The 72089-nt window shown below is 36.6% G+C and overlaps 3 protein-coding genes and 1 long non-coding RNA gene across 4 annotated transcripts; 3 read left to right on the top strand and 1 right to left on the bottom strand.

Moving 5' to 3' along the window:
• The first annotated feature begins 13430 nt into the window (after positions 1 to 13430).
• Positions 13431 to 14468, top strand: LOC147512380 (protein FAR1-RELATED SEQUENCE 5-like). The gene is made up of 2 exons (XM_086598719.1): positions 13431 to 13709; positions 13800 to 14468. The coding sequence occupies exons 1-2, from the start codon at positions 13431 to 13433 to the stop codon at positions 14466 to 14468; spliced, it is 948 nt and encodes a 315-aa protein (XP_086454845.1).
• A 3421-nt stretch (positions 14469 to 17889) lies between these two features.
• LOC147512379 (uncharacterized) lies at positions 17890 to 21446 on the top strand. The gene is made up of 4 exons (XR_015217201.1): positions 17890 to 18125; positions 18645 to 18738; positions 20044 to 20248; positions 21222 to 21446. It is a non-coding gene; the product is annotated as an uncharacterized LOC147512379 (long non-coding RNA).
• A 13233-nt stretch (positions 21447 to 34679) lies between these two features.
• Positions 34680 to 35306, top strand: LOC147512378 (uncharacterized). Its single transcript, XM_086598718.1, has one exon. It carries the CDS (start codon positions 34680 to 34682, stop codon positions 35304 to 35306), a length of 627 nt encoding a protein of 208 aa, XP_086454844.1.
• A 14532-nt stretch (positions 35307 to 49838) lies between these two features.
• On the bottom strand, positions 49839 to 62160 carry LOC147512377 (uncharacterized). The gene is made up of 8 exons (XM_086598717.1): positions 61810 to 62160; positions 60302 to 60826; positions 59684 to 60080; positions 53683 to 53754; positions 53384 to 53547; positions 50939 to 51268; positions 50621 to 50866; positions 49839 to 50534 (listed from the first exon to the last, which is right to left on the bottom strand). The coding sequence occupies exons 1-8, from the start codon at positions 62158 to 62160 to the stop codon at positions 49839 to 49841; spliced, it is 2781 nt and encodes a 926-aa protein (XP_086454843.1).
• Positions 62161 to 72089: the final 9929 nt, after the last annotated feature.

Below are 72089 nucleotides of genomic sequence, written 5' to 3'. Positions count from 1 at the left end.
CGTGGTTCTCCATTATGAGAGTGTGATTTGCCAAGAACTCGTTGTGGCTGTGCAAGAATTGTGCTTGTTCCTCTTCGTTTATTGTCTGCAGGTCCTGAAATTCAAGAAGACTGGTGATGATAATGTTCTGACGTTTGAATAATGTCATCAGTCCTTGTTGCATTAAACGAAGGCCTTCCATGGGATTAAATACGTTGCATAATGCATTTTCAGTGAAGATGTTGTCACGTGAACAATCTTCGTTGGTTTCTCGCACCGACATGGTTCTTTGCAACGCGTCGGGGTTCCGAATCCATTCCTACATACCGAAAGTGAATGGTAAGAATGTTAGCTGTTCGAAGAGGTGTATGAGGAGAAATACTAGAAAAACCCCAATGTATCATGATAAGTGTCACAATGGTTGGTGAAGGAGCTGCCTTTTTCCTAGCACGTGCGATCGCATTCCAGAGAAATTTAATAATGCAAAAATCATTGCAGTTACTCTGTAAGACCCGTGAGTAGATGGAGGAGGGGTTTGGTTATTTCGGAAGTCTTAGACGTGCCGAGCACATTATGAGCTACCCATTGGATCACAGATAATTGGTTCTTTTGCAAAGATCGCTGATAAACAATACGGTTTTTCCGGTTGTATTCGCCGTGAAGGATAGTTGAAAACATCAGATGCCTGATATTGTCGAAAGGTGAATCCTGAAGGTGTACTCCTTGGTTTGTAATAGGAATTTGAAGTACCTCAGAGATGATTTCCATAGTCAATTCACGCTCGCATCCGTTAGCACGGACAAAGAATTGCCTGTTTTGGAAATAACCGCTTTTATAGAACAACAAGACCAATTCTCTGGAATAAAATGCTTGCTTATGATGTAAAAGAAGGTACCATCCTCGACGTGATATTTCTATGTCAAAAAAGGGGTGAAAAAGACCATTTTGGAAATTTTCCATAAAATTTTGCTCGGGCACGAAACTTCGAGTGAGGGCCATTAAAGATGGAGTGGTGAAAAAAAAAATTGGAAAAGGGAAGTTAGATTTTTGAGGTGTCTATCCTTGTTATAAATAGGCACCAATCCGAAAATGTAAAAGATACGAATCGAGGTGTCACAGGGTAGTTAGACCACGTGTATCTTCTAAGATATGCGCAAAAGTGGATGTAGTGTGGGATGAGAAGAATGGGGCATGTGACAAGGAGTGCCTTTTTTTTTTTTTTTTTACGTAAACTGCGTAAGTAGAAGGACAAGGAAAATGTAGATATACTATCACAATAAGATGTAAGAACGTACAACAGTATGGAAACACAACATAATGATACGGAGAATGAAATACAAACCTAAATATTATATAGAACTATATGCCACATTAACAACATTACTATAATGAAACAAACAAGCATGAAGACTTGAGTAGCATATTCAATTTGCCGCTGCTCAAACTTTTCTAGTGCATCCATGAAGCTTTAAATTTGGAGCGGACTAAGAACTATTTTGTAGAATAAGAAGTGTAGAGGGAAGAATATGAAATGAGTGAATGTGGATGAAATGTTGAACTTATTTATAGAAAGAAAATTGCCGTTTTCTGACCGTTTTTTGTGGGTTTTCATGACCGTTTAATAAAACGTTAGTTTACGGTAACGTTTGCTGTTAAGTGTGACATCTAAAATATATATGTATATATATATATATATATATATATATATATATATATATATATATATATATATATTATTATTACTAATATTATTATATATGTTCCTACCTATATAATATAATATTAGATATAACTAACATATCCGGTGAAATTTTTAGAAATAACCTAATATTAAGCCGGAAATGCAAACACGTAAATCAAATATCTGACATAAATATTATACAAGACTGGAAAAATAAACTAGCTACTGATGATCCTCAGGAGCTGCAGAAGAATCCTCGGGGGCCGCAGAAGAAGAACCATAAGTCCCCGCTGACGACGCGTGCGGCAAGACGAGCTCCGTGGAGGCTAACTGCTCCTGGATATCACCCAGAGTATCCATCACCTGAGCCTGAAACTGATGCTGGCTCCCCATGAACATTCGCTGGAACTGGTTCTAGCGAGTAAGCATATGGTCCTGAAATGCAGTCATGGAAGCTCTCATTTCCTGCTGGAATTCGCCCATGTTGTCTGTCCTTAACTCGCCCAAGGTACGTCTCATCGATACCTGGCGAGTGTACATGTCTCTCAAACCACTGTTCACAGCACGTAAGGCATCTATGAGGTGGGTGATCTTACTCATGGCAGTCTCATCAAAGTAGGGTGGGTGAGATGAGCCTACGCTAGCGTGCTCAACAGCCCTTGGTGCTGTGGGTTCCCAAGGGTCCAGTATGCATTTCTTGAAGACAAGCATATTCTCATATTGTGGTATAAGGAGTAGCGGGGTGGCGGACAGAAAACCCAAGGTAATCATAACTTGTGTTACCGTAATGCGAAAGAGGGGCTGATCTAAGAGTGGCATGTGTAATAATATCAAAAAGAAAGGTAACGATGCGAGAAGTTACCCTTTCGCCCTAGAGGATCCGTGAGAAGGTGGAGGAAGGTCTTGTTGATGTCCGAGGGCTTCGGGTGCCAATGACGCTTGATCCCACCATTGAGTCACAACCTAACCGGTTCCGCGCGCGACCGCACGCCGATAATGCGCACATTTTCCATCTATGTTGTACTCTCCCTTGATTAAGCGTGTCAAGCATTAGGTCGTAAGTCCCATGGGTACACGGACTGCTCACCGAGTCGACGTGGTTGACCCGGAGGAATGCCCGTGATCCCGAGAGAGCAAAACAGGTGTGACTTCGCGGGCGACACCCCTCGACGGTAACCCAAAAATGGTCGCCATTAAAGCTCCCATTGTCATAGAATTTCATCACCAAATCCTTGGAATAAAGCCCTCCATTAGCATATAACAAGTACTCCCATCCTCTAGAGTGAATTTCATTATCAAAGAATGGAGCAAACATCCCGTTTTCAAATAAATTTCCAAAAAAATTCTCCACACAAATACGCCTGTTACCAGCCATCACTGGTCTTAGGGAGAGGTTGGATATTGATTAATGATGAGGGGGAGAAATGGGACTTGCTGACGGAAGGGAATTGTGGTCGGAGTTGTAAGAGTCTCGCGCGAGACCTGGAATTAGCGTGGGCCTGTCTCGTGTGAGACTTAAACGAGAGGGGCAAGATCCGGAATTTAGGGAAGAAGAAATGAGAGATGGTGACGCATGTGGTCGGGTTTGTCGAAGTTTAAAGGGCCCGAGATTTCGATATTTTGGTTGGGCCAAAAAATTTCCCAAGCCCAAATCAAGCCAAAAACCCGATTTAAACCTAAAAAAACTAAACGCTCGCCCACAACTCGTTTGGACTCCGAATTGGATGAATGAGATATCAAAATGATCGGCATGAAAAATGCTATCCAATTGTATAAGTCATTCAACGGTCACAAGAGTTTTTGAAAAGAAGGAGAGTGTTTTATTTATAAACAAGGGTTTTATTTATATATAAGGGAGATATTCGTGAAGAACACTGGATGTCCAGAAGAGTCACCATCTAAATCATAGACAACTGTCATGTCGGCTCTAGAGCGAACCCAATCCAGCCAAACTGTGGCTTTACCTTTATGTATTATGGGGTTAGGGGCAGGACGGTACCATCCTGGACCGTGCACGCTACGGTCTAATAAAATTGCCCTTATTACATACCGCTATCCTCAAACCGCCCCAAGGGGAACTCAAAGTAACCAATTCTAGGGTTGGTCTGGTGGAATCCATTGCTCGTTTGTGTTCCAAGTATGCGACATCCGAGGTTGGACACGAATCTCATGTGCAAAACTTAATGCAAAAGGAAAAGGCAACAATATAAACATATCTACAAGGTGAGTATTTTAACGTCAGATCCTCAAGATGAATCGAGTCTTTTAACATCAGATTCTCAAGACGAATCCCAACCTGTGGGAGAAACGGCGTGGCGACAAAGATTATCCTGCGCAGCTGGTGTCAGACAAAAGTATACCTTAAACTAGCTAGTATCGGATAGGAAGTCAGGGCCTAGACAGAAAGGTGTTTGACAATGCATACACCAGCCCATCCTTCGCGCACGTCGTTTACGAGCAAAAGTACTACGACCATTCCCTGTTCGTGATGAGTGAGACTTACACCAAATGATTAGCTGAAGTTCGTGAGGTAGAGAGTAGAAAAGGGAAGAGAAGGAAGGAGGTGAAATTTTAGGTACCCATCGTTTACCGAAAAGCACGTTTGCTCGTGTTGCAGAAGACATTTATACTCAGTTCTGAAATAGAGTTTTCATGGACTAAGGTTCCGGCGCTTGCAACCACACACTTCAAAGAACTATGAAGATCATAAGATAGAAGATGGCTCGGCTACCAAAATGGTGTACCCTCTATAGAAACAAAATTGAGTACGCCAAATGAAACATCTAGTCTGTGTAGACCGGATCCTGAAGAAGAGCCTGTTCAACATCTGGTGAGCGTAATTCGTGGTAATGTTTTAGGCGTTGTCCATTGACTTGAAATTCGTTGTTATCTTGTGGATTAAACAAAGAGATTGCCCCATAATGTTTCACAGCTGACACAATGAAAGGACCAGACCATCGTGTTTTCAATTTACCAGGAAAGATGTGTAATCTGGAGTTGTATAGTAAAACTTTTTGGCCAATTTTGAAATCCTTACGCAAAATGTGCTTGTCATGCACTCTTTTCATATTAGCTTTGTAGGATTTTGAGAGATCATAAGCATCACTCCGAATCTCCTCAAGCTTATTTAATTACAGTTTTCACTTCTCGCTTGCCTCGATGATATTGTAATTGAGGCTTTTGATGGCCCAAAGGGCACGATGCTCAAGTTCAACTGGCAGATGACAAGGTTTTCCAAAAACAATGCGGTAAGGAGACATCCCTATAGGTGTCTTAAATGTTGTTCGGTATGCCCACAAGGCATCCGATAAGCGGAGAGACCAATCTTTTCTTGATGGGTTGATAGTTTTCTCCAGAATAGACTTTATCTCTCTGTTGGAGACTTCCACTTGGCCACTCATTTGTAGGTGATATGGAGTAGCAATCTTGTGAGTAACTCCATATTTCTTCATTAAAAACCCAAAAAATTTATTACAAAAATGTGTACCCCATCACTGATGATAGCTTTGGGGACACCAAAACGAGAGAAAATGTTTTCTTTAACAAATTTCACGATAGTCTTATGGTCATTTGAGCGACATGCGAGTGCCTCAATCCATTTGGACACATAGTCTACAGCGACTAAAATGTATAGAAAACCTTGAGAAATAGGGAAAGGTCCCATAAAATCAATGCCCCAAACATAAAAAATTTCCACAATCAAGATAGGATTTAGGGGCATCATATTTTGTTTGGTAATTCAACTTAGGTGCTGACAACGAATGCAAGCTATGCAATGTTCGTGTGCATCGCGAAAAAGGGTAGGCCAATAAAAACCACATTGTAATACCTTGGCCACAGTTTTCTTTCCACTAAAATGACCTCTGCAAGATTGTTCATGGCAAAAGGATAATACGTCGGTATGCTCCCAGTCGGGAATGCAGCGACGAATGAGTTGGTCGGAACAATACTTAAAGAGGTAGGGATCATCCCAAAAATAATATTTTACAGTGGATAAGAACTTTTTATGATCAGGACGTGACCAAGAAGAAGGAACTTCCTCAGTAACTAGGTAGTTAACGATATCCGCGTCCATGGAGATGAGAAAATAGAGTACAAATATTCGTCTGGGAAGGAATCACAGATGGCTTCAGAATCACTATCAATGTCACCAACCAGCCTTGATAAATGGTTGGCCACGACATTTTTGGTTCCTTTCTTGTCTTTGATTTCCAGGATGAATTCTTGCAAGAGAAGAATCCAACGGAACAATCGTTGTTTTGCGTCCTTTTTTGCGAGTAAGTACCGAAGTGCGGCATGGTCAGTATATACGATGTTGGATGTTCCAACTAGGTAAGGGCAAAACTTATACAAGGCATAGACAACAGCTAGGAACTCTTTCTCAGTTGTTGTGTAATTACGTTGAGCGCATTAAGAGTTTTACTAGCGTAGTAAATGACAATGGGTTTGTTATCACCTCGTTGGCCTAGTACGGCGGCAATAGCAAAGTCGCTAGCGTCACACATTAGTTTGAATGGTTGGGACCAATCAGGGGGTTGAATGATAGGAGCGGTAGTCAGAGCGATTTTTAGAGTATCAAAAACTTGTTTGCAATTGAATTGAAGTCGAATACTGCATCCTTAAGTAGGAGATTGGTTAAAGGTCGAGAAACTTTAGAAAAATCCTGAATGAATCTCCTGTAAAACTCAGCGTGGCCTAAAAAGGCACGGATATCACGAACTGTACGTGGGAAAGGTAGTGAAGCAATTTTAACAATTTTAGCTTTATCAACCTCTATCCCGTCTTTCGAAACAATATGACCTAGAACAAGTCCTTTGGTAACCATAAAATGACACTTCTCCCAATTGAGTACCAGATTTTTCTCTTCGCAACGCGTTAATACTTTAGAAAGGTTGGATAGGCAGTCGTCAAAGGAATTTCCGTAAATGGAAAAATCGTCCATGAAGACTTCCATATAACGTTCCACCATATCACTGAAAATGTGAAGCATGCAGCGTTGGAAGGTGCCTGGGGCATTACAAAGACCAAAAGGCATTCGTTTGTATGCAAAGGTTCCAAAGGGACACGTGAAAGTTGTCTTTTCTTGATCGGCGGGATCGATGACAATTTGGAAGTATCCGGAATAGCCATCAAGAAAACAGTAGTAAGCATGACCGGCTAAACGTTCTAGCATCTGGTCAATAAATGGGAGAGGAAAGTGATCTTTACGTGTTCTGGCATTAAGTTTGCGATAGTCAATGCAAATTCTCCATTTTAATGGAATGCGAGTGGAGATGCACTCACCATTTTAATTTTGTACAACTTGAATGCCAGACTTTTTGGGAACAACGTGGACAGGACTAACCCAATCACTATCAGAGATAGGGTATATGATAACCGCATCAAGTAAACGTCAAACTTCCTCTCTCACCACTTTCTTTATGGCGGGATTAAGGTGGCGTTGTGGTTCTCGCGATGTCTTTGTGCCGTCATCGAGATGTATGCGATGCATGCATATGCTAGGGTCTATTCCCTTGATATCATCTAAGGACCATCCGATAGCGGAGCGGTGTTCACGAATGATATGAATCAAATGTGCCTCTTCGTCGGTAGTCAAGTGAGCAGAAATTATTATAGGGTGACTACCATCGAGATCGAGATGCACGTACTTCAAATCATAGGGTAGAGGTTTTAAATCCGGAGTTGGAGGATTGGGGATCAAGGATTCGTGAGGGATCATCTCTTCAATGGAAAAGAGCAAATCCGGTTCTTCTGAATCAGTTTGCAACGCAGCAGTAGGATCAAATAGTGGTACCGACTCTAATAATGCGTGGACATCCCTTATGTATGAAGCCATCGTCAAACTTCGGGGGATTATCAAAAGAAAGAAATTGGTGTATCTCGTATGGGGGAAAAGAGTTTGTGAAATAATCATGTTCCAGACTATCAACTAAACTAATCTCGCCCTCCATTATAGGATCGGGAAATTGTTTAATTAATTTGAATATGTTGAGTTCGACAGAAAGGTTCCCGAAAGACAATGCTATTGAACCATCCCAACAATTTATGAGAGCGTTAGCAATTGCAAGAAAAAGACGTCCCAAGATCATAGGAATGGAGTCACAAGCCACTTCAGTATCTAGAATGACAAAATCAACTGGGTAGTAAAAATCTTGGACATTGACTATGACGTTCTCTACTATGCCCTTTGGGTACTTGATAGAGCGATCTGCGAGTTGCAGAGTCATATTGGTAGGTTTTAATTCATAAAGACCTACCTGCTTAAATAAGTAATAGGGAAGTAGGTTAACACTGGCACCTAGGTCTAAAAGTGCGGTAGCGGTATACTTGTCGCATGGCGTGCATGGTACGGTTAATTAGACACGGGTCCTTGTTCTTTACCACACCATTGGTAGTGGTAATCGAGGAAACGCTTTCGATGAGGAACGCTTGTTGAGGAACATTTGTACGTCGTTTGGTGGTGCACATGTCCTTCAAAAACTTGGCATGCTTGGGTAAATGCTTAAGCGCATCTAGGAAAGGTAAGTTTATGGTCAAATTTTTGAAGGTTTCATGGATCTCATCAAAATGTTCGTCACATTTGTTCTTTACCAAACCGGTAGGGAATGGAGCTTTTGGGCAGAATCGCACATAAGGATCAGTGGCGTCTTTCCCTAGGGACGTGGGTGTAGAATTGGAAGGCACAACTTCGTCCGTTATAGGTTGCAAGGTAGGAGTTGGAAGGACGTCAGCCGTGGTTTCTGTCGATTCCTCATCCGCATAATGTATTTTATTGTCGATGGTTCGCCGAGCGAAGAGTGGTAATGGCATTTACCTCACCACGGCTTGGATTACTAGATCCTGGTGCATTGTTGAGTTTAAAGGCAGTGTTTGTAGGCTTAGGGTTTGGAACTGCTTGGCCAGGGAACACACCCTTTTGACTTTTATCCTGAGCTAACAGCTGAAGAGACTGTTGGATAAAAGCTAGGATTTGATTCTGTTGATTCATGTATGTCGAAAAAAGTTTAAATTTTTTTTCGGGTGTGGATTGTACCAAGTGAGCGGCGGGGAACTAGTTCACGGTTATTATTTACGAGTTGATTTTGGTAGCCATATCCTTGATTAGCGGGAACAAGATTGCGGTTGTTTTGGTACCCTATATTTGCATTGTTGGGAAAATTACTTTGCCCTTGCTGGAATTGCGAAGGATTTCCTTGACGATAGGAATTGTAGTTCGCGGGTGGTCGTAGAGGAACGTTGTTGACACCCGGAGGAGCTTGTTGTTGGGCAAGGGGTGTCCAAGCTAAATTCGGATGTTGTCGCCAAGGTGCATTAGGGATGTTGAAAGCACAAGCCTCTTCAGAAGGTTGGGGAGGGCACTCGTATACCAAAGGACAATAAGAATCGGTGTGCTCAGGACTTAAGCAAAAAGGACATGGGGAAGCGTTGGCAGCCATGACCTGTTTGGGTTTTTGATCATTTACTTGTACCGAAAGAGCATCGACCTTTTTGTTTAGGGACTCGATTAGAGTTTTTAATTCTGGATCGGGTTTGACCTCGAACATAGACGTAATTTTGGTAGGAGTGTCTTTACAAGATCTGGAAGAATCAGTGTTTCCCCAATGGGTGCTTCGTGAAGCCTGTTTCTCAAGAAAAGTGTATGCTTCAGTAGCGCCCTTGTCTATGAAACAACCGCTGTTCATGATATCTAATGTTTCCTTTTGATGGTCAGAGAGACCATTAAAGAAAAAACGGACTAATACAGCGGTGTCAAGTTGATGATGGGGACATTCGAGAAGCAGATCAGTAAATCTGCTCCATGCTTCCAAAAAGGATTCCTGGGGGTGTTGGCGAAAGAATTGAATCTTTTGAAGCATTTCTGTAGTTTTCTTCTGAGTATAGAACTTTATCATGAATGCTTGTACGAGTTTGGCCCATGTGTCAATGGATTGCGGCGCACTGCTGAGCCAAAACCGAAGCTTTATCAGCTAAGGTGAAGGGAAACAACCTACTCAAGACTTGTTCGTTGGTAACAATCGGATGGCGGAAAGTGGTGACTACTTGTTGCATCCGACGAAGGTGATTATATGGTTTTTCATGGTCAGGCCATGGTAAACGAGTAACAAACCGAAAATGTTTGGCGGAATTCGAAAATCACCTACAATAGCATCGAGTTTAATGCAAGAAGCGTGTCCTTCTTGTAAGGCGAGATAGAAATCGAAAGGGGTTTCGACCGTGGGATTTTCTGGGCCATAATTAAGGGAGATGACGACAACGGAGATGTTTGACGAGGTTGGTTTACGGAGGAGGAACTATGTCTAGGAGATAGCATAAGCAGTTGTTTATTGTATTTCCGACGCCGATATGTAAGTTATAATTCCTTATGTTTACCAGACCGTAGTCTCATACAAATATAAATTTTAATTTAAGGCTCATAAGGAACGAATTATGACTGGAGGTTTTAGAATTAAGGAAAGAGGGAGGTGGAGCACGTCTTCCTGAGCTATTGCTAACTTGAGCAGGTAAGCTAGGATAATGTGTGGATATTCCAACAGCCAGGTCACCTGAGAGAATTGAGGGAGGTTGTTCGTGCTAGCACGTTCCTTAATTAAGCAACCTCAATTTTTTTCAAGTTTCCTAAGCACTGATGGAATAGGATGATGATTTATGCTGGTGTATTATGCGGGGTGTTATTAAGATGATTAAGATAAAAATTTTAATTACTATGATTTTTTATTTTTTTTAGTTTACATAATTAATGTATTATGGAGACGTGATTACGAAATATGCAATTAAAAACGATAGATGCCAAAATAGAAACTAATTAACATATACTAGCTTACGCAGAAAGTGTACACATGCAAATCTATATTACTTATATATGCAACTATATGTGAGTTATATGTGAGCTAGGGGAATGTCGAGAACGAACTCATACAAATAAATACCGCGTACGTGAATTGATGTAACATACACATACAAAAATATTCTAAACAGGTGGTTTGAAATTACCCATACATCCAAATATATTCGAATTATATTAATCGTGTTAACGTGAAGATGTAATGACGAACCACATTTATATACAAAGAGTTCTTATGCCAACACACAAACATGCAAGGTAAAATAGGTTATAGTAACAACCAAATAATATCCTCGACAAAGTTTGAGGAGTTTAAGAATTTGAAACCTGGCGTCCTGCGATTCCTCGTACACGATCGAACTAACTCCCAAGCTCGTGAACTTACTGGAAAAACTGGACAAGAGAGTCCAAAAGAGTACTGAAAAGGAAAGTGGCCTGTACCTGAAAACCGGAGTGTTGATACTCCAGGTTAGTCTCGCGCATTACTAATTTAGTCTTGTCCGAGACTCTTTTGTCAGTTCAGTACTTCAAGTTCCTACAGAATACTTAAACTGTGCTAATAAAAATAAACAATATCTGGTTCACAGATATCTGTTAGTAGAAAAAATTGGGGCAAACAGGTACGTAACACGTTAATATCGTAAAAGAAATGGAAATAAAAAAGATGAGGGGGTAGGGGAGGGGGTTTATGTTTATGTATTCCAGTTATTACGTTAAGTCCAGAGTCCTTCGGCGTGCAGCAGCGCCATTTGATTAAAACGTTTAATTGTACGTTTATTGGTTTTCTTAATTAATTAAGTCCGATGTCCACAGTCCGAAGTCCGAAGTCCAAAGACCAAAGTCCCAAGTCCAATGTCCGTATAGTCGTACGTTTTAGTCAAGTTACCTTACTCACATGGGTTTGGTAAGATAGGTCGAGTAAGGGATCGTCCAAACCTTAGGGCTCGGAAAGGTTCACAACTGGAATTACAACTTTTGGTGAGTAGGATTTTAGGTTTTTTAGTTAGTTTTAATTAAATTAACGGTAATGCAAATAATGTAAATTACTACGGTGATTTTGATGTAGATAACCAAAGATAGAGAACAGGGAGAGAGTTAATCATACTTATGCAAGAATCATTTTTCAACAGTTTATATTACCACGTCACTACATCACTAATTCGTCTCGTGTTTGGAGACGACGTCGAGTATTGATCCCTAGCTCATGCCCACATCTCTGAGCCGCATCGCACTAGCATAAGGAATTGAACTAATATTTCATCTCTGGAATATCATTTCAGCTCCTGGCTCGATTCCACATCAGCTGGACAAATTAGAGGGATGTCTGACACCATAGAATTAGCCGAGACATTTTAGGTCGCGCGACGAGATCTGATACGAGCATCAACACTCCAAATTTGTACAGTCTCAGTCATTTTGGGACCGGATGTCTAATCTATGCCAAGTTCCTAAGCAGTGATTCTAGAATATTAAAGAGTCAATCCGAATTCTTACACGAGCAGCATAACCCTCCCCCTGAGGGGGGGATTAGCTCATGGTCATTGAAGGAATAATAAAACTTGCTGTATACATTAAGTAAATAAATGCAAGACAGGAATTACACTAGAAAAGAAATGACTGTTATTAAGGGTAAATTGACTTACAGTATTTAAGCTGCTGGAATGAAAATGATGGAATGTAAGTGCTGGAAAAAAACTAACTAATTGCTAAGCGGATGCTAGAGCATGAAAATGTTGAAGGAAGAATATCAAAGGCTACCCCCTCATATATATAGGCTGGAGACTAGAGAAGGATTAATTGAGTTTTGGTCGTTTATCAATTTGAGACATTCAAAACTTTTATATTCAAAGTTTTGTTTGCATGTGAATCCCTTTAACCAAAGTTTTGTTTACGAAACAAAACTTCATTTAATGTTTCGTCCTTTTGTGCTTTGTATTTGTCCCTTTGCTCAATTTCATTTCAATCTTTGAACAGGTACGTGTCTTCTCAAATTGCAAGGTGGCACAATTTTATGACCATTTCTTGCCACCTGCCTATGCTGACTCATCATGCCTTTTGGCCCCACCGAGTGGGTCCACTTAGTATGTCCAGTGGCGGCGCCGATTTTGGTGTTTTTACAACTTTCTATCTTTGCGTAGAGTTTGTCGCCCTGGTCGCTCTGGCAGTTCACTAGCCAACATCGGCACCCAGATTTATCAGATGTGAGCTTGAAAGTTTTTGCTTCTTTATATGTGGACCCGCTCTGCTACCTGGTTTTGTTCTTTTAGAAACTTCGGCTCTAGTCGGGGCTTTGTTGGGCTTCATTTGGGGTTGAGTGGGAAACTTCAAATATTCCAAAGATTCCCGTGCTTGATGCATGTTTTATCATTATATTCATTTTAAATGCGGAAACCTGCAAAAGTATGAAAATATAATTATTACATGATTATTAAACACATAATCGACCAAAATGCTATGTCTCTCGGGGTTTAATATTACAGTTTTGGGTGCTTATCAATTGGTCATATTGTTCTCGGTAGATTCGACGTCTTGTGCAGAATACAGTTGTTTTTGTGATGTGTTATTGTTTGATTCAACATACCGGACAAATCAATACAAAATGCTAATTGTCGTATTTGCTGGAGTGAACAATCATAGACAAACTATTGTATTTGGTTTTGCAGTTATGACTAATGAGTCAGAGCAATTTTACATTTGGGCGTTAGAGCGTTTTCTTAGAGCGATGGGCAGTAAAGCACCTAAGTCGGTCATAATAGATGGTGATCATGCAATTTGCAAGGCTATTAAAGTTACTTTACCTAATGCTAGACATTGCTTATGTGTTTAGCACGTTCTGAAAAATTATATTGACAATGTCCGTGTCTCTGGGTTTCAAAGGGACTTTTGTTCACTCATGTTTATGAAATGTTCATAGAAGAGTTTAACAAAATGTGGGAACATTTGTTAGAAGCACACCAGGTCCATGACCATGAGTGGGTGGAGAAGATATACAAAAAAAGGCTGAGGTGGGCAGAGGCATATCTCCGAGGCGCATTCTTTGGTGGTTGTAGAACCAACCAACGTTGTGAAAGCATGAACTCTGTTATACGGCTTCATGTAAAGCCTGGTTTAAAAATGGTTGAGCTCTATGGAAAAATGGAGCTAGCACTTGAGAAGATCCGGCACCATGAGCACGAAGAAGAAGTTATTACTCTGACAACCAAGCCAGTAATTGTGACCCAACTGACTGAGTATGAAAATTAGGCGAACTCCATCTATACACGAGCGGCATTTAATGTGTTTAAGATGAAATTGTAGCAAGAGGCATTGTACATTGTTGATTCAATGAAGGATCATCAAGGTGACAATATTCGTTACTACACTTTGCGTCGTCATTTGTATAGGCACTGCAAGTCTATTGTGGAATACAATGTTGTTGATCAAAACGCTAAGTGTTCTTGTGGTCTATTTGAGTCATTTGGTTTTCCATGCCAACACATAATTTCCGTCTTAAAAAATGAAGATGTCACTGAAATACCCTCTAGTTGCATTTTATTGAGGTGGATGCGACATGTGAAAACAGTCATTCCTACTGTTACTTCGGTTAATGTTCATAATGAAGCAACTTCTACTATTTGTTATAGTGAGCTTATAGGGATTTGTAAGAATATTTGTTTGAAGGCCTCAAAAATTGAAGAAGCTAGTGAAGAGTTCAAAGATTTCCTACATTCTTATCTTATGTCAAAAGAGATCCTATCAACTGCTGAAGAAAATCCTCAAATTCCCGTTAAGGAGCCATCAGATACTCACGGAGATGCAGCCCACTTAGAACGGATACGTGATCCAGCCCAGGTAGCACCTAAGGGTCGACCAAAAAGACTTAAAGGACACAATAAGACAAGGAAGAAAAGTTGTGGCGAATGTGGTGTTGTTGGGCATACAAAACCCACGTGCCCAAAATTACATCGAGAAATTGGGGGTAACTAGTTATGTTCACCGCTTTAGTTTTTCCAATACAAGTTGACCAACCTCTTTTTGTGTATGTAGATGGTGTATGGTCGTTGAACAAAACAGAAGCATATCAAAACCTAATTATCCCTCAATAAGTAAAGGATGAGTAGGATATCGTTCCACTTTTAAGTGTATGTTATGTGAAGGACAGGACTGGAAAGGGGGTTTAAGGGATTAAAAACTATGATTGTAGAGATTTTAGATTCTAATGCTAAACTAACCTAAATTAACTAAACTATTGAGAATTTATAAGAGAGGGAATTCAAGAGATTAGAATCCACCAATACTTTTAATCTATGACTTTCTGCTTCATGGTTGTTCTTACAAGTAGACTACAATTAGGCAATCGAGCGAGTGTCGATGCACTCTTGGACGAAACATCGTTAATAATTAACTCTACTTAAGGTTGTTCCTATGTTTATGTTATTAATATCTTCTTTCCTTTTATGTAAGCTCGGGCAACCATTCAATGTATTACCGAGAGCAACATCAAGGAGTACTTCCTAATAGGGCGGCCATTCAATGAATCATTACTTAAGGAAAACACAAAGAATACTTCCCCTAGGCAGCCACTCCCTGAGCTACCCCTTCTAAGGCAACACAAAGAATACTTTCCTAACTCTAAAGAACTATACTACTATAAGAAAAGTAAAGAACACTAGCATGATATTAATATTGCAAAACATAAACCCTATTCTATACTTCCATCCCCCAAAGGGCAATGGAACTAATAACTAAAAACATAAAGAACTAACCTGATTGAAGAACACCATGAACCAGAATAATCATTAAACCTTAAGCATCGGCTTCATCTCCTCCCTTGAAGGAGAAGATTAGCCTTCCATAAATAAGGAAGAACACGAAGAACGAGAAGAAGAAGAGTCGAAGAACATAAGACTAGAAAGACTAATTTATTAAGACTTCGATTAATTAAAACCGATCTTTTATTATTAATCTCTCTCTGCCTCAAGTTCTGGAGACAAGAATATAAGTGAATTGGCAAATTACATGAGGCACTTAGGTCCTCTATTTATAGAGGTTACAATGAGCTCTAGAAGCATTCCAAACCGTCATTTGTTTCCTAATACAAATAAACTTCTTTTAGAGTCCAACTTCGTCTCCAAAACTGAGAAGGAATTGGCTACAGTGTCGATCCATGCATCTGGACACACTATTAATGCGTCTCAGACGCGATCAATGCGTCTGGACGCTAGATCCATGCGTCCCAGATGCATAAGCCTATTTTGTCTCTTCTGCTCTATCCTTCTATCCTCTTTTGCGGGCTTTGGTCCAAGCAACGAATCCTTTAGCCTTGGGCTTCCAAATAGGCTTTAAAATAGGTCCAAGTCGCATCTTTAATAGCTCCAATTCCTTGGCCTTCTCCATGATTGTATACGGGCTTCCCATGTGATCCTTAATGCTCCGAATTGCTCCGTTTTACCCCTTTTTCTCTAATATTCCACAAAACTCTCTCTTTCACCTATAGAATCATAAAACATAACTTACAAATACTATTAGTTCACTAAGATGGCTAAACAAGAGGCATAATCGAGGGTTAAATAACACTTTTCACTACAACAAATGCCCTTTTCAGCGACGAAACTTTTAGCGATGATAGAAAAGCATAGGCAATAATTACTATCAGCGACACTTTTTATCGTGGGTAATAATATTTTGTCGTAAGGTGAACTGATGACTTTAGCGACAATTTTATCGTCATAAATAGTACCGTGAGACATATGAAAATTGCAGCTAACTTTTCAGGTGACGATAAAAGTGTAGTTAAATGTTGCTTAAGTTTCAGTGTTATTAAAATCATTGGTATTTGTCATACCATTTTGGACGCTTATATGGATCGTAGCTAATTGGGTATCTTTAGTGACACTTGTTCCTTTGAAAATATTCTTCCCAATTTTCCAACGCTATTTTTTTCGGTATTCCCACTTATTGTTTTAAGTTTTTAACTCTTGAATAAAAAACTCAAAACAAATAATCCATAAAATCAATAGAAAGAAAAAAAAGAAAAACACAAACAATTGTTTTTTTTTTTTTTTTTAGGTAAGAATGAATAAATATAAATAAAAGAAGTTACATGGTGTAGGGAAGAGATCTTCCCTGATTCAAGCTCTCATGCACTCTCTGTTTCCCAATCGAAGAAGGAACAAAGATATCACTCATTAGTATCTAAAAAAACACCCCATAAGGCATTTCCCATTTCTTAACCCAGTCGGGCTTACCATTGACCACTTGAGCATTTGTATTTGTAAGTCTAGCTCCAGCTTTGGAAAGCGCATCTGCTGTAGTGTTTCCTTCCCTCCATATGTGAGTGATTTTGAAATGCTTGAAGTTGTCGTAGACAATTTGTCCATCTTGGTGTTATGTCCCATGGTAGAAAGTTAGATCCAATGCCCCGGCGGCAACCGAATCCGATTCTACCGGACTAACGCCCCATCCTCGGTGATAGAGCAGTTCTACTCCTTCAAGAATGGCTAGACATTCAGCCCTATAGTTGTTATCTACTCCAATGGATCTCCAATATGTGAGCTTGAACCCACCTTCATGATCTCTGAAACTTACCCCTAATCCAAATTTGGACTGGGTTGCCCAAAGCACTTCCATCGGTGTTAATCTTGACTGTGCACTCGGTTCGAGGTAGCCAAATGCCTTGTTTGATATTAGGTGCTTTGGGTGCGGTCTCAAAGAAACATTCCAAGCAAAGACCCACAAATTTATCTCTTTCATTATTAAAGGAAAAGGCCTTTGACAATAATGCGATGATATAGACTTGATATCTAATCGAGGGCTTTACACATGTTCATGTCCCTTGGCTTTCCTTCAAAATGGATACTATTTCTCAATTTCCACAAAGATACCAAAGTACTAGCAAACTGCCGAGTGCCAAAGATGTTTCAATCTTGGACTCCAAAGTCTTATGACTCTAATAGCTTCGATAAAGCTATTGAAGTTCATAGAAATCTGAAATCTGCTTGTAGTCCAATGCCATAAAGCTCTGGAGAATGAACATTCCCAGAGTATATGTTGAAGGTTTTCCACTTCAACCTTACATAATCTGCATGAAGAAGCAAGATGAACACCCTTTTTTTGAACCATACTATCGGTTCGCGACAATTCTGAATGAGCTTCCAAGCATTTGCCGCTAGTCTCGGTGAATATGGGAGTTCGGATACTCTTTGCCCAGCCAATTGGGTTGGCTTTCCTTCTTATGGAGTCGAAGGCAGATTTACAAGTGAATCTACCGTGAGTGTCCGGAGACCAGACCATATAATCTTCATGTTCAGAGGCTCCTCTATGAACATTATCAATACTCAGACCAGCTGCATCCAACATATTTTGTAAAATAGGAGGAATGGACCAATTGTTGTTAACTAGGATAGAAAGAAAAGGAAACCCTACATCTTCTACCTCTTCCTCCCAACCTCAAAGTCTCTCTGAATCTCTCCATTAATAGTTGTATCTTTATATAATTTAAAGTAACCGTTTCAATTCCATTTAATTTATCCAAGCTTGTAGTTTGTTTCATTTTTTTTTGTCTAAATAGGATTGGAACAAAATGAGAGCAGAAGTGGGAGATTCGATTTGTTCCCCCTTCGTCATTCGTTCAACCAAAGCTTGGTAAGCTCCATCATTAAACTTGTTTATTTGTAGAAAGTTCAGATTGGAAAGCTATGATTTTTTCTATTCAATTTCAGTCGCGTCTCTTCACTGCCCAGCGGCAAAAATATAATTGTATGGTTTGAATCTGGGCTGAGATTGAAGTAGAATAAAGGACCTAATCTTGTGTGGGTTATAATTTATTTTTTTGTAGTGGTGTCCTAGTACATATGGATGGATACTGCGCGCTTGACAGTATGTTTGCTTGCGTGTGAAATCCCTACTACTACGCTTTTAATTTATGTTGTGCGTGATGTTAATTTAGAACAGCTTGGATTATGGAATTTAAATTATGTGCTAGGCTTCAAAGTATTGGGACATAGTTGGTTTTGCATGCAATTTGTAAGTTGAGGTAGAATTTTCTTTCTAAATAGTCAAATCTTGTGTGGATTTTTTAGTTTGGTTGTCTACTTAATTGCATGCCTTATATTGTATGGTGTGTATCACAACTCCCCATGGTGTTGTTTGGATTGTTTCCAGATTGTATGTTGACGAGGCAGAGGATGCAGTGCCCAACAAACAAGAATCAACGAGCACCAACATGCATTAAATTTCCTCTTGTTGAAGTTTTAGGGTATGTAGTCTTTGATTAGTATGATTAATTCATAGTTCATTTGATTTTTCATTTTGTTGCTCACTATATGAAGGGCATGCACGTGTGTAAAATTTGACTTTTCAATTAGTAGGTGGCTTTCACAGTGGAGATACTAACCAAGGAATGTATAAAATAATGCACTGCTAGAATATACATGAACAGTTTAAAATCAGCAGAGAACCAGTTTTGATGTCCAAAGACCTGGAAATTAATTATTTGGGATTGGAAAGCTAATATTTGACTTTGATTTACTACATATATCAACACTTGTGAGTGTAACTTGCTTGTTACTACATACATTATTTGTTCTTTGCAACATGTTTCATTCACAAGCAGATGAAATGTATTTGCTTAAGATAGTTTGATCTACTTGATTTTTTAAACTTGAATTTCATAAATACCTTTGGGAATTGTTTTGTTTGGTGCTAGTATTCATTATCTAGTGGCTAGCTAACATTATAAGCTTTGGAAGCTTTAATATTGTATTCCATTGCAGTTGCTTGTACATTGCTTTCTCCTATTCTTTACACAAATGGTTCTTATCCTTTTAATAAATTGTTATTGTGCAGGCTTGATTGAAATGAATTCCCATCCTCACTTATAATTGCATGTTTTTGTCCTTTACATCCACATTACTCCTTGTTACACATGCACCATCAGCCCTCCGTTTACATACTGTTTAATTTTTGAGTGGGCATGCATGATGGACTTACAAGTTCTTAGTTTGTATTACTTTGGACTGGTTCTTAATACCTGGCTGTTATTTTTTGTCTTTAGCGCCATACTATATTGCTCTTAATAACTCTACTTCCATTCTATAGAAACTAAAGTCATTTAGCATATACTATTTTGTCTTCTTAATTAGTTGACTGTTGGAAATAGTACAACGAGTTGATCACCTAATTTATGACGGATAAAATTTTCATTATAGGTGAATTGGAAAACATTGCGGGATGGTTTTTAGTTTGACCCAAAAAGTCTTCCTGTTTATTTTATTGTTATAAAACATGAAACCATTGAATCAGCTTGGTTTGGCACTTCATTTTGAATGTTGTTCGGATTGTTTACCAATATTATTTCCCTTAGCATACATATTTGAGAAGAGTTGGTCATAGTGTTGCTCCTCGCTCACTAAAAAAGTTGATTGCCTTGACCAAGTTGATGTGTTAAATTAAGCTAATTTTGCTACCATGCTAAAGGGTAGGAAATCTGTTTATGTATAAGCTAATCTTGCTGCCAAACTTCAAATATTAAGAGCCTGACTTTGGCTTTATGCTTTTTTAGGTGCTTCTGGGAATGGGGTGAATCCAGTGTTGATTAGTATTCCGTCACAGTGGATGGAAGCCTCGGTTACGTTCTATTGCAACATCGAATTCATGATATATGGGCAAATGATGTAGCAAATTGAGATTGAGCTGATGGCTTAGCTTAGAAGTAGATCACAAATTTGGAAAGGCAAAAAAGCTTGAATAACCAGATTAATCAACAGGTAAATGCTTCTACCACTAGAATATGGTAATAACAAATTTGAAAGGGTATAGTAATATACCATCCTTATGTGGCAATAGGAAAAAGTGAACAGGCTATACATGAGTCGAGCTGAAAAAAGGAAAGACTTTCAAGCAATCAAAGCCGGCGGGGAAGCAATCTAGGCAAACATGCTTGTTTTGGATTGTCTTTCCACTTACTTTCATGATTTTTCTCATATTTGGTTAAGCTTCTTGGTGGGTGGTCTAAACTTTATCTTGAATTTGAGTTTTTTTTTTTTTACTTAATGTTGTGGCGGACTTTCCCTAAGGACTTAATAAAGGAACAAAACAAGGAGTTACTAACCTATAGGTATGTTGATTCACACAAAGTGCTTAAGTATGTATTATTTTCAAAACTTTCATTAAATGAAAGAGATTAAGAGTTTAGAGTGTGTAATGTGATTAAACTAAGAGTGACTAGTGTGGGTCATCTTGTATTAATCTTGTCGCTATTTGTTTGTATTATAGTTTGTCATAATGCCTAAACTCTTTGAGGGTTGACCTTGTCATGCCCCCCATTTGACACTTTCTAGTGAAGATGGTAGTGCTGCTCGTGGGATACTAATTGGATGTTACGGTTGTGGTTCAATTTTCTAAAGCTGAATTACTCAGTTCTGTAGAATTAGTTCCTTGGTGATGACATTGTGCAGGTTTGATTGAAATGAATTTCCCTGCTCATTTATAATTGCTTTTATTTATCCTTTATATCCATATTATTCCTTGTTGCACGTGCATGATCAGCTTTCTATTTATGCACTATATAATTTATGTATGATGGACTTACAAGCTCTTAGTTTGTATTATTCTTTATTGTATTATTCTTTATTGGTTCTTAATATTTGGTTGTTATTTTTTTATGTCTTTGGCACCAAACTATATTAAAGTCTGTAAAGAAATATGTTTTTTATTTTTGTTTTTTGTTTTTTTTTGCAGATGAACTTGTAAAATTGCTGAAGGTTGGTTTGGCTATTATAAGAGACGGTTGCGGTTGTTCAATCTGGGCATTGATGTGATGTTCTACCGTTTTATTGAAGCGATTTAGATTAAATAAAATTACTTGGAGGATGTTAGAGTATTTTCCTATGTTTTGACCATGTCAAAACTTATATACAGACTAATGTAAATTTTCCTTTTTATATTTAACAAATGTTTTTGTCTTGTTTGATATTTGATCGATGTTTTTTTGTGTTTCAATTGAATATTAGCAAAAAATAAAAATGATACATGGATGTGACAAAATGTTAGTAAAAATGGTTTGCATTTGGACACGATAATCACGATATTAGTGCTGAAAAAATCAAAAAATCAAATAGTTTAGATAATAGAAACGTTGTTTATTTTTTTAAAAAAAATTAATTATTTTATCTTTAGCGACGCTAAAAACGTTGCTAATAACACTTATTTTTTTAAAAAAAATTAGATTTGTAGCGATGATTATAGCGTCGCTAATAACACTAAAATTTTCAAATTTTTTTTACCTTTACTGACAATATAAACGTTGCTAATAAGGTTTTGATAGCGACGATTTTGAAGACATCGCCAAAAAAACCATCTTTTGCGACGTTATTGTATAAAGAATGAGAAAATGATTTAGCGACGAAATTAAAACTTTGGCAACAATTATTATCGTCGGTGAAGATATCTTATTTTGCGACGTTGTAAAATCGTCGTTTTGTATCTTTGCCGACTATAGCTTTAGCGACGATCGAGTGACGCTCCAAAAAACGTCGCGAAATCTAATTAACGACGTTTTTGTAATATTTAGCGACGTTATTTTTTGTCACCAAAAACCCTATTTCTTGTAGTGTTTTGAGCACTTATCATAACTCCCAACTAGCCTTTAGTTAGTCTCTTAGCAAATAAGATAAAAAAAAATAGATAAGTGATCAAAATCACATCCTAATAACAAAAATAAAATTCTAACTCATTTTCGCAGGCATCGCGATTGCATTTACCATATACAACAAGGTTTTAAACCTTTAAGTTCCCCAAAAAGGACGAGTTATAGTCTCGTAAGGGTTTTCAGGTGATATACCCACAAAATCAATCAATAGCATGTTCAAGAATGATAGTATTTTTCAGAGAAAAAAAAATTCCTTACCCACTTAGTGCTTACTCGATAGGCAGGTCTTCATTGCTAACTACATTGCTTGCAAAGACTCATAAATTATGATGGGAGATAGTAAAAATTGACAAAATTCTCAATCAAGGCTTATGTGTGTACTTAGTCAATCTCCTATACTCTCCTATCCAAGAAACGAAATCCCTAGTTTACCATAGGTAGATAATCTCGACTTTCAATCCTCACCGGTCATACTCTCAGAAAAGAATCTCTCAGAAGATGGTCTACTATTTTATCTCATGTATGTGGGGAAACGAATAATGCATACGAACATCCCACATACTACCTTGAAAACCAGACTTCTGAATAAAAGTAGTCTCATGGAAAGAATGTCAATCACATATGAAGGGTCGGGTCCTTCACTTTAGCATCCTCTCACCTATTCTAGACTTTGTACCATACTGTAGTGATAAGTCATGGGTTGTAACTTGGCTTGGGTATTGGTTTATGAAGGAAAGGTAAAAAGGATTCTAAGGTTGTTTCTGAAAACACTAAGGGTTTTCCATCATTCTTTAGAAGATTTCTTCAAATTCTGTATTGCAGAGAAAGTTCTTCCTTTGTCTTAGCCTTTCCATCCATTCTGTTTAACTTCTTCTTCTTCTTCTTTTCTTTTTTTTTTTTTTTTTTTTTTTTTTTTTTTTATTATTTTTCTTTAGCTAAGTGGTATATCCTTGATTAATACTGGACATACTTGTTTTCCACTAGCTTCTTTCACTTAAAATAGAATGATGGTCTTCATTGTATCTCCCTGGTATTTCCTTGTAATCTTTCTTTTGTGCTATTTCTTCCGCTTTGTGCCCCTCGTATTCTCATAAATATATGGGTATGGCTGATAAAGATTTTGGCTATACTCCTTGTCTGGAGTTGGGTAAAGGGTAAAGGGTTTTATGAAAGAAAATGGCTTATTGTAAGGCTAAAAAGGGTTTAACGTGATGGTCCTACTAGGTGGGATAAAGGCTGAATAGGTTCACTACTTGACTTATCAGTATGATACTCTGTTTCGAATAGACTACAAGACCTAATGGCTATCTCCCCAGTTGATGTCACTTCGTGATTAACCAAATCAACAAATAATGAGACTATATTACAACGACATAAAAAACTAAAAGATGTTGAGTCACTAAGACTCGGATTTTTTGTAAGAACTCTCCAAAGAATGGGTATAAAGCTCAAGTCTCACGGGCTAAGTCTAAAAATTCTACTTCCAGTTTACTAGGGGTTTAAATCTCTTCTCTAGCAAAAGTACACAAAACTGACCAAGTATTATGGTGGTGCCTAGATAAAGAATTCTATCAACAAGAACTATGTCCGAGCATAATAAATAGTCTAAGCGGTAATGAAATCAATAATATAAACTATCTATCAAACTCAACACTAAGCAGTATAGAATATATATCCCAGACTCATCATTAAAATTCATTTTTCTCATGCTATTGATATAGAAACAAAAATATTTTTGTTTTTGAAAACTAATTTTTGAAATTCATTTCTCAAGTACACCCTCCCCCTACTTATGCATGCATTGACCTCAATGTATAAAGAAGTAAATGAAATGGATGAGAAAAAGGTAGGATATTACCATTGATGCCGAATATCAAGAATTAGTTCAAGAAACAAATTTTTTTAGGTCTTTTTACATCAGATCCCCAAGACGTAATGTGAGTCTTTTAAAGTCAGATTCTCAAGACTTTTGAATCCTTTATAGTCAGATCCTCAAGACTAGTATTCCCACCCACTAGGTTCCACTTTGTAGGAATTCTTCTAATCTCTCTCAGCATGTGATTGACAAAAGTATACCTTGTACCAACAATTTTCTCTTAATGGTCAGAACCCGGACAAGTTTGAATGGCAATTCTTACGGAACCTAGCTTACTTCACCTAGACATTTTCGCTTTATCTACTAGAATTCCTTCCTTTGAAACTTGGTGACCCAACACTATCCCTTCCTTTACCATGAAGTGGCACTTTTTCCAGTTCAGAACTAAGTTGGTATCGCAACAGCGTTTAAGGACTAAGGAGAGATGGTGCAGACAATCCTCAAAAGGATATGTGAATGTGGTCTTCTCTTGGTCCTCAGGGTGAATATGGATCTGAAAATATCCTGAGTAACCATCAAGAAAGCAGTAGTAGGCTTGTCCAGCTAATCTTTCTAACATCTGATCGATGAAAGGCAATGGAAAATGATCTTTCCTCGATGCGCTATTCAACTTCCTGTAATCGATGCAAACTCTCCATCCAGTCTGAATCCTAGTTGAAATCAACTCATTATTCTCGTTCTCGATTACTGTGGTTCCGGACTTCTTTGGCACAACTTGAACTAGACTATCCTATTGACTATCATAAATAGGGTAGATAATGCTGGCATCAAGGAGTTTGACGTCCTCTTCTCGAACTACTTCCTTCATCGTTGGATTAAGCCTCCTCTGTGGTTGCTTAGAAGTCTTGGAATTCTCTTCCAAATGAATCATATGTTGAACTATCATAGGGCTGATCCCCTTGATATCGTCAATTGTCCGACCTATAGCTGACTTGTGTTCCTTTAAAAGTGCTACTAACCTGGATTCCTGCTCCTCAGTCAAATCTGATGCAATGACTACTGGGTAGGTTCCCAAATCTCCCAAGAAAACATACTTGAGTGTAGACGGCAAAGGTTTCAATTCTAGCTTAGGTGGCTCCTTCTTAAGCTCTTTAGATGGTCCATCAGGCATAGGCAATTCAAACTTTTCTTTGAACTTGCTGTCATCCATGACAGGTGATGAATCCGAAATCGCATTGATTGCCTCGACATTAAGTTCCTCACAGTCTAAGTCTGTCAGAGCTTTCAACAACTCGTCAGCAGGAAATGAATGAGTCAGATAATCCTATGTTAATGTTTCAATCATGCATACCTCGTTCATAGCACACACCTCCTGTGGTTGCTGTAACATATGAAAAACATTGGTCTCGACTCTCATATTACCAAAGGATAATGTCATATTACCGTTTAAATGCAGTTGATGAGTGCATTTGCGATGGGCCAAGAATGGTCCGCCTAGAATGATTGGTATCTGCCTACCGGATGTAGGTTACGTAATAGAAGTACTATGAAATCAACCAGATAATAGAAATTTTGATCTTGACTATGACGTCTTCAATGATTCCTTTAGGTATCTTTACTGATCTATCTGCAAACTGTAAAGTAATATCAGTCGGTTTTAGATCCTTCAAGCCTAACTTCTCGTAGACGAAATATGGTAGAAGATTCACACTGGCACCCAAATCTAATAAATCTTGCTCCTCCAAAGAATCTCCAATTCTGCATGTAACAGTTGGACTTCCAGGATCTTTCAATTTCACAACCGCTAGATTTTGTAGGTACGATGAACATCTTTGAGCGATAAAAGCTTCTTTCGGAATGTTGGTCTTCTTCTTCACTATATCTTTCACGAACTTGGCATACGAGAGAACTTGCTTGATGGCAGTCAAAAATGGGATATTAATATGCATATTCTGAAATACATCGCAAATCTCCTTGTACTGGTCATCCTTCCTGGTATTCACTAGTTTTGAAGGAAACGGTGCTGGCGGATTCTTCAATATCGGTTCTCTTCTTTCGGCTTGGTTTGCTTGGTAACAGATAGTGGAGTGACAGGTGGAGTTACTCGTGATGGCTTCTTCTTACTTACGTCCACAGTAGTTCCTTCAACTTCTTTTGCAACAGTTTCTTCAGCAGGTGGCACAACACTAAATATATCTGGAGTGTTAGAACTGGGTGGGATGGTGGGGACATAAGTTACCTTAGGCTCCGCAGAATCTTTTCCTGGTTCATAGACAATCTTGTTATCAACTTTCTTGCCTGACCTTAGAGTGGTGACATCATTAACTTGTTCATGAGTAATCTCAAGGTTATCCACCTGCAGAACACCTCTTTCTTTCGGATTTGGCTCCGGTTAGCTTGGTAATGCTCCTTTCGATCTTTCCGTCAAGGCGGCAGCGATTTGCCCTATCTGGCCTTGAATGATACTAAAGTTACTCTCCAACTTATGGGTTTTTTTATTTGTCTATTTCAGCTCATTGATAATGGTGGTGATAGCTTCTTCCAGATGTGGGATAACTGCTTTGCTCGACTGAGGCATAGGGGCACTATATCCACTCATAAGATATGGTACTAACTCTCTGTTTGTGTTGGCTTGGTATTCTTTGGTTCGGTATGGTTTTGATTTTTGTATGGTTGCTGGCAGTTTTGGAACTGATTTGACTAATTTTGGAATCCTGGAGGAAAATTCCTCTGATTTGTATTTTATGGCTTCCAATAATTCTGTCCCTGATTGAACTGGTTATTTCTTCCTAAAGAGTTGATACTACATGCCTCTGCGCATTAGTATCCGGATAATCTGAACACTCTTCATTGGTGTGGCCTTCATCGTAACCGTTTCACAAATGGCATAACAAGGCTTAGTTGGTCGGGTTTAGCTTGGAAATTATTTGCTTTTGGAGGATTCATAGAGAACAGATCAAACTTCTTGTTCAGAGTTTCAAGTCCTGTTGATAGGCTTGCCATAATTGATATCATCGCTTGATTTGGGTCTTCTTGAATTTGGTTGCCAAATTGCTTCCGCACCCCCTCCACTCTAGCTACGTCCTCGTTGCTAGTACTCCATTGTTGAGTGTCTTCAGCTAAATTCTCGAGAAAGTTGTAGGCTTCCTTTCCATCTAATGATGTAAACTTACCTTGATGCATTGACTGTATCATCTGCTTGTTCATAGTAGAAATTCCTCGAAAGAAAAATGAGCGATTATTGCTCTTATCATAACCATGATGTGGACATGAGATTAGCAGATTATTGAATTTCTCCCAGCTTTGATGATATTCTTTAGTCACCTTCCCTTTGAAATTGTTGATGGCTTGCTACATGGCATCTGTCTTCTGGGGTGGGTAGAACTTGTTCATAAACTTTGTTCTCAACTTCTCCTAGTTGTTGATTGAATTGATCACCGTGCGCTTAACCATTCGGATGCTTTTACCCGGTGAGAGTGGAAAAGAATTAACTTGATACTCTCATCCCTGATATTCTGGTTCTTGAAAGTTCGAGGATCGATAGAAATTTGTTCATGTGAACATAAAATTTGAACATTATCTCAACCATTGAACTTTGGAAGCATAGAGATTACTAATGCTCTAAGTTCAAACTGATTAGCTTCTGTCTCTGGAAAAACAATACTGTTGGGTGGGTCTCCAATGATTAGCGAATAGAAATCACTCAGCTTCTTCCTCTGTTGTGCTTGCATGGGTAGGATAGCTTCAGGATTATTGGTGTCCACAACACCTCCATCATTGCGTGCGGCCATTGTATCAATCTCGTCTAGTATTCTTGTGAGTCGGTTGTTAAACCTTGTCCACTGTTGTTTTCTTACTGGACGATAATATGGACGACGGGGCATACACTAGAAAATGCTATGCGAAAATAACGAAAAACTATCCTGCTATGCTTGAATGCAATTAAACTAATATGCAACTAAAATGCAAAACTACTTTTCTTCAACTGGGTTGGACTTTGCAGCTAGTATCTTGCCCATTGTCTAAAGCTGTCTCTTCTAGGGTTATGGTGAATCACTTGGATTGGTTAAATACCACGGCCCACAGATGATGGTCCGTTTGTCAATATTCAGACAAGAAACACTAGAGTTTGATGTTTCGCTGTGTTGGCTTACAACTTCAATTGTTGAAAAGGTCCTAAATGCAATTATACTAGAAAGCAATAAAACTAAACAATGATGTAACTATACTAAGAATGAAATAAAAAGAATGAAGATTCGACTAACCTGGATGGTAGATCTTGTCTTCGAGATGTCCTTCAAGCTTCTTTCTTTCTTAAAAGGATGGATGATGCGGCTAAAATTACCTCAAGATCCAAAATTCTAATCTTGAAAGAAAATGTTAAACATAAACAACTTAAACCAGCAGCGACGCCATTTGACCAGCCTCTTTTTGTGTATGTAGATGGTGTATGGTCGTTGAACAAAATAGAAGCGTATCAAAACCTAATTATCCCTCAATAAGTAAAGGATGAGTAGGATATCGTTCCACTTTTAAGTGTATGTTATGTGAAGCACAGGACTGGAAATGGGGTTTAAAGGATTAAAAACTATGATTGTAGAGATTTTAGATTCTAATGCTAAACTAACCTAAATTAACTAAACTATTGAGAATTTATAAGAGAGGGAATTCAAGAGATTAGAATCCACCAATACTTTTAATCTATGACCTTCTGCTTGTTCTTACAAGTAGACTACAATTAGGCAATCGAGTGAGTGCCGATGTACTCTTAGACGAAACATCGTTAATAATTAACTCTACTTAAGGTTGTTCCTATGTTTATGCTATTAATATCTTCTTTCCTTTTATGTAAACTCGGGCACCCATTCAATGTATTACCGAGAGCAACATCAAGGAGTACTTCCTAATAGGGCGGCCATTCAATGAATCACCATTTAAGGCAAATACAAAGAATACTTCCCCTAGGCAGCCACTCCCTGAGCTACCCCTTCTAAGGCAACACAAAGAATACTTCCCTAACTCTAAAGAATTATACTACTAGAAGAAAAGTAAAGAACACTAGCATGATATTAATATTGCAAAACATAAACCCTATTCTATACTTCCATCCCCTGGTGTGGACAATGGAACTAATAACTAAAAACATAAAGAACTAACCTGATTGAAGAACACCATGAACCAGAAGAATCATTAAACCTTAAGCATCAGCTTCATCTCCTCCCTTGAAGGAGAAGATTAGCCTTCCATAAATAAGGAAGAACACGAAGAACGAGAAGAAGAAGAGTTGAAGAACATAAGACTAGAAAGACTAATTTATTAAGACTCGGCTAGTTAAAACCGGTCTTTTATTATTAATCTCTCTCTGCCTCAAGTTCTGGAGATAAGAATATAAGTGAATTAGCAAATTACATGAGTCACTTAGGTCCTCTATTTATAGAGGTTACAATGAGCTCTAGAAGCATTCCAAACCGTCATTTGTTTCCTAATACAAATTGACTTCTTTCAGAGTCCAACTTCGTCTCCAAAACTGAGAAGGAATTGGCTACAGTGTCGATCCATGCATCTAGACGCACTATTAATCGTCTGACGCTGATCAATCGATCGTCACGGGCCGCTCGATCCATGCGTCCCAGACCCGTAAGCCTATTTTGTCTCTTCTGCTCTATCATTCTATCCTCTTTTGCGGGCTTTGGTCCAAGCAACGAATTCTTTGGCCTTGGGCTTCCAAATAGGCTTTAAAATAGGTCCAAGTCGCATCTTTAATAGCTCCAATTCCTTGGCCTTCTCCAAGATTGTCCACGGGATTTCCATGTGATTCTTAATGCTCCGAATTGCTCCGTTATACCCCTTTTTTTCTAATATTCCACAAAACTCACTTTTTCACCTGTAAAATCATAAAACATAACTTACAAACACTATTATTCCACTAAGATGGCTAAACAATAGGCATAATTGAGGGTTAAATAGCACTTTTTGAGCACTTATCACAAGTATCTATATTTTTTAAGAACTATAATTTTTAAACATGTTGTGTTGCTAGTACTTCTATTTTTTTTTTTAATAACTACAATGCTATGTGTGTGTAATAGGTCCAAGTACAAACTCAAAACATGTGAGGAAATGTGCTCGATCAGCCGATTTAAGTGAAGAAGAGGAGATACATTCTACGAGTGGTAGATACTGCCTTTTGCTCAATTTTGGTTTCCATAAAGCTCAATATAATTCTCAATTTTTTTTCTAATATAGGTGCATGCGGTTTTGTTGCTACGGAGAATTTTGATAAAAGGAAAGGAAGATCTCGAATCAGCAGGTGTGGAAATTGCAGTGAAACGAAGACTACATGTACATGGCCTAAACCTCAATCACAAGGCAGGTACTGTATCGAGTGGTATATAGAAGGAACATGCATTGAGGTGGTTAAAGCATATTGAGTAGTTATATTTGGAAGGTTACAATATCCTAAACTATGTATATACTTATTTAATATTAGTATTTTCAAAATCTTAGTATTTCATTATTGAATTTATTGCTTGAATTCTTTTCAAGTAGCTTCTTCTTCTAAGGTTCCAACAGCTCCTCCACCTTCTTAGGTAATTACATTTATCTTCTAGGATATATTTTCCCACCAATCGACCATATTTACTAAACGAATGTAAACTCAAAAGGCGTTAACTGTGTTGTATTAGTTTTTGCAGGGTGATTAGTAGTGAGATTAGATGATGTTGGGAAGGTCTCCAGAACTGTTTAGGGCATTGAATTGTTACCAGAGCTTTTGTAAGTTGAGAACTATTTGACTCCGTAAGTATCTTCCTTATTCTTGAAACAGCCTCCCGATTGTGGTTCATAAGTGGTTGATTTGTCATCGGATAAGATACAGTGGAAGCGCAACTCGAGCAAGTGATTGTTTTGTTGGATTGTGTCCATTTTAGAATACTAGACTACGCTAAAAATTCAGTTTGTCTTAAAGACTTATAATTTTGCTGCATAGTAGTCGTTGTACTAGTATTATTTTTAGTTAGGACGTTACTTGCTATGCTTGCTCATGTTTCGGTCAGTTCAGCGAATAAATTTATTCTTGTATTGTTGTTTGTCCACCCTCCAAACATTCATCTGTAAATCCTCTTCTAATTTCAGCTTTACTTCACGTGTTGTTGGTTCCTAAGCTAAAGAAATTGTCAATTTAATTTGTAAAAAGGGAAGGGACTTTCTTTAATTTGGTTCTTCTCTGTGCTGGTTTTTACCGCCCTTCTGTAATGCCTATCTAATTTATTTCCAATCTAATTTGACATATGTTATCCAGTAAGGCTTGTTCACATTGAAATTATGATGGCTGTAGCTGTAGGTAATAATCTAGAATAACGTGATATGAGAGTGTCCAAGCGAATGTGAATAACTTTACGAGACATCGAGGAAGAGTTCAAGTCAGCAATCACAAGTGATGATATTCTTAGAGCTTTGGAGAAGTTGGAGTCTATTTTTGATGAAAATTATCCACTCATCCAAAGCTCGGCATTGCTTGCTTCATAGTGGCTCTACACTTCCAACAACAAGAAGGAATATAGTGACCAGTGATAAATCCAACAAAAAGCTATTATTCTCTCCTGTGGTTAGAACTTAGAAACCAGCCTTCACCAGAATTCTATCTAAACTATATCTGCAAATAAAATCTAAAAGTGGTGTGAAAAAGACAAGGTCTTACTGTATAAAACCCTCGAATCCTCGACCTGTAGAAAATATAGTAACAAGGAAAACGGGGTTCTAAATTTCTAATACATCAACACTAATTAAAGAAACTGCCTTTATTGAATATTGAAACCGCCTTTATCCGAATAATTAGAATATTGTATTGAAACACGTTCATACAAACAAAATAACTCAAATTCAAAAATTAGAATATTGTACTTATTGACACTAATGGGATATGAAAGACCACTATAGAGGATTATCTGTCCAAACACCTAGTTGAAATAAAGACAACATGAACTAGAAACTCGTTTGCATTCATGATTATCAAATAAAGATTAAAATGAACTAGAACTAGAATAAAGATTATCAAATAATGATTAAAATGAAATAATTAAGGAATCTCTTAACTACCATCTAGTGTCAGGATAAAAAATAAGACAGATTGTAACTAATAAATGCATTATGGATAAGGGTACGACCTTTCAGTGATTTTGAGAAACGATATAGGATTATTTATCTTACATTCTTACACTTTGGACTTCTGAAGTGAAATCTTCAAGCTAATCACCATTTATTACAATAGACCTGTAGAAACAGGAAGAATGATAGCAGGCAACAACCTGTAGAAAATATAGTAACAAGGAAAATAGGGTTCTAATACATCAACACTAAAGAAAGACTATAAACAAACAAAATAACTCAAATTCAAAAATTATAATATTGTACTTATTGACACTAATGAAAGGCCACTAAAGAGGACTATCTGTCCAAACACCTAGTTGAAATAAAGACAACATGAACTAGAAACTTCTCTACACAAAAGCGAAATAAGTTTTAAGAAACCAAAACAAGGAAGTAAAACTGCTCCTATCCAAATTCCATCAAACTCCACCACTACCAAATAAAGCTTTTTTCCTCGATTTGGAAGTACCAACAACCTTCTTGTATGCATGAAAGCCCCATTGAAAATCGTTTCTCAATCACCGTTAGTAGGATAATGATAGTCAAACCAAAGCTTAAATATTTACGCATCGGATAGTTCGCTTTTGAGCTTGAGCTTTAGTATTTTGTTCTCGACAAGCCCAATACTTATAACTTTAGGGCCATTTTTAGGGATAGCTAATCTCTTTTTTGGGGAAAAGTGACGGACTTTGCCTCTGAGAAAAAGACAACGGCAGTATGATACTTCGAAGCTGCAAGATAACCAGCTTTAGGCATCATCATAAATTCATCCGTACCAGATTTTGAAAGGTTCTCCACACAATTTTTAAACCCATGAACACTGAACATCTTTACATACTCTTGCTTAAAGCAACTCAACTCTACCAACAGATATGCTTGTACTTTTATCCAATTCTCTTTACAATAACCCAATGTTAAAGCCAATGCCATAAAACCACCGGTTCCATCTCCCATTGGTTCTTCAATATCCAAAGTGAATGGCCTCACAACTTCTGGAACTTTATCCATATAGTGAAGTAGCAATGAGTATATGAAGGTATTTCAACATCCCCGAGATACTCTACCTACAAAAAACATCTCACTATTCAACAACTTTTTATTTTATTAATTCCTACTTAATCATAAAAACATGTACATGAATTTACCTTCTCTTTTCTTTTCATTGTCTCTTTCATCAGTCCAGGAGTGACAGGTGAAGCATCGCTAGCAAGTTGTTGCATAGGCATAGGGGTTTGGTTCCACTATGTCCTCCGTGAGATCTTTAATATTTGCATCATTTGCAAATTTCTTTTTTTCTTTAATCACCTGAATTCTTTTCTCAATATTGTTTATATGGGACACTATGCCAATAAAAGCCTCATCAAGGTACTCTTTTATTGCATACAAATTCATCTTCAGACCAGCCACCTCCTCTTCTAGTCGATCCATTGGAACTTGGAAATCTAAGAGAAAAAATAAATAAAGAAACATTTAGACCTAGGATATTGACCCGAACCGGCCAATTCTAACTTCCAAGGTATGTGTCGTTTGCTTGGAGGTCACTTCTAGCATCTTATGTTTCTTGTCCTATTTTCTCTTGTTGCATCTTCTTTTGCTATGTGGTATTGTGCATGTATTATTACTTCCAGTTTTATTGGAAACTTATACTATGATATTAGTTTTACTTTCATTCAATATTACGAATAAGTTCTCTTCCTAATTGTTTGATTTATTTATTCTTACTCACTGATATTTTCACTTATATTAGCTGATGAATGTTTCCTACCTAGGTGAGTTTATGTATTGTGTTTTTAATCTTAGCTGGTTTTCCTGTCACAAATTGGTAACAGACGACATATAGCCTTTCTTAAGCATTCACAAACAGCAGCCCAGTTTGACTATTTTCTAAATTTTGCTATGTTAGTTCTCATATATTCGTATAATACACCTTCTCGTTTGCGAGTCAAAATGAACGTCTAAAGGATGTTAAGGGTCAATTGTTATGCTCGACTAGAGTTATCAATATGTCGTTGAAGCCTCAAATATTAATGTTTCTTTATTTAGTTTTGATTTTTAGGTTCCAATGGAAAAACTAGCTACATAAGGAGGTGGTTGGCGTGAAGCTAGATTTATGTGCAATGAAATCGTATCTTGATGAGACTTTTAAAGGTTTAGCGTCCCATGCCAACCAAATTGAGAATAGAGTTAAGTTGGAAATATCAGCAAAGAAATGGGAGAATGATCCTAGGATGAGACGTTTTGAAATAGCTTTAATGGAACTAGAGAATACTCCTGTGCCAATTATTAGATATAAAGATGCTTCACCTATCACTCCTAAGCTGATGAAGGAGACAATGAAATAAGCAAAACGGAAGGTAAATTCATGCTAAGGATTTTATGATTAAGTAGAAACTATATTAATGAAAAGAAAAATAGTTGCATAGTGAGATGTTGCTATACCCTTGAAACGGTGTATGCTAGAGATTCTTTAGACAATACCCCCATAGTAACAACGAAATAGGTGCATTCACATAATTCTCATTTTACTTGTTACAAGCACCAAGATAACCATTTGTTATTGTTTTAGGTTGAGTTTAGTAAGGATATGGGTGATTGCTCCTTCTATCGCTATCTGGATTACTTCTCAGACGTTCTACAACCTTTAATTTTGGATATTGAAGATCCAAAGGGTGACAGCAACTATGGATTTAAGACCTTGGCCATGGCATTGGGGTATGGCGAGGAGGGTTGGGTCCAAGTACGAGTTAATCTGATTTCAGAGTTGCACGCAAGTAAGGAAGAGTACATACGGATGTTCGATCATGAAAATGTGACTCGTTGTGAGGGAAGTCTATTACACTTTAAGGGTGATGCTCCTGAGGAGAAATGGATGTTGCTACCTGAACTTGGTTATCTTGCAGCGTCAAAGTATAGCGTTGTGATTGTGTATTTCTCAATGGCAGGTTGTCACACTTTTCTGCCGTTAAAGTCAGCATTCAATGAGAATGACTATAAATTCATTGGTATTGGGCGTGTTCTAAACCACTTTTTAAAGTTGAATTTGGAAGCAAATTGTCCAATGCTAAAGATCGCGACGTTTTGGGAAAAACATCATCGTGAAATCGCAGATGAGTGGAAATCATATTTCATGTCTCGCTTTGATGCATTTCCACTTGTCTCTTGCAGAGATGATCATTTGGGTGACCATGTGATTCTGAGTGATTCAGATTGACTTGGTAAGAGGCCACATTTGTTGAAGCTTTCGCCCTATTATGGCTACAATAGACTTTAAGACCTTGGAATCACGTAGCCAATGTTTTTTCTCAAGTTTAATGCAATTGTTTGAGTTCACTTTAAATTTGTGTAGAAAAAAATAATATGTTCTTTATAATTTTGGATGTTGTTTGAAACAAGTTATTGCTTCCTCTTAAATTAGTTATGCACAAGTGAAAAACTATCGAATCCAAAGCCTTGTGTGTATGTAAAATCATGAGTGATGTGATTTTGAGTTGTAATATGATCATGAACAGCTGCAATATTATCTTAAGTTAGTTGTAATATGATCATGAAATAGATGGAGAAAGAGAAACACAAAAAAAAAATTGTGCCTCTTTCAGATTAAACAATTAATTAGAAGTGGATCCAGATGGCCGGATTCAAACCTTCAGCCTCTCAAATAATGAGCGTTCTTACCCTTTTGAGCTGATGGATCCATTGACAAAGACAAACATTCACCATATGATGAGTAACAAGTTCAGAGAAATCAAAGCACCTTGGCTGCTTATATTTTGTCTTCTATGTCTCTTATATCCTAAAATTACCTTAAGAGAGCATGTTTGAGACAGTTTCAATCATGATGATCAGGCATTTTATATCGTGCTCGTTTGCATATTCATACTGCTCTATAAGGCTTGGGTCTAACATGGGAACAAACGCTGCCTACACGACATTATTATGCAATAAGTACTTATTATGCAGTGAGTACTTATGGAAGTCAGGTAATAATACCCCAACAAAAATAGAGTTCTACAAAATAACCACAGCAATGAACCAATGCACCTAAATAGCATGTGAACAATATTGAAAACGTCACCATATATCTTTTCCAAACCTGCAGAAGATGTCGACATATGAAAAACCATATTGATTTACGTTTGGAGGACTGAGGACGCAGAGTACCCATAACAGAGAGACACTTCACATTGGACATGAGAAAAATCATAGTCATTATCTGGTTCTTAATCGTGTGTACACCCAAGCTGCTACATGACAGTAACAGGCTGATGCCCTGTCAAGCCACTGCAGGTCATTACAGGCCACTGATAGGCCGTCTTCTGACATATGATTCAATTACATAAAACATTTTCTCCATAATTTCCACCCATTCATCTAGCTTGAACAACATCTAACACCACCCAAACACTATATCAATTTGCCCAACCTCCATATTAATCAAGCACATACAACCTCACCAGTGGCAAACCAACAGAAACACTCCAGTCCAAATAGAGCAGCGATGCCAGCATCCTCAACCTTCAGTTCCTTCTTGTTTCTCCATAGGTGCTTAACATAAATACACTCCTTCCAGAATGTCTCAGTACGTCCAGCAATGTTGTATAAAAAAACAAATCAGCATGTTAATGCAAATTAAAAACCATTATGCTTTATAAGACATGCATATATAGATAGACTTGAATCAAGACTTTTTACTTATTTGTTTTTAAAAAATTCCCTTTTGAATTCCCACTAGCACTATAGAACGGTAAAATGTATTAATTCCAAAAAGACCATTATTCCAAATGTTATTTTACAACAGTAAAGGAGCAATGATAGGATGTACTAATGTACGTGGGAAAGACAAAAACAGCAATTACTATTTCACGGCGGATTGAATTGGCTTACTTGAAACTCTTCACACAAAAATCGACAAATCCTTGCAAGCCTTTGTTGTTTTTCAAACCTCCCCGTATTGATTTTGAAAACCAATTTAATGATGAGCTTCAAGTGTGATAATTCATCAATTCAAAAACCTTAAATAGTGTCAGTTTTGATGCAAAATCATCAAACAAGAGTGTGAGGTAGAAGATAAAGGATATTTATCGAAAAGATAAAGATAGAGGAGAGGAGAGAAGTCTCGCACGATTTTTTTTTTCTTGTTACAAAAAAATGGAACCTAAACAAAATTTCTACCAGTTCCATGCCGGTTTTACCCTTTATACATTTTCTCATTTTTATAGTGTAAGATGACAGATGTGTGGTCCAGATATGTGCGCATTGAGACGCATTTGAAGCCCTACGCATTGTAGATTTTGTATTCTATATATATCTCCACCAAATATTGTAGCTTTTTCCAGCCGATATATATTGCATTTTTTGGTATATATCGGTGATATATCCGATATATATTGTTTGTCTTTTTGATTGTTTGATAGATATTTCCGATATATAATGATATTTTGACCAGTTGAGCAAAAATGATATATATCTTTGATATTTATGATATATATCGGTTTTTGGGTACACGATATATAGCCCGACATGGAAATTATGTGTCTTGCTTTGAATTTATTCTAAAAATGAACGAACTTTCCATTTTTTTTTTACAATTGATGCAACCTATTTGATTTCCGTTAAATCAAGTGCAAAATTGAAGTCACAATTAGTTGGGTGATGTGTCGATCCTTGAGTCCAACTAAGCATGCATTATTACAAAGTCATTGTTGCCCTCAAACAATCATGTGATGCTAAACGGTAAGATCAATTTTGAACTTGATTTGACGGAAATAAAATAGGTTGCATAAATTGTAAAATAATTGAAAATTCATTCATTTTTAGAATAAATTCAAAGTACGTTGCATTAGTTGTAAAAAATGACAAAGCGTGTTTCATTTTTAGGTAATTTTGCCTAAATTCTTAATAGTCATACCTTATTGTTTCCACCAGTAGTGCTCCACCTCAATAGAATTGATAATAACTATCTCTTTGATTGTGCATGCATGAGGGTGTATTTTAATGGGGTACAACTTTATAGACCTATAGTTATTCTAAACACGCATTTTCGCTATGATTTTTATTGCCGTGTATAGTCACATCTTTTTTTCTTCTTATATATATTTTTTTTCTTTACTACATACCTAACTAATTGAAGCGACTATTTTATTTTTGTAGTTATTTTGCAATCATAAGGTTCTATGAGTTATTAGAGCAAGATTGACAAAGCATTTATGAACTTTTAGACTTGAAAATTGCCACGTTTGGCATGAGCTTCAAACCACATTTGTCATGTATTATTGTTTTTTCATTTGGGCTTTGATTTACTAGACGTAAACAAAAATCTCTCTCTCTCTCTCTCTCTCTCTCTCTCTCTCTCTCTCCTCTTACAAATCAACGACATCAACTCCTATTAAAAAGGAAATTTCTCGATCTCCGCTTTAAAAGAAAAATTATAGCACTTCTAATTAAAATGGGAATCATTCTCCTATTATAATGTGAATTCCTCTTTTATTGAAAAAGAAAAATCTAGCACTTATAATTAAAACGGAAATCATTCTCCTATTAAAAAAGAAAATCACACTTCTAAATTAAAACGGGATCTCTCCAGCCTCCAATTAAAAAACGGGAATCATTCTCCTATTATAATGGGAATTTCTCTCCTATTGAAAAAGATAAATCTAGCACTTTTAATTAAAACTGTAATCACACTTAGCTTCTAAATTAAAATGGGATCCCTCATCCAATTAAAAAATAGGTTTTTAAAACTTAATTAAAACAATTTGTTAATAAATTAAAATGGCCAGAAGGGGTATTTTTCTAGTTTTCTTAAAATTCCACATCATCAACTTCTATTAAAACAGGAATTCCTCTCCTATTGAAAAAAAAAATCTAGCACTTACAATTAAAACGGAATCATTCTCCTATTATAATAGGAAATCCTCTTCAATTGAAAAGGAAGGTTTTAGCAGTTCTAATTAAAACGGAAATCACTCTCCTATTCAAAAACAATAATTCACACTTCTAAATTAAAACACTTCTCCAATTAAAAAATAGGAATCATTCTCCTATTATAATAAGAATTCCTCTCCTATTGAAAAAGATAAATATAACACTTAGCTTCTAATTAAAACATATTTTTAATTATCGGTTTAGTTCATATCGGTTATTGGGTTATCAAAACCCATCGAATCACCTCTAATTGTAAGTATGGCTGAAGCTCCCTCGGTGACAAGGCTTCCCTCCTTGTCTTGTTTCGTTATTTCATCGTAAAAATCATAGAACAATCACAATATATGAGTTGTATACTATATCGGCTATTAAAATGCTTAATTAATAATTGTGCTCTACCTATCTTATTTTATGTAGTAGTGAATTTGACCTTTTATTTTACATTTATTTCTATGGAGCGATCTGTTGTAGCTTTGTAGGTGGCAATGGGACTCAAGGTCTTCAAACCTAAATGGAGACTTTTACAACTATATATAACAAAATATTTTTGCATGTGACATGCAATGCCTAAAAACTAAAGGTAGAATCTTCCTCTCAAAGATTGACATCCCAAAAATAATTCAATATTGAAGAGCTTTAGATTTGTTGACATCCCAAAAAATAATTCCAAAAAATAATTCAATAACAAATTATAAATTGTATGTGGCAACAGTACTCAAGCTCTTCCTCCTTTCAAAGATTGAAGAGTTTTAGATTTGTTGTGTCATTATTATATGTAGCTGCATTTTTTTCGTTCATTGCTTGCACTAGTTTATATACCCGAAGGAACTTCTGTAGCAAATGACTCTTTTTTTCCCCGATAATAGTAACAAATGACTCAGATTGAACAGATATATCCTTTGATAATCCACCTTAGTATATTTTATAATATTTGTGCAAACGGGTAAATAAGTTCACATTATTCAAAGGTTCAAAGCATAGCAGTAGTACATCGAGTATCTGAGTAAGTGGATCGGAGCAAGGGTCATATCTCATTTAAATAAATCAAAGGAGGTATGTCTAAATTTAATTAAATTTTCTCCTGTAATCAACTTAGGGGACAACTATCACACATGGCCCAGTAAAGAGAAAAATTACGAAGTCAATTCTAATTGATTGGATTGAATGACGTGGCGATAACCAAAACCCAAATTGTAGGGAATAAAACGAAAAGAAAAATAAGAAGAGAGAAACCAGAGACTAAATAGACCATCTCTCTTTCTCACTTCACAAGTACTGAATATAACAAAGACAACCAACAGAAGAATTGAAGAAAACAGATAGCTTATGCACATGTTTTACAATCCTTTTTGAATGTGTGTTTGTTATGATTTTTCCATTTTGTCCAACATATAATATGAAGGCACAAAACTCCTTCGACAAACAGAAATTCTTGCTCACTCTATACTGCCTCAAATGCATCTAATTTCAAGTATTACAAAACACTTTCACAGGCAAGCACCCAAGTTCTTCATCAAATTTGTCCAGAATCTAACTATTTAAATTAAACTATTCGAAATTTGATGCATAATCAGCAAGAAATTCCCAGTTATTCTTCCACTCATCCTTCTCGAAACTTTACCAACCAACGTTAACTACCGTACTTCAAATTCTTTGATTTTGATTAGTTGGAATTGATGAATATCAAATTCTAAAAAATCTATTTGAGAAACAAAATTCCAATTTTTACAAAAAAACACCCATGTAAATCAAAGAAGGTATGTTAAAGAGATTTTGAATAGAGGGAATTGGTCATAAGCTATTGATGTCATCTGTGAGGGACTAATATACACAACCAACGTATATTATACACGTGTCCAGCACAACTCGTCACCATATCAAGACATGCCAGGTCGCTCATACCAAGACCTTCCAGGATGCTCATATCATAACCGCAACCAAATCGCTTATACCAAGACCACAACCAGGTCTTGTAACGCTCAAAGATGGAAAGGGAGACGTTACAAGAATTATGTAACAACAACCATGCACTTTATTGCATCCTCATTAAAGCTCATTCAAGACCACATTAAGTAGAGGGGCAATAAAATCAAGATGAGACATCATCTAGAGGGGACTTTCTCCACTCCGGAAGGAGATGACTTTTTCTCCATAATCAATCCATTTTCCTATTCAAATGAGCAATCAATAGGAACTACGTCAGACTTGATTCCAGTTCATCGGAGAACTGGATACGTATGCAGCTCGTGTCTATTGCGAGCTCAGTCAAATCCACAACTCAATCCCATTATCCTAAGTTGTAAGACTAATTACGAAATCTAGTATTTACATCGTCGATCACTGTCCATAGAGAAAAAATAAAATAAAAAAGGGTTGTTCTGTTTAGTTTCCAGTTTCTATCTAGTCTCCATTTTCTATTTCCTTATTTTTCTTTTTGTTTTATGTTTTATTCCCTACATTTTATGGGACTAGTATTTGCACATGATCGTTATGACACGATACGGCGCTTCGCACACCCGATCGCATCCACCTCCCCGTCTGACGCCGCGCGGATATCGCCGCGCCGGTGCCCGACACACATCTATCTCCCGTGACGCATAGATATCTGCGCCCTTGATTGCCCCGATGCACATCCGCCCCTGTATAGCATATATACGTGTGCCTTCGGCTTCGGCACCTCTGACGCACATCTGCCCCCCGGTACGGCATAGATACCGATCACCGTCCATAGACAAAAAATAAAATAAAAAAAGGTTGTTCTGTTTAGTTTCCAGTTTCTATCTAGTCTCCGTTTTCTATTTCCTTATTTTTTTCTTTTTGTTTTATGTTTTATTCCCTACATTTTATGGGACTAGTATTTCTTTGGTACTATCGACGACACAAATCTGCTGCGCCCAAATATAAACGCAACATTCACCTCCCTGCATAACACAAATACACGCGCCTTCGGTGCCCCCGACACACATCCACCTCGATGCTCCGCAGATCGCCGACGCCCCGGTGCCCCGACGCCAAGCCGGTGCCCCTAGTAATACATATCGATGCCACATGCATCCACCCCTACACCACATATATCGTGCGCCCGGCTTCTACCCCGACGTACATCCGCCCCCGATACGGCACAAATACGTGCGCCTTCGGTGCATCCACGCCCCCTCTACTCATCTTTCGAGCCCAACAACCCATAAAAGTTCAGCCCAAAAATAGTCCACACTTTTTTTTGGTGGGGTGGGTGAGGTGAGAATTTTTTTTTAAACTCACCCCAAAAAACTTGTTAACTCACCCCAGGAAAACAATCTAGTGGCTATGGTGAGGGGGTGGCACGACCAAATATCACCTTATGAGGTGGAATTTGTTGTCCCAATCCATAATTTGTTATATAGACTAGAATTTAACCCGTGGCGATGCCACTTATTGAATCAAACGTATGTTTAAACACCATTTTACACCAATTTATTTTAAAAAAAATTGGCATGGTTTCCCTATCTTTTTTTACATCTGAAAATGAACCTGTATGGCGTCATATGAATTATAAATAACTTCGCACGACAATGGGCTAGTTTAGTTATTTATAAATTCATTTTTCAAAGCATACAACAACTCAAAACATGTCTAAGAAGACAATGAAAAGAATTATAGAGCAACACTATGAACTATGACAATAACTTAGCAAAAATTCCAAATCGTTATCAGCAAGCAATTCAAACCACACAGAATAAAAAAATATACAATAAGCACCCACATTAGTTATGATGGCACATGAAACCATATGCAGATCTAACTAATAAGCACCACAGATTAACGGTAAGTATGGATAGGTTTCTCTATTGATCAATGATATTCATTCAAATTTTGAAGTTGAAAAATAGAGATGCTTCATTTCACATTCATCGACTCCTGCATCATCACACAAACCAATTAAATAATGGACAAAATTAATCAATGTTCAAATTGTACCCCACAAAAAAAGTAGTGCTTAGTTTTCACTGATCATGCATACTCCTTAACTTTCTAATGCATACACATTTGATAGAAAGAGTGTGAGCATCCAACACAAATATTTTGATGCCTAATGTACAATAGAAATGTTGAGATGAATTGGTGTTCCTAGCTTGGACGTTCCACAATGTCAATACATGGTACTATTGAACTAATAACCTTTTGAACTACATTATCTCAAAGTCATGCAAAGTATTAAAAATTGAGTCCATTCCTTGTGTGAGATAACCTGCCAAAACACTTATTTTAAGTTTCTGATAAGTTCAATCATACACTAATTTAGTGGCTCCATTATAGATTGTAAAGTTGATTGATACAAAAATAAAAAATTAAAAAAAATAAATAATAATAATAATAATAATAATAATAATAAAGACTCTAGCTAGCTTTCTCAAGGAATATGGTGGATTTGTAATTAAGCCATATCGATATAAGTCGTCGGAGGTAGCATAAGTGAATTGCTAAGAAGAAGGCAAGAAGGTGACAATCAAACTAAAAATTAAAGATCGACTCACATAAGAATTGGATGAAAACACCTTCTATTGCCATTAGAAAATATTTTTTATATGTAAATTATTTGCATGAACGTAAAGGCATAGATTTAAGATGATGATCTAAGATGCAATGTGTTATGATAACTATTATGAGTAGATTTGGTATAGGCAGAGCTTTAGAAGCTTAGGTAGGCTTTGACACAACTTAACTGCCTAGAGTATCCTTAAGCAAGACGAAAACTATGGAGGTGTCACGACAATCTCTTGAGCTAATTGGACTTGGTGGTTCTCATGCAATTATTTATTTATAACCTGTACATCATAAAATTAACGTACGGTAGAAAACAAACATTGTATATATGACAATATAATACATATATACCTTAACAATAATTTGGTCGGAATAACTGTAATAGTTGACTGTGGAGGTGTGACTACTACCTCATGAGCTTATTGGACTTGATGTGAAGGTATTTATGAGGTTGACGAATTAGCACTTATGCACTCTCTCTATCTTCTTGTGTGTTGAGCCAACTTGTGCTTAGAAGGAATAACACTAAGTAGAGTTGACCGTGGAGGTATCTAGACAACCTCATGAGCTAATTAGACTTGATGGTTTTCATGTAATTGTTTGTTCATAACCTTTATTTTGTAATTGGTAAAAGGTTAAATACATAAAAAAATTAACAATATTAACGTAAGCATAAAACAAACATTGTATAGATTGTGGAGTTTTACAATTCATGTAAGAATAAAAAAAGAAGAAAAAAACCTTGAAAGAATAAAAGAAAAAAAAAAGTTGAAAAAATACCTCAGCAAATGCATCACGTTCACTGGTAGAAGTAGTTTGTGTCTTATCCATGCTGAGGAGAAAATGGAAAACAATAAAATTTTTACGAGAACATGGCAGACTACAAAATATTGATAATCAATGACTTGTTGAGCAAAAAACAAAATAAATATGACTGCAAAGAGTTAAATAAGACTTTCAGTAGAAGATAACTGAATGTTAAAGATCAATGAACATCTTAATTAAACCAAGAAATATTAGTTTTCTACTCAACCTAATGAAGGCTAGAAGTAAACTTTGTGACAAAAGATGATGTTTCTACATGATAACCATTTATAGAATGAAACATAGTGCACAATCATCCAATGCATGGGTTTTTATTTCGGGTGGTGATTTTGTTGGTAAGTTTTTTTTGGAGTAAGTAAGACTCTTAAAAGAAATTGATTTTGGGTGGTTATTTTGTTGGCAAGTTTTAGGACTATTTAGTTTAAAGTAAGTAAGACTCCGAAAGCAGGACTCTTTAGTTTAGAGTAAGTAGGACTCTTAAAAGAAATTGATTTATCACCTTAGGATCATCCCAAAATTGTTTTCTCCCTGACCGCTTGATATAACAGTATCATTATTATATTTGTTGACAAGTTTTAGGACTCTTTAGTTTAGAGTAAGTAGGGCTCTTTAGTTTAGAGTAAGTAGGATTCTTAAAAGAAATTGATTTATCACCTTAGGATCATCCCAAAACTGTTTTCTCCCTAACCACTCGATATAACAGCATAAAAAATCAAGCTTCTTTCCACAATGTAAATACATGGTACTATTAAACTAATAACATTTTGAACTACATTATCTCAAAGTCATGCAAAGTATTAAAAATTAAGTCCATTCCTTGTGTGAGATAACCTACCAAAACACTTATTTTAAGTTTCTGATAAGTTTAATCATACACTAATTTAGAGGCTCCATTCTAGATTGTAAAGTTGATTGATACAAAAATAAATAATAATAATAATAATAATAATAATAATAATAATAATAATAATACTAATAATAACAAAATAATACTAATAGCTTTCTAATAACAAAATATGGTGGCTTTCTCAAGAAATATGGTGGATCAGATATAAGTCGTGAGGGTAGCATAAGTGAATTGCTAAGAATAAGGCAATAAGGTGACAATCAAACTAAGAATTAAAGACTCACATAAGAATTGGATGAAAACACCTTCTATTGCTATTAGAAAATATTTTTTATATGTAAATTATTTGCATGAACATAAAGGGGTAGATCTAAGATGATGATCTAAGATGCAATGTGTTATGATAACTATTATGAGCAGATTTGGTATAGGCAGAGCTTTAGAAGCTTAGGTAGGCTTTGGCACAACCTAACTGCCTAAAGTAGCCTTAAGCAAGACGAAAAAACTCTAGCAGATTGCAAATTGTATTGTTGGGCCAACTTGCGCCTAGAAAGTTGCGAAGGTATGAAAGCATTGGTGGGATTGACTCCAAGAGTTAACTGTGGAGGTGTCACAACAATCTTTTGAGCTAATTGGACTTGGTGGTTCTCATGCAATTATTTTTTTATAACCTGTACATCACAAAATTAATGTACAGAAGAAAACAAACATTGTATATATGACAATATAATACATATATACCTTAGCAATAATTTAGTCGGAATAACTGTAATAGTTGATTGTGGAGGTGTGACTACTTCCTCATGAGCTGATTGGACTTGATGTGAAGGTATTTATGAGGTTGATGAAGTAGCACTTATGTGCGCTCTCTCTATCTTGTGTGTTGAGCCAACTTGCGCTTAGAAGGAGTAACACTAAGTAGAGTTGACCGTGGAGGTATCTTGACAACCTCATGAGCTGATTAGACTTGATGGTTTTCTTCATGTAACTGTTTGTTCATAACCTTTATTTTGTAATTGGTGAAAGGTTAAATACATAAAAAAAAAAAAAAAATTAACAATATTAACATAAGCATAAAACAAACATTGTATAGATTGTGGAGTTTTACAATTCATGTAAAAAAAAAAAAAAAAAAAAAAAAAATAAAAAAAAAAAAAAAAAAAAGTTGAAAAAAAACCTTTGAAAGAATAAAAGAAAAAAAAAAAGTTGAAACATTCATTTGGTAGAAGTTTTGTGTCTTATCCATGCTTTGAGGAGAAAATAAAAACAATAAAATTTTTACGAGAACATGGCTGACTACAAAATATTGACAATTAATGACTTGTTGAGCAAAAACAAAATAAATATGACTTCAAAAGTTAAAGAAGACACTTTCAGTGAGAAGATAACCGAATGTTAAAGATCAATGAAATGACTTTTAATTAAACCAAGAAATATTAGTTTTCTACTCAACCTAATGAAGGCTAGAAGTAAACTTTGTGACAAAAGATGATGTTTCTATATGATAACCATTTATAGAATGAAACATAGTGCACAATCATCCAATGCAGGGGCTAGGACTATTTAGTTTAGAGTAAGTAGGACTCTGGAAGTAGGACTCTTTAGTTTAGAGTAAGTAGGACTCTTAAAAGAAATTGATTTATTCGATATAAAAGCATAATTATTATATTTGTTGACAAGTTTTAGGACTCTTTAGTTTAGAGTAAGTAGGACTCTTAAAAGAAATTGATTTATCACCGTAGGATCATCCCAAAACTGTTTTCTCCCCGACCGCTCGATATAACAACATAAAAAACCAAGCTGCTTTATTATGTAGATATACTAGAATTTAACCCGTGGCTACGCCACTCAAGTTATAATTAAATGAATACATGTAAATTTAACTTTTACAATAGAACTACCTTTTTCTTTTTCTTTTTTTGACATTTAAATTGAACTTGTTAGTGTCATTGTGATACCCTTAACTGAATATGCCTTAGAAAATCATCTTGGCCGAGTATATGTATTGAGAACAATTTGTTCATCTAGAAGCTTCATACAGCAAACGGAGTGTACTTGCATCGAAAAAAAAACAAAACGGAGTGTACGTAAACAACTTTCACTATTCATTCCTTATGTAATCCATATTCAATTTATACACGCTTTCAAACGGTGAGCAAAGATTCAAATTTTTTGATACTAAACCATTCTATGAATCATAATCATGGCCCAAATTAACCTAGCAAAAGCAACTCAAGCTACAACAACATTTTAGTTAGATACTAAATCCTTGGTTACAATGAAAACTTTATACAAATACATAATGCTCTCTTATTGGAAATGATTGCATACCTTAGCAAATAAGGTGAGTGACTATTCATGAGCTGATGATTCTTGCCTCTACAGTGATGATGCACACTTAAAATTGCTAGAAGGTAATAACTGTATTGAATTAACAAAAGGAGAAGAGTTACATTACAAAGAATTGAGAAATGAGTATAATAGTTGATTATGTAATAGCATACCAACTACAATACATTAAGAGGAGAATCAATTATGGTTGTTCCACTAAAGTTAAGAAGTCTGGTATGCTATCTCACCACTTCCCAGTGCAATGAGGTAAGTGTTGCTCCTGCTGTTGCACATTTTTTAGTGCCAAAGTTGACTTCCTGTCCAAGCTAATGTGATAAAGAGCCAGAAGTTCTAATGCACTAATTGAGCAAAATGCTTCCACTGCAGCTATTGATATAAGACAATCCATAATTTAATCCAACCTGCTTGAATAGAGGTGATACTCTTTAGTCTGCCTTGTGATCCCTACTCCTAAGATGGAGTAACTAACGTGGTCGAAGGAGGAGCTATACAATATTATTTAACCATGGCCATTATAGGAGGAGCTATACACTAGTATTTAACCATGTCCATTATATTTATACCATGTAAGATATCTCATTTTCAAAATTTTGAAACTATTTTTTTCCATTTTTTTTAACCTTAGCTTATAACAATTTTGGACTCCACCTGGAAAACCTGCTCTATGTGGCATTAGGTTCTCTTCTTGGCTTTGTTAACTCTTAGCCTGCTTAAGTCTAGCTCGATCTATCTGGGGGTTGTTAGCTTTTGCTTAAGTCTAGCTCTGTCTAGAGGTGCTACTCTTTAGTCTGTCTTGTAATCCCTACTCCTAAGATGGAGTAACTAACATGGTCGAAGGAGGAGCTATACATTACTATTTAACCATATCCATTATATTTATCCCATGTCAGGTATCTCTTACTGTTTCTCTTGCTGTTTTCAAATTTTTGAAACTATTTTTTTCCATTTTTTTTTAAACCTTAGCTTATAACTATTTGGACTCCACCTCATAACTATTAACTGAAGAACGGAACATAGCATATTGCAGCTAGCATAACAAAACATTAGAGGCAACTTAGTGGCCAAGACCATTCTCACAAACCAACAAGCGTCTGAAGTACAAAGTAACTAAATACTTGTACGCAACTGCATAGCAATTAAAAGTTTATTTAATCTCAATTTCAAAAGTTGAAAAGTTGACCCTCATGTAATGTTTTATTTTGTAAACAATGAAACAATTATATAATTTAATATGTGAAATAACTATACCTATTGAAGAGGCTTGGAGCGATGGAGAAGAAGCACTCTTGTTGAGTTTCTGGTTCTCTGAAGATTTTGCGTGAAGAAAAGGGGAATCCTTGTTGAATTTCTACTTCTCTGAAGATTTTGCGTGAAGAAAATGAGAATTTTTTTTGGCTTGAAGATCGATTTTCGTGAAGGTTTTGTTGGCGTGAAGAAAAGGGGTTTTGAAGGTTTAGTCGGGGTTTAGTCTATTTTAGAGTATTAGGTAAATAGGACTCTTCAAGTATTAGAGCATTAGGTAGATAAGATTCTTCAAGCATATTAGGTAATTTAGAGTATTAGGTAAATAGGACTCTTCAAGAATTAGAGTATTATGTAGATAGGATTCTTCAAGCATTAGAGTATTATGTAAATAAGACTCTTCAAGCATTAGCACAGATCCCGAGAAAGTCAGAACCACCACTTAAGCCCTTATAACTTTGCTAAAAAACTAAGTTGTTTTGTATTATAAACTAGAAATTAACTCGTGGCTACGCCACTTTCGAGTCATAACGTTATTCATTTTTTTATTAATTGAATTAGAAACTGCAAAAGAAACACAAAAATCTAATAACTATTATTTACAAAATTAATATTGAGTGTTTATGGAGGTTGTATGCTACTTAGATTGTTTTGGATTACGATGACCTTTGTTATATAAACATATGCATCAAATTCATTCATTTATCAGAAAATTTAAGAAGTCATTATCCTATCAAATATTGTATTTTTTTTATCTAAAAAATCCAAAAAGCAAAGTCCTCTATCTTGCAAAATGCTACGACATAACAACCAGTCAATATTTCACACTCGTTGTTAGCTAATCTAGATTCAAATCCTCACATACAATGAAGGGTTCCTTATTTCCTAACCATATGTATAAAAAGAAATTGAGAAGTAAACATCAAAGCTCAAAAATTACGAAATACACCTTCTCTCAAACTAAAGCAGGACTTCAGGATACACGATATTAGTTGTGTGGTTTGAATAATCAAGAGGGAGGATGACATGGATTCATTTTGAAGAAGTGCATCTTGATAACGCCACATATAATTGACCATGGCTAAACACCTGGTTTTGCAAATCAATACCAACGTACTTAACAGACTGCCATTGTGATTTGTTTATCGTCATTGCAAATGACAATCGAATCGGAAACTGTCGTCTGGTCATTTGAAATGGTATTTTATTAGTCAAAGGCATTAATGATATTCTTGGGATAAAGCGTACATTCCCTGCTTTTTCTCCAGTTAAGATTAGAACTTGCACCACGTGTGGCTTTGTGCACACAATCATCAGGCGCGTGATGTTACAAAGTCTATCTATTGGCGCTATATTTCTCAGCAACATTACTGGGCATCCCTTCTTGAGAGTAAGCTTGAATGGAGGCAACCCAGAAGGATCGAGTGAGTTCAAGTACTCATCCGGATAGCTATTTATGTTACCACTATCAACAACACTGGCAGCGCCTAACTTGTCAGTACCTAAGCAAACAATTTCTTCCCTAGGAAACATATCTAGTGCAGTATCATTTATAGTGCTAACATCATCATTGCGTGCTGAAAGGATAGTCCGCTCGGTCAAATAATTTGGGTCAGCTTCATACTGCTCACTTAGATCGGGATATACATTATTTAGTAAGTCATGAAGATTGCTACAATTTTGAATCTCTGGCGGCAATTGAACACTTTCTTCTGGTTTCATTCCAACCTGAAAAAGAATATGAGATGAGTGATTGTGTATAATTTAAAATGGTCAGCAAAAAGCATTATTTTTTTCAAGAAATTAAGTAATACCTCCATCAAGAAATTGGAGAACAATACGTTCTCTGGCAAGTCACTGTCTAATCTCATATTTTGCACCAAAGATAAAACATTGACGTGTTTCCAGAGCAAAGACCTTCTCAGTGATGCACCTACAATATCCTCACGTTCACCTTGTGGTACAACTGGCAGAATTTGTGGGAAGTCACCGCCTAGAACAACAGTGATTCCACCAAATGGTCTTTCATTGTTACAAACATCTCGGAGTGAACGGTCAACCTGGTTCAATACAAAACCTATCTTTGCATCGAGACTTCATCCCAAATTATCGGTTTGTTTCTTTAAACGGACACCTTGGAGTGAATCCTTTTTGAAGCCGCACATAGAGTTCTCTAACACATCAAAAGGAATAGAAAAAGTTGAATGAGTTGTTCTACCACCATCTAATAAAAGCGACGCAATACCAGATGAGGCAACTATAATCACAATATGTCCTAGATTACGACATTTAGCTGCAATCGCATTATACACAAATGTCTTTCCTATACCTGCAGCTCTGTTTAAGAAGAAAATTCCCCCTGCATTTTGCATGACTGAATCAACCATGGTATCAAACACATAGCGTTGCTCATTGTTATGATGATCAATGTTACGGTTGATTTGCTCATCTTGTAAATCTAACTAGAGTTGGTGTTGCTCCCAAATTAGTCTATTTCCAATCCCTTTGTTCCATTTTTTGAGTGGTCGGGCATCGGGGAAAGTCTTCTAGAGTTTTGTTTTTAGATTCCATGAGAACTACTCCAATAGATGCAACCCGTAATCACACCTGCAGGAAAATTGAGTATTAATAATATAATATAGGCTACATGAAGGAGGCATTAATATAATATTTATCACCTGCTCTTTTGATGGACTAGGAATGTTGAAGATAGTTAAGTAATTTGTGCTAGGTCGTCACATATACTTGTTGAGAATCTATCCAACAACAGATGTAGTTGCACTAGATTGCATTCCAACAGAATAATGTCGAACAATCTCCTTAGTTGATATCCAGTATTCATTATCGCCGGTTCTTCTAAACAATGTATCCACTCTCCATCATCTTCAAGAAGTCCACGTGCAACACACACAGCCTTGAATGTTGGATGAAGAATACCTTCAAATTTGCGAAGATCCTCAAATGATTTTGGGCCCTTTACGATGGTCAAGAGTAGACGCAAGTAAGAATTCTTACTGAAGAGAAGAAGATAGTACTGAAGAAAGTTATTGGAAAAACAATGTGGAAAAAACGAAGTAATGAGATATTTTTTACCTTAAACTGAGGATTGCGCGCGTCGGGAGATCCTTGCACTCAAACGTGACAGGGTGAGAAGAAGGGTGTTACCTTACTAGTTAGGAAGAATAAAGGGTTGTAAGGTATTTTCATGAGGAAAAGGAAAGAGTGAAATACTTAGTTTTTGTTTTTTTTTTTTTTTTTGGTAACTAAAAGTGATTTGTTTATTAGTAACTAAAAGTGATTTGAAGAAGAAAAAAAAAGATTGGCCCAAGATTCTTATTTCCTAATTTCGTGGGTATTAGTAAGTGTTATAATTACTATTAGATCATCCCAAAACTAAAAGTGATTTGTTTATTGGTAGCTAAGAGTGATTGAAAGAAAAAAAAATAGATTGACCCGATAAAGGATTCTTATTCTTATTTCCTAATTTTGTGGGTATTAGTAAGTGTTATAATTACCGTTAGATCATCCCAAAACTGCTTTCTCCATGACCGCTTGATATAAATACATAAAAAACCAAGCTGCTTTATTATATAGAAATACTCTCTGAAGAGTTTGTCAATAAGAAGGCTATGAGGATTAATATCATCAGTACGTTAGAATTTAGATAACTTTAGATTTTTATTTTTATTTTCTTTTCAAGAACTAAAAGTGATTTGAAACTAAAAGGATTTGAAAAAAAAAAAAGATTGGCCCGTGGATTCTTATTTCCTAATTTTGTGGGTATTAGTAAGTGTTATAATTACCGTTAGATCATCCCAAAACTAAAAGTGATTTGTTTATTGGTAGCTAAAAGTGATTAGAAGGAAAAAGAGAGATTGGCTTGATGAAGGATTCTTATTCTTATTTCTTAATTTTGTAAGTATTAGTAAGTGTTATAATTACCGTTAGATCGTCCCAAAACTGCTTTCTCTCTGACCGCTTGATATAAATACATAAAAAACCAAGCTACTTTTTTTTTGCTAAAGGTAATTGATTAATAAAGAATAAGGATTACAAAAGTGACAGTTACATATTAAGAACTGCTTACAGGAGACTACATCATATATGTATCTTTCCTAAAAACATCAATGCTCTAGTGGACAAAACGGAAATAAGTGGTGTAGTGATTCTCTAGATTCTTCATGAAGAGTGGTCTACTATCCTACCATTTCCTTTCACATTGAACCAAGTTAGCCCCATGCTTAGAACAGCTATCGGCACCAAGGTTAGTTGGTCTCTCTCCAAGTGACTGTGACATTGATCCATTCTGCCTGCTCCTTCATAGTTTGCCACCTTTCCCGGACTCTCCAATGTAATTTATTCTCCTGAAAAGCTTGGACTACCGATTTCGAATCGCTCTCCACCCATATATACTTCCATCCCATTTCCAGCGCCTTGTGTACAGCTTCCACAATAGCCACTATTTCCGCCATGTAATTAGTATTGACCCCCAGACCTCCTGCCGCTGCACCTAAGAATTCACCCTTATAGTTTCTCATAACTATTCCCCAACCTGATTAGTACCCATCAGTATTTACCTTTATTATTCCAAGTGGAGGAAGAGTCCAGAAGCATTCAATGATTTTCGGTGCTCTTCTCAGCTTGTGATGAAGATTGAAGACTCTAAGAATCTTTAAGTCATGAACCGAGTTCTCCATATGCCCTGCAGATCTGTGGTGAGCTCGAATGATTGCTCGTCTAGCTAAAAAACAAATATGCGATAAGCTTGAGTCTTTATTGTCGTAGAGCACTCTGTTCCGGTTCTTCCAAAGACTCACCATCATAGTGATAGAACAAGCTTTCCACATGTCAAGAATGAGGGAGCTGTAATGCTTACCTTGCTGCTGCACATCCTGAAATGATTCCGGGTTCTTGTAAGTGCTGAAAATGTCTCGAGCATAGTTCCATACTGTTTTGGCCAGATTACATTGAAAGAGTATATGCTCCAGAGTTTCTTGCTGAGTGAGACAGATGCAGCATCTAGAGGCCAGCTGCGTTTTCCGCCTTTGGAGCTGATCGTCTGTTCTTGTTGCGCCATGCGCCAGCTTCCAAGCAATTCCTTGAGTTTTCGGTAGAACCTTTGAGTTCCATATGAATTTACACCATGCTGGTTTGGCTGATTTCTTTCGGATGTCTTCATGCGCTTTCGAAACTGTGAATTTCCCATTAGAATTGCCTAACCATACCCTTGTATCCTCTCTTGCACTATTAGGCTACTGTAGAGTGCCCAGTTTTATGCCCATTTGCTGCAACAGTTGAGACATGTTTACTGAAAAATTCCAAGTATCTCCCAGAATACACTCACTAAGCTTTGACTGAAATTTGACAATCTCTTTGCTCTCTTCCTGAAAGAAATCGCAGAGCGGTTTATTCAACAACCAATTCTCTCTCCAAAGATTGATAGAGTTTCCATTGCCCACCGTCCAGCCATGAAGATGCTTCATCTCACTAAGTTTGTCATATAGAAATACTCTACAAAGAGTTTATCGATAAGAAGGCTATAAAGATTAATATCATCAGTACGTTAGAATTTAGATAACTTTAGATTTTTATTTTATTGTTTTATTTTTTTTTTTTATTTTTTTATTTTTTATTTTTTATTTTTTTCAGTCGGTAACTAAAAGTGTTTATTGGTAACTAAAAATGATTTGAAGAAGAAAAAAATAGATTGGCCCAGGATTCTTATTTTCTAATTCGTGGGTATTAGTAAGTGTTATAACTATTGTTAGATCATCCTAAAACTAAAAGTGATTTGTTTATTGGTAGCTAAAAGTGATTTGAAAGAAAAAGAAAGATTGGCCCGATGAAGGATTCTTATTCTTATTTCCTAATTTTGTGGGTATTAGTAAGTGTTATAATTACTGTTAGATGTTTTATTATATAGAAATACTCTCCGGAGAGTTTGTTGATAAGAAGGCTATGAGGATTAATATCATCAGTACGTTAGAATTTAGATAACTTTAGATAAATTTAGATAAGTTAGAATTTAAATAAGTTAGATAAGTTATTTAGATAAGTTTCATAAATTAAGAGTTTGTCGATAAGAAGGTTATGAGGATTAATATAATCAGTACGTTAGAATTTAGATAAATTTAGATAAGTTAAAATTTAAATATGTTAGATAAGTTATTTAGATAAGTTTCATAAATTCTATATAAGTTAGCAGTAATTTATTTGAGTACGTTTTCATATATAAAGATTATTTCCTAATTGGAATCAACTTACTTTTTAATCGTACCGGTCTACCGTCAGATGTACTGACTGTATTAACTATTAGCCATCTGATGTAGGCTTCACACAAAGCGCTTAAGTCCAGCACAAACATTTGGGATTGAGAAACGATACATTCTTCTGCATTTAGTCTCCCACTCAACACGTCTTTACAACTACAAAATGCACAAAATGAAGCATACATCTACAGATAAAAAAGACATAGCTTTTCAAATATAAATAGTGAAAAATAACTTTTCCACTAACTTACTTGCTTCCATTATATCTAATTCTTCACTCTTACATTTTCTTGTAACTCAGACACTTTCTCAGTCATGTTGACTGTAAAAATTCCCATTCAACAGTACGTAAACCTTCCATTGATTAGTTCAATCTTGCAAAAGAAGCGTTAAAGTCTCTGCACTCTGTACATACCGAAATGAATGTATATTCTTTGTTGTTTTGTGTATAGAAATAAACTTGAACAATTAGAAGGAAATGACGTTAAAATGTACTTGCCTTCATAACTGTCGTTTAATCCAGAGAAATCTTAATCAATAGAAAAGATTATTTCACATATCAATGGATTTTGCCGAAATCCCATCCTGCCGAAATCCAAATTGAGTGTTAAAGGCATAGTTTTCATTATGCCCATAAAACTATGCACTTAACCACTATGTAAACTAAGTACAAATTAATATTACCTGTTAAAAAAGAGACTTAGAGTGGTGGAGAGAGCATGACGTAGTGGAGAGAACCGAGATAGATAAATCATGTTAAGAATTCTTACTAAAAAGAAGAAGATAGTATTGAAGAAGGTTACTGGAAAAACAGTGTGGAAAAAGCAACAAACCTCACTGACAACGAAGTAATGAGATTTTTTTTACCTTAAACTGGGGATTGCGCGCGTCGAGAGGATCCTTGCACTCAAACGTGACAGGGTGAGAAGAAGGGTGTTACCTTACTGGTTAGGAAGAAGAAAGGGTTGTAAGGTATTTTTGTGGGGAAGAGGAAAAAGTGAAAGACGTTTTTTTTTTTTTTTTAACATTTTATTTTTGGTACCTAAAAGTGATTTGCTTATTGGTAACTAAAAGTGATTTGAAGAAAAAAAAAAAGATTGGCCCAAGATTCTTATTTCCTAATTTCGTGGGTATTAGTAAGTGTTATAATTACTGCTAGATCATCCCAAAACTAAAAGTGATTTGTTTATTGGTAGCTAAAAGTGATTTGAAAGAAAATGATAGATTGGCCCGATAAATGATTCTTATTCTTATTTCTAATTTTGTGGGTATTAGTAAGTGTTATAATTACCGTTAGATCATTCCAAAATTGCTTTCTCCCTGACCGTTTGATATAAATACATAAAAAAACAAGATGCTTTATTATATAGAAATACTCTCCGAAGAGTTTGTCAATACGAAGGCTACGAGGATTAATATCATTAGTACGTTAGAATTTAGATAACTTTAGTGTTTTTTTTTTTTTTTTTGGTAACTTAATATAATTTTTTATTGGTAACTAAAAGTGATTTAAAGGAAAAAGAGAGATTAGCCCGATAATGGATTCTTATTCTTATTTTCTAATTTTGTGGGTATTAGTAAGTGTTATAATTACTATTAGATATTTTATTATATAGAAATATTCTCCGAAGAGTTTGTCGATAAGAAGGCTATGAGGATTAATATCATCAGTACGTTAGAATTTAGATAAATTTAGATAAGTTAAAATTTAAATAAGTTAGATAAGTTATTTAGATAAGTTTCATAAATTAAGAGTTTGTCGATAAGAGTTTGTCCCAGGATTCTTATTTCCTAATTTCGTGGGTATTAGTAAGTGTTATAATTACCTTTAGATCATCCCAAAACTAAAAGTGATTTGTTTATTGGTAGCTAAAAGTGATTTGAAGGAAAAAGAGAGATTGGCTCGATGAAGGATTCTTATTCTTATTTCCTAATTTTGTAAGTATTAGTAAGTTTTATAATTACCGTTAGAACTTTCCAAAACTGCTTTCTCCTTTACCGCTTGATATAAATACATAAAAAACCAAGCTGCTTTATCATATAGAAATACTCTTCGAAGAGTTTGTCGATAAGAAGGCTATGAAAATTAATATCATCAGTACATTAGAATTTAGATAACTTTAGGTTTTTATTTTTTTTATTTTTTTTTTCGGTCGGTAACTAAAAGTGTTTATTGGTAACTAAAAGTGATTTGAAGAAAAAAAAAAATAGATTGGCCCAGGATTCTTATTTTCTAATTTCGTGGGTATTAGTAAGTGTTATAATTATCGTTAGATCATCCCAAAACTAAAAGTGATTTGTTTAGGGTGTTAATATATTCATAGGAAGCAAATGATATGCTCACCAAAAATATGGTGAATTACCCATTATATCCCCTTCTCTTTTATCTAGTATCACCTCTATTTTCTCTCTCTGAATTGAAGACGTACTCTTTTGGATAAATTTTAACCATTTCAACAACCAAAAGGAGAAATTGGTAGCCTAACCATCAACAAAAGCAGTTCATAACCCGCATAAAAAAATTAAGGAATTCGAACTCGTTTAGTGGCCATTATTTCTGAGTGGACTACTAAGGAATCTGATTTTACTCACACAAAAAAAAACGGCGAAATGGTAAATCCGTGCTATTCTTCTTCAAAGTTTTACTTGAAGACAAAATGAAATATATGCACTCTGAAAGTACAACGCTTAAAATATTAAATAAGCTAAAGGTGATTTGTTGTTCTATTAACTTTGGAAGAATAGTGCTCTTAGAGGAGTGATTGGATTTGTGAGTTTAAATGAATGTATGGGTGAAGATTTCTTTTTTGTATTATAGCCATGATAGTCATGTCCCCATGTGCATGAGTTTTTATCTTCCCACCATTAAAGCCCGAGATCAGTTGTTTTTTTTTTTCTCTTGTTTAAGAGTTTTTAAGTTTCAAAAGCTACGATGTAAGAGGAGTGGTGGAGGTGTTAACTCGGTACGATTTGGATATTCAGAAATAGGAGTGGCAGTGATCATCCGGTAATGGGGGGTATAATAAGTAAATTGAACTTTTTGCGGTGAACTTATAATTCTATACCGGTGAATATATTAGCACCCTTTGTTTATTGGTAGCTAAAAGTGATTTGAAAGATTTGAAGGAAAAAGAGAGATTGGCCCGATGAAGGATTCTTATTCTTATTTCATAATTTTGTGGGTATTAGTAAGTGTTATAATTACTATTAGATGTTTTATTATATAGAAATACTCTTCGAAGAGTTTGTCGATAAGAAGGCTATGAGGCCGGATTAATATCATTAGTACGTTAGAATTTAAATAACTTTAGATAAATTTAGATAAGTTAGAATTTAAATAAGTTAGATAAGTTTCATAAATTAAGAGTTTGTCAGGCTATGAGGATTAATATAATCAGTACGTTAGAATTTAGATAAGTTAAAATTTAAATAAGTTAGATAAGTTATTTAGATAAATTTCATAAATTCTAGATAAATTAGTAGTAATTTATTTGAGTACGTTTTCATAAAGATTGTTTCCTAATTGGAATCAACCTACTCTTTAATCTTACCGATCTACCGTCAGATGTACTAATTGTATTAACTATTAAAATAAGTTAGTAGTAATTTATTTGAGTACGTTTTCATAAAGATTGTTTCCTAATTGAAATCAACTTACTCTTTAATCGTACCGGTCTACCGTCAGATGTATTGATTGTATTAACTATTAGCCATCCGATGTAGGCTTCACAAAGCGCTTAAAGACCAAGCTGTTTTATTATATATACTAGAAATTAACCCGTTAGCTCATGCTTTCGAATCTTAACGTTATTCATTTTTTTTATTAATTAAATTAAAAGCTGCAAAAGAAACACAAAAATTTAATAACTATTATTTACAAAATTAATATTGAGTGCTTATGGAGGGTGTATGCTACTTAGATTGTTTTGGATTAGGATGACCTTTGTTATATAAACATATGCATCAAATTCATTCATTTATCAAAAAATTTAAGAAGTCATTATCCTATCAAATATTGTATTTTTTTTTTATCTAAAAATATCCAAAAAGCAAATTCCCTTATCTAGCAAAATGTTATGACATAACAACCAGTTAATATTTCACACTCGTTGTTAGCTGATATAGATTCAAATCCTCACATACAATGAAGGGTTCCTTATTTCATAACCATATGTATAAAAAGAAATTGAGAAATAAACATCAAAGCTCAAAAGTTATGAAATACACCTTCTCTCAAACTAAAAGCGGGACTTGGGATACATGATATTAGTTGTGTGGTTTGAAGAATCGGGGGAGGGATGATGACGATTAGTTTTGAAGAAGTGCATCTTGATAACGCCACATATAATTGACCATGGCTAAACACCTGATTTCGCATATCAATACCAATGTACTTAACAGACTGCCCTTGTGATTTGTTTATCGTCATTGCAAACGACAATCGAATCGGAAACTGTCGTCTGGTCATTTGAAATGGTATTTCATTGGTCGAAGGCGTTAATGATATTCTCGGGATAAAGCGTACATTTCCTACTTTTTCTCTAGTTAAGATTAGAACTTGCACCACGTGTGGCTTTGTGCACACAATCATCAAGCGCGTGCCGTTACAAAGTCCATCTGTTGGCGCTATATTTCTCAGCAACATTACTGGGCATCCCTTCTTGAGAGTAAGCTTGAATGAAGGTAACCCAGAAGGATCGAGTGAGTTCAAGTACTCTGTCGGATAGCTATTTGCGTTACCACTATCAACAACACTGGCAACGCCTAACTTGTTAGCACCTAAGCAAACAATTTCTTCCCCAGGAAACATATCTAGTGCAGTATTATTTATAGTGCTAACATCATCGTTGCGTGCTGAAAGGATAGTCCGCTCGGTCAAATCATTTGGGTCAGCTTCATACTGCCCACTTAGATCGGGATATACATTATTTAGCAAGTCATGAAAATTGCTACAATTTTGAATCTCTTGCGGCAATTGAACACTTTCTTCTGGTTTCATTCCAACCTGAAAATTTCAAATGAGAGCATATGAGATGAGTGATTGTGTATAATTTAAAATGGTCAGCAAAAAGCATTATTTTTTTCAAGAAATTAAGTAATACCTCCATCAAGAAATTGGAGAACAACACGTTCTCTGGCAAGTCACTATCTAATCTCATATTTTGCACCAAAAGATAAAACATTGACGTGTTTCCAATGCAAAGACCTTCTCAGTGATGCACATACAATATCCTCACGTTCACCTTGTGGTACAACTGGCAGAATTTGTCGAAAGTCACCGCCTAGAACAATAGTGATTCTACCAAATGGTCTTTCATTGTTACAAACATCCCAGAGTGAACGGTCAACTGCTTCAAAACAAAACCTATGCTGCATCGAGTCTTCATCCCAAATTATCAGTTTTGCTTCTTTAAACAGACCTGCTTGGAGCGAATCCTTTTTGAAGTCGCACATAGAGTTCTCCAACACATAAAAAGGAATAGAAAAAGTTGAATGAGCTATTCTACCACAATCTAATAAAAGCGACGCAATACCAGATGAAGCAACTGCAATCACAATATGCCCTAGATGACGACATTTAGCTGCAATTGTATTATACACAAATGTCTTTCCTGTACCTGCAGCTCCATTTAAGAAGAAAATTCCCCCTGCATTTTGCATGACTGAATCAACCACAATATCAAACGCATGGCGTTGCTCATTGTTAAGACGATCAATGTTACGGTTGATTTGTTCATCTTTTAAATCAAACTAGAGTTGGCATTGCTCCCAAATTAGTCTATTTCCAATCCCTTTATTCCTTTTTTTGAGTGGTCGGGAACGGGGGTCGGGTAACGGGGAAAGTCTTCTAGAGTTTAGTTTTAGATTCCATAAGGAACTGCTCCAATAGATGCAACCCATAATCATCACCTACTGGAAAAAATTGTGTATTAATAATATAATATAGGCTACATGAAGGAGGCATTAATATAATATCATCACTTGCTCTTTTGATGGATTAGGAATGTTGAAGATAGTTAAGTAATTTGTGCACTAGGTCGTCGCGATATACTTGTTGAGAATCTATCCCACAACAGGATGTGGTTCTTGTTGGATTGCATTCCAATAGAATAATGCCGAACAATCTCCTTAGCTGATATCCGATTATTCATTATCGCGCTTCTTCTAAACAATGTATCCACTCTCCATCATCTTCAAAGAAGTCCACGTGCAACACACACGCGCAGCCTTGAATGTTGAGCGGGAATACCTTCAAATTTCGCGAAGATCCTCAAATGATGATGGGCCCTTTACAATGGTCAATAGTAGACACAAGTAAAACCTCTCTCCCTCATTGGGCTTGGCAAAATACATCCCGCCAATAGTATAACCATTGCTTCTTTTAGTCCATACCTTTTCTATTTTGTGCCAAACAAAGTGCTTTCGGGGAATTCTTGGTAAGTATAGGCTGAGCATCCGATTTTGAAACAACAACGGTCGAATAATGAAGTGAGACTTCGACTTTTGTCTTTTAAGCCCTCTCAAGAATATTCTCCATCGGTTCCTTAGTGTTGAACCAACATAATGCATACCGGCAACAAATCATAACTTAACAGTATGGCATTCCAAAGATAACTTAATAGTATATTGATGAAATTTGTTTAATCAAGTGTTAAATACGGCAAGTGAAAGATAACCTTACAATAGGTTGGAAACTCTTCATGTAAGGAAAACCCAAATAGCCGCCAAGCTACTTCTGGTGGTCCAATATATCTGGCATCAATGTACTGTTTAATCTCATTTCCGCCGTCCAACACCATTGTTGTTCTGTCATTGCCCTCGTAGATGTACTTGTGGATGTACTTAACACATTGCAATCCCGCACACACTTTGACATTAGTGTGACAATTAAACATCCTCACCAACTGTGGATTATATGGGACAACGTTCCTATTGTCAACCTCTTTGTCTTTCACCATATAGACACGTCCCGTGTTGCGACGTATATAAAGTGGATAACCGTCTTTTTGTATGGTCGTCGTGTATGTAAACTCATGTGGAAAATGCTTTGTGCACTTGCCATTTTCCATACACAGTGAGTTCATATTTTTAACACCACACGGTCCATGGATCATACAACTATTTATTGTATCAAAGAGCAAGGGATCCTTATCTAGGTCGGGAAATTCTACAGATATAATTCGATCAATTTAGGCTGCGGTGCGAATTTTATCTTCATGCTTGAGGAAAAAGAGTGCATGCATGTGCGGGAGGCCATGCTTCTGAAATTCAATGGTGTACACATGAGCTACTTCACGGCCAAACATATTTTTCTTCTTGATAAATTTCATTAAAGCTCTTCTCTTCAGTTCGAAAACACGGGCAAGAACATCAGGTCGATCAAACGCATTTTGGTTCTCCAAAAGGGTTTCTTGCACTTCTGGCCAGTGAGGATTAGCTGTCATTGTAAGGAATCTATCTGGATGCTTATTGTAACATGTTATAGCCATTGAGTCTTGAAAGATCTCATACATGTACCTTGGACTTCCAATGAACGATGATGGCAAAATAAACCGCTGACCAACCTGATCAGGATTCGTACCCTCAGCTAAATCTGTCGAACTCATGTACACTTCAGCACGAAGATCCTTTTGGTGGGTATAATGATAGTATAGTCGATTTTGCTCGATAGAAGCCCAAGCATCACACAAAACTCCTGAAATAATTTTCCACCACGGAATACTGTTGAATATTCAATATGACGTTCAAACAAACGATATGCATAGAACACCATCTAAGTCAATCGCCTCGAATCGTCGTCATTGACATCATAAAGTTTCATTTCGATTAACCATCCAAGCTCACCCCGAGGGGAAAACAAAGGATAATGCAGGGGTAGATAAGCGGGATTACATTCATCAATCTGCTTCACTGCATTGCCTAATCTATAATGAAGAATGATATCCCTTGTGCTTTTGATTTCAGTTCCATCCCCAGGTATAACAACTGCAATTTCATTTGCTGAAGGAAGATTGTATCGTCGTCGGTCAGTAGATGTATTATAATGGAGATAAGCTGCCACATCATTTTCCTCAACTGCGCGAGCACTCAATATATCATATGCTTGACGAAATTTTTCAGCAAATCTATTACAATCTGACAGTGTACTCTGAATGACATCAAAAACATCATGTCTCAATTCTGGATTTCGGCGATGGCGCACATCAAGGGCACTGGCTGGGTCATAAACATAAAGCTGAGCATAAGTCGGATCTTTCTCAGATTCTAGTAGTAACGATCCAATTTGATGGCGTAATTCACCATGAGCGGTGAATGGAATAGGACCGCTACCGCTGAATATTCGGGTCATCCGGTTGACAACCGAGGCGGTAAATGCATTAGCCAAGTTATACTGACGAAGATGTTGTCTAAATGACCTGCCTTTGGCGTCACTACCATCATATAGATCTTGAATCACAGGAGGCAATGGACTAAGTAGAAGAAGACTGACTTTTCCTTGTTTGCAACACATCCCGAAAAGGTCTTTTTTGGTGATGTATTTGCTAGCCTTTCATCTTTCCAGTGCAAAGCTTTACAAAAGGAGCATTCCACATCCATCTTTCCAAAATAATGATGGACATTGTTGTGCATATTAGCAGGTTCTGCCATATTGACACCAGCTGTAAGAGGCTGAAAATAATCATCCACATCCACTTCTCTTTGGGTGTCACTAACATGTAGGGAAAAAAATCCTAATGAGTTAGGAATGGAAAAAAATTTTTACTGAAAACAATGCTATAGAAAACACAATGAAATTCAACTTACATATATGAAGACATTGATACTGGAATATTATGAAGGTCTGCTTCTAAGTTCCTTCTAGTTTGTTTGTTCATTCTACCACTTATGCACTCTTTTTCTCTTCTATTGCGTTGGGCCAACTTGCATCGAGAAGTATGAGAAAGTGTATAAGCATTGGTCGGACAAACACTAAGATCATCCACTTCTATTTCGTTTTGGGTGTCACTAACATGTAGAAAAAAAAATCATAATGGGCTAGGAATGGAAATATTTTTGACTGAAAACAATGTTATAGAAAACACACAAAGAAATGAAACTTACATATGGGAAGACATGGACACAAGTATATTTTGAAGGCCTGCTTCTAAGTTTCTTCTTGTTCGCTTGCTGCTTCTACCACTTATGAGCTCTCTTTCTCTTCTATTGCGTTGGGCCAACTTGCGCCGAGAAGGCTGAGAGGGTGTAAAAGCATTGGTCGGACTAACATTAAAAGTGGATTGTGGAGGAGTAACTACAACCTCATTTTGCACAGGAGGTGATTGGACTTGATGGCATTCATGTCCTTGTTTTTTCAAAACCTGCATTTTATATTTGATAAAACATAACCATCAAAAGGCAGTAAACAACCACCGCATATAATGAACGTATATATGTTACGTTACATACCTTAGCAAGGGTACCAAGCACATGGTCAATGATCCGTTGTTTATGCTCACGTACTCGAGTTATATAATCCAATTCTCTTTGCTGCATGATGCAAGTACATGAAAAGCCACATAAAAAATTAAATGAGAACGTTGTCAAATTAACAAAAGAGTTTTTCTTTGTTTCAAAATTTAAAAGTTTGAAATCATGTAAGAATCAAACATAACCAAACTGTGAAAAAGGAACTTCAAATACCTTAACAGATGTAGTAGGTTCATTGGTAGATTTAGGTGGTGCGTTGACAACAAAAACATCAAATGAATTTGCCGGTGGTGCCTTATCCATGGCTAATAATCAAACATTGATAAGGAAATTGCAGCAAATAAATGAAAGTGGTATACAACTATGATCAGGAACAACTATTAAGGGAGGTTCGGAGTCGTGCAAAATGCAACCATGTCACCAGTACCTCCAATTAGAGTTATCGACTTTTGTATAATTAAAATGTAAAGAGTTCCGATTCACTGGAACTTCTACCACAGCTACACGCATGTACTATACTTTAGTGTGCATAGCAAAAGGGTCTAAAAGCATAAAAGAGGCAAAGAAAGAAAGTGCAAGAATTGAATAATGGCAATGTTCGTCTCGCAAAAGAAATAAAAATAGCATATATAGTCTAAAAAGATTGTTTCCCTTTCGCCCAACTACAGACCTAGCATTTTTTTTCATAACACGGATGCATAAAGAGATACACAATGGAACACTTCAACATTGCAATCCAAATGATAAATTATAGAAAATGTTAGATCTCGCAAAAGAAATAAAAACAGCATAGTCTAAAAACATTGCTTCCTTTCTTCGCTGGAAATCGAGTTTTCTAGTATTAGATCAGTACAATTATCTCCAATATTGGTTTTCTAATCTGACGGGTCATAACTTTTTGGTTCATGCAGTTATTATTATGCTAGGACAACAGAGTACGATAAAATGTACAATGCAATATGAACTAAATTTGTCCCTGACTAATAAGACGCCCATTAGCCTTTAGGCACACAAATTAAGATTTTACGCTGGGACATGTGTAAATACATACCGACTAAGAATGTAAATTTCCTCACTCATATTTTTTACTTACGCCAGAAGGGCAAACACTCCTAATCTTAGTTTGACATACTTTTTTCCCTTCTTTTAAATTTATTATAGAATAGATTTTTTTTTTTTATTTTGATAATCTATATTAACAATACAGAGGCGATTAGGGCCCTTGAGTACCCATCCTGACTACAAACTTCTTTTCTAAACTTATGGCGTGGACAATCTAAGTGAGAAAGCCCCGTACGCTGCTTTTTACACAGCAACATCCGACCGCGTTGGATTTAATCTAATCTAACTCTCTCAATCGTCTCTCTCTCTTCTCGCTCTCTTTTAGTTGCTACCACTCCCTCACGCTCTCTGTTTTAAAAACAACCTTAAATAATCTCTGTGTTTTTAAAAAAAAAAACTTTATAGAGTTGTAGATCCAACAACAAATAATCTCTGTTTGTTTTTATAAAGTTTTTTTTTTTTTTATAAAGTTGTAGATCCAACAACAAATAACTAACGTAGATCCGATCGGTCTTCGTTTATGAGCTGCTTATTTCTATTTAGTCTCGGCGGTTTCTCATTTCTCAGGTGCATTTATTTTCCTTATTGTATTTCTATTTCATATGGACTCAAAACTTCAATACACATTTCTATTAAAGCTACTCTTCTTATTTGAAAGTATAGACTGTTTGTTAGTAATGTACATGTGGCAATACTGTCTGCTATCAGTGTGGAGCTAGCTGAGCTTGATGGCCAAATCACTATTTTCCGAGCTTTATCGTAACAATAAACCTGTTAACAACATGCAATGTAATACTGTACTTATTACAAGTTGGTTGTAGAAATGTATCCATGTCATTAGTCTGCAGTTTTCATGTCAGTGCCGACTATGGGTTTTAATATTGGTTGTCCCCAGTCCCATGCATTCATATTATCTATAGTTTCATTTTGTGAAGTGGGTCCATGTTTTTTCTAGGACTTTCTTAAAGCATTTTCAACTTTTGACATAGCCAACCAAATAACTCTCCATCATTTATTCACCGAGGTATCATGTTTTCTCGATTCCTACCTTTTTTTTTTCTTCTGAATTTAAAATGATTGTTGTGCCTTGAGTTAGTCTTTATCTAATAATTGCTATCTTGTGCTTTATGATATTTCAGGTCATCACATCTATGCACGATAATATTAAGGTACTTTCTCAATAATTTCAATCTGTGTCTTTTGTTTCATTATTGTAGTGGGTTTCCTGTAAAAAAAGTATTGTAAAAAAGTCTCTCTGCTGCAAAATGTGCAAAATGCAAGCGGGTATTGTTCATTTTGTAAAATAAGTTTTTATTCTTATTTTAATTTGAATTTAAATTCTTCATATGGAACAGTCTGTAATTGACAAAGGAAGCAAAGGGAGATTATCTTGGAAAAAGCGATTACAAGTTAGTTCAAGCGGCAATTGTCACCAACTCATTTATGCTCTATGGATGTCCGAGAAACTTTTCTAATTTTCTTCTGCTGACTGAATTTCGTGCCATTGTCATGTGCTTCTAGGTAGTTCTTTGGAACTCGCTTCCGTAGTTCCACGAGTATACTGGGACTTCACTCTTACATCCAAGTACTTGTAAGAATGATTCTTTGATTGTGTACTATGTGATGTAAGCTAGACATATTCATGCGTTTTACGTTCATGCCTTCTTCTTCACAGCCTCCCAAATGGCGGACAGGGGCAAGCGCCCCATGAATCCACGCGAGGATCCTTCAAACCATGAAAACCATAATTCTGATCCAGCCCAAGATAGGTTGACCCTTCAACCACCACCTGCCTTTCGGGTACTACTTCAACTTCTCACACTTTTCTATTATTTTGTTATGAATTTTACTACCCTTCGTACTTGTGCGATGCCCGTTGCTCCTAATTATTAAATTTTTTTCCTTCTTCTATATTGCTTAGTATTGACTTAATCTTTTCTGCTTTATCTTTATTAAGCAACCCACCAGACCAAATGTGGATAAGGGCAAGCGCCCAATGCACCCGTTTGAGGCACTTTCAAACCAAAAAAGACGTATTTACATTCCCCCTCAAGATAGGTTGAGTCTTCAGCCACCTCGTGCCTTCCAGGTCTTACTTCAGTCACCTCATGACTTACTATCTATACATCATTGCTTTGATGCATTGCAATTAAGACTATTATTTATTTGTTTATTGTTCAGCGCCCAACGGATGACATTCCTCCCTCTCTTCAACCGTCGTCTGGTGCTCAGGTCAGCTTCGAATTGAACTTCCCCTATTATTAATATTGTCGATGTGTCCTTCTTCTATATTGCTTAGTATTGACTTAATCTTTTCTGCTTTATCTTTATTAAGCAACCCACCAGACCAAATGTGGATAAGGGCAAGCGCCCAATGCACCCGTTTGAGGCACTTTCAAACCAAAAAAGACGTATTTACATTCCCCCTCAAGATAGGTTGAGTCTTGACCACCTCGTGCCTTCGAGTCTTACTTGATCACCTCATGACTTACTATCTATACATCATTGCTTTGATGCATTGCAATTAAGACTATTATTTATTTGTTTATTGTTCAAATGAACGGATGACATTCCTCCCTCTCTTCAACCCATCGTGCGGTGCTTTCGAGGTCAACTTGAATTGAACTTCCCTATTATTAATATTGTCGATGTGTTTTATTCTACCATCGTCTCACGATTATTTCTCCACCAAACTATATTATATATCTTGTCTGTCTATCGTGTTACTATAGAGCTCTTTACTTTCTGTCTTGTTTTTAATTGATTTTATTTTTGAAATTTCAAATTGTTGTCACTACTCCAACACATTTATAGCTATTATTATATAGATTTTTATATTGTTTCCTTTGCTATAGATATTAACAAAAGAATGATGGCACAACGTGTTAGAAGGGAACGAGAAAAACACCTTAAACAAAACAATAACTCACTTGTTTGTTAAGCACAATCTACCGCACCCGATCTTACCCGATTTCCAAATGCTGCAGGTCCTCACAAAATATCTTTCCTACAAATCTATGTACTCCTCCTCAAGCTGTGAGGCGTGACTCACCATAGCCCTATTACACCTATTCACGGATTCGAGTTACTCACTTCCTCTGAATCTCTTCAACGAGTCGTGGGACATCTTAATCCTGTAAAGGCTATTTACAGATGTCCTCCCATCACGCTTTCGGGCCGATTACGCAATGGGTCATCAAAATGCAAGGTATTTAAATAGGCAATTATTTGTTACTGTATGATCTTTACTTTTACTGATCAACTCTTACATGTATTCTTTACACAGTATGCCCCCCGAAGTCTTCAACCTCATCATTACTTCATGGGATACCACATCCAACAACATCAAATGGTGCTTCAACATTGCATCACCAAAATCACGGGGGTATCGCTTTGTTCTTATCGAAAAATTTGTCATTATTTGCATTTTAGTCTACTTTCTTGACACAATCGCTATTATGTAGACAACAACAATATGATGGAAATGATGACATGACATGACAATGAAGATGATGTACTTCCTTCTAATGTTCTTAACCGTCCAATTGAACAAGGGCGTCACTCCTTAGGGAAATGAATGTTCGATGTCCTTTCGCCATGCACTTCATTGGAAAGACGAGCGGTTGACTAGATGCGTTAAGCTAGCAAATCCTCGGTTTGGGACTTGCTGTTTGCAAGGAAAAATAAAAATGCCTCCATTGCAGACATTTACATTGCCTGCTGCCCTTAAAACTTTGTGCGAGGGAGATGATCGCAAGTCAAAGTCTTTTTCGAAAATCTGAAAGACAATACAATCAGCGTTTGCATTTACAAGCCTAGGTGCTGATGAACATGTCTTTGTTGGTCGAGGTCCACGACCTTTCACTATACATGGAGAACTACGGCAGCGAGGGAGCTCTTATTCGATCCAGGCGGGGCGGGCAACATACTCTCAACTCTATATTTATGATCCAAGTGCAGCATTGGATATTGGCGGACGAAATCCTAATCTGGATGTAGATGTTCTTAGGATCCTGCACGAAACTATGCTCCAATATAACCGTTTCTCTGACACTTTCCTCCATGCATATGAGGTTCTTAGATCAGCTTCTGTTGAGAATGATGAAAATCTCAACATCCATGCTTATTTACATTCTGGTCGCGACCAGCGGCGGTACGCCACAACAACTTGCATCGGTGATGAAATTGCTTTATTTTTTTACCGGAGATGGCGTGAGCGGAGACGATATCGACAGACATTGTGATTTATCTTAAAGGGGGAAATGAATTTGTTCATATCAGTGAATGTCATCCAGCATACTTACCTTTGCACTATGTGTTAATGTTTCCTCGTGGAGAGCTTGGGTGGTCACCAGATCTGAGGCGTTCGGACCCCTCAACTTCAACCACCACTGCTGACCGCCTCACACAGATGGACTTCTATTCTTACCTGCTGTTTCAGCGCCCCAACGAATATTCTTCTATTCTGCGAGGGAAAAAACTATTTCAGGAATTCTTAGTTGATGCATGGGCTGCCACTGAACAGAACAGATTACGGTACTACAGATTTAGGCAAGATGTACTTCGTGCTGAATTATATCAAAATCTCACTGATGTCCCAGCAGAAATCTTAAATCCAGATGAAGTTGGAAGGCGCGTAGTTCTACCAGCATCATACGTCGGCAGTCCAAGGCATATGTTTGAGATTTTCCAGGACTCAATGGCTATAACTCGGTTCAACAACCATCCAGATATATTCCTCACCATGACTGCGAACCCACATTGGGAGGAAGTTATGAAGGCCTTGCAGAAGAACGAAACTGCTACTGATCGACCGGAAGTGGTAGCCCGTGTGTTTGAACTAAAGCGAAGAGCTTTAATGAGAGAGATCAGAGACAAGGGTGTGCTTGGTATTGCTGTTGCACATGTTTACACAATTGAATTTCAGAAACGTGGTCTACCACATATGCACGCTCTTATATATCTTCGACATCAAGACAAAATTCGTGTGCCTGCTCAGGTTGACCACATTGTTTGTCTTTGAATTTCCCGATCCGGATCTTGAACTGAATTGTTTAAGACTTGTTATCAAATGTATGGTTCATGGGCCATGTGGCTTAAAAAATCCAAGTTGTCCATGTATGGTAAATAGGCGTTGCAAAAGTCAGTATCCCCGTGCTTTCGAAAATGTTACGACCATGGATAAGACTGGATATCCTATCTACCGTCGTCGTGACACTGGCAAGAAATATAATGTTAGAGGGCATGAAGTTGATAATAGGGATGTTGTTCCATACAATCCTTATCTTTCTAAGATGTTCGATTGCCATATTAATGTCGAAGTTTGTGCCGGGATACGTTGTGTCAAATACATTCACAAGTACATATTCAAAGGACATGATAGGACAACAGTGGTGTTCAATGACTTGGATGAGATACAACAATATTTAGATGCACGATATATCGGGCCACCTGAAGCGGTTTGGAGGTTGTTCGGGTTTTCTCTTCACCAAGAGAAGCCGGCTGTTGTGAGATTAGCACTTCATCTCCCTGGAATGCACCGAGTAGTTTACAATCCTAATGAATCAACGGATGTTATTCTCTTAAGGGCTCAGCAACAAAAGTCAACTCTAACTGCATTTTTCGAGCGGTGTGCTTCAGATCCTGATGCACGAGGGCTTACATATCAAAATTTCGAACATTATGTTTGGAGTAAAAGGTGGCATAGATGGACAAAAGGACTCAAGCACTGCTATTGGCGAGAATGTACTTTGCAAGTCCTAACTCACGGTGGCGGTTTTATTTGCGGTTACTTCTAAGCTGTTGTAAAAGGTCCGCTGTCCTTTGATGATCTAAAGAGAATTGGAAATGGTCCTCCGCTTCGTACTTTCAAAGAAGCATGTATTATGCGTGGACTTCTTGAAGACGACAGCGAATGGGTGCAATGTTTACAAGAGGCTGCAATCATGCAAACTGGGTATCAACTTCGTCGACTTTTCTGTACTATTCTCACGGAGTGCAATCCGGTGCAACCTGAAGCCTTATGGAATGAATTTTTGCGAAAGCATTTGTGATGACCTCCCATACAAGCTTCAAACCATGTTCTTCATTCCTCATCCAACGGATGCCCGGTACAAGATTATGGGTTATTTCTCTTAAAATGATATTCTCTACGAGTTAGGTGGTAAAACTCTTGCTCATTTTCCTACAATGCGCTCCCAATTAGAAATTGGAGCTTGGTTGTTGGGAACGGACTTATATGGGAGCAAAGGCAATTTCAATTTGACCCACACAATGAAGAGGCACATGCCAATGCCATCCACTTAAATCTTTGAGCAACACTTTGCATATAGTGAAGTGATGATTCGATGTAGCTCATAACGATGGGGGCGACTATTTTTTCTTGAATGGGGCAGCGGCCGCGGGAAAAACTTTTGTTTACAACACCATTGCTGCTTCGTGTAATGTCGTACTCAAGGACACATTGCTATTATGGTGGCTTCAT

This window comes from Coptis chinensis, chromosome 3 (genome assembly GCF_015680905.1).
Source record: "Coptis chinensis isolate HL-2020 chromosome 3, ASM1568090v1, whole genome shotgun sequence".
NCBI lineage: Eukaryota > Viridiplantae > Streptophyta > Magnoliopsida > Ranunculales > Ranunculaceae > Coptis > Coptis chinensis.
Note: the sequence above shows the minus strand (reverse complement) of the source record. Positions and strands in the feature narration are given on the sequence as shown.

Coding starts and splice junctions, on each gene's coding strand:
- LOC147512380 (XM_086598719.1), top strand. CDS start 13,431: ATGTGGGAACATTTGTTAGAAGCACACCAGGTCCATGACCATGAGTGG. Junction 13,710..13,799: donor TTACTCTGACAACCAAGCCA/GTAATTGTGACC, acceptor ATGAAATTGTAG/CAAGAGGCATTGTACATTGT.
- LOC147512378 (XM_086598718.1), top strand. CDS start 34,680: ATGGGTGATTGCTCCTTCTATCGCTATCTGGATTACTTCTCAGACGTT.
- LOC147512377 (XM_086598717.1), bottom strand. CDS start 62,160: ATGAACTCACTGTGTATGGAAAATGGCAAGTGCACAAAGCATTTTCCA. Junction 60,827..61,809: donor GATATATTGGACCACCAGAA/GTAGCTTGGCGG, acceptor TGCCAACTCTAG/TTTGATTTAAAAGATGAACA. Junction 60,081..60,301: donor AAGGTGAACGTGAGGATATT/GTATGTGCATCA, acceptor TGAAATTTTCAG/GTTGGAATGAAACCAGAAGA.